This window comes from Aythya fuligula, chromosome 4, assembly GCF_009819795.1.
Source record: "Aythya fuligula isolate bAytFul2 chromosome 4, bAytFul2.pri, whole genome shotgun sequence".
NCBI classification, from domain to species: Eukaryota; Metazoa; Chordata; class Aves; order Anseriformes; family Anatidae; genus Aythya; species Aythya fuligula.
In genome coordinates, this window is record NC_045562.1 from 5165263 (window position 1) to 5216306 (window position 51044).

The 51044-nt window shown below is 40.2% G+C and overlaps 1 protein-coding gene across 3 annotated transcripts; it reads right to left on the reverse strand.

Annotated features, from left to right (window-relative positions):
• Window positions 1-3416: 3416 nt before the first annotated feature.
• SGMS2 (sphingomyelin synthase 2) lies at window positions 3417-32261 on the reverse strand. Of its 3 annotated transcripts, none has more exons than XM_032186671.1 (6): window positions 32085-32261; window positions 9015-9671; window positions 8131-8248; window positions 7100-7253; window positions 4454-4620; window positions 3417-3628 (listed from the first exon to the last, which is right to left on the reverse strand). In XM_032186671.1, exons 2-6 carry the CDS (start codon window positions 9467-9469, stop codon window positions 3425-3427), a joined length of 1098 nt encoding a protein of 365 aa, XP_032042562.1. In that variant the 5' UTR covers window positions 9470-9671; window positions 32085-32261; the 3' UTR covers window positions 3417-3424. The 3 variants fall into 3 exon arrangements, with proteins under 3 accessions (XP_032042562.1, XP_032042564.1, XP_032042563.1); XM_032186673.1 differs by lacking the exon at window positions 32085-32261 and adding an exon at window positions 31873-31890; XM_032186672.1 differs by lacking the exon at window positions 32085-32261 and adding an exon at window positions 15013-15223.
• Between the last annotated feature and the right edge of the window lie 18783 nt (window positions 32262-51044).

The following is a 51044-nucleotide window of genomic DNA, read 5'->3' on the forward strand; positions in this document are numbered from 1 at the left end:
AAAAAAAATAAATAAAAAATCCAGCGCTACAGTTCATAGGAAATGTTTGGCACAGCTTTTTGCTACTACCCCAACTGTAGCTATCTTTCCAAGAACAGCGGAGAATGATTAGCATCTAGTACCGTTCACATCCACAAGGGAGTGCTAAGCACCTAGCAGACATCTCAATTTACAGGGCTTTCAAGCGTTACTCATTTCTGACATCGGAACTCAGCGTCTGCAGCATGACAACGTAGCAGCACACTTGAAATGCTGAGGTTAAGCTGTTAAATGCAGTCTGGCATTTGAATTCCCAATAAACTTTGGTTAACTTTAGTTAGGCAATGCAGAGCACCCAGCAGCATTCAAAGCATGCTGATAAGCAGGTGTTCAAGTGTAGCTTTTTTTTTTTTAAAGTGCCTAGAAAGTTCAACATGTAGATGCTCTTCAGTAGAGAGAAGGAGCGTTTTATTTATAGCCATAGTACAGGTGTAGCTCATGACATCTAAGATTATCATAACCCCAGGAAAAATAAATAACATACTGCTAATCAGCAGGGCATACGTAGCCCAGATCTGCCTAGAATCAAGTGACCAGTAAGTTACATGGATCCCAAGATCCTCCTGTTCTTCTCACCCACTGCAATCCCCTTCCCTCTTAGAAAGGAACTGTTTTCAGCTTTACAGTTCATATGCAATGATCACTATGTTCTTGAAGTTACGTACCAGCTGTGTTTTGGATTGGATAGACTACTACAGCAGTAAGAGCTACCATGTAGCATTACTTACCCCATTTCATCACCATATATATAGGCCCCAAAAGTCTTCAAGCACATCTGTGTTAAGTTTGCAAGAACAATTTAAAGCCATAGAGATAAAGGATTTTTTTTTTTTTTTTTGTAAAGTAAACACACACCCTTGTGAGGTGTTTGATACAGTGGAGAAAAGTTGAGCACTTAAGGTGGGATTGAGCCAGAACAGGAACTATTTTGCGCTATGGCTGCCACTTACTTTCCTTCTGCATTCCCATAGAAGTTTCTATCAGATTGAGCAGCAGAATGAAAGCTCACATTGACCAATAAAAGCAAAACGTTTTCATTGTATTATGTTTTCTCCTTCCATCAATAGGAGTTTCCTGTGCAAAAAAAGAAACCTAATCCTGCATGAAGAAATTCTACCTGGCAGATATTTTACAGAAAACTCAGAGACATAGTAGTGGCTATGCAGATGATTAGTTACCTGTTATCAAAGCATTTTATTATTCAGCCACCAGATGAAAGCCACTGTTTAAGCTCCTTACTGGAACGCTTTGCATCATGTTATTTTCAAGGCATGGTTAACACTAGTGAAATTCATTCACTATTTTCTAGAAGATAGTATTACTAGTAGTGGCTTATCATGAACCTATTTGAGATATCAAAGCCTAGAGTTCATTTTCAGAAAGATATTATGCTCTATGAAGTTATAGTGATCCAACAAGCATCTTGGGAGATTTACAGACTGTCATTGAACTAAGTCAGTGGTACAATAAAAAAGGACTTTTATGCAAGTGTTTTGATTCCAGCCTTTTAGCAGCTCAAGATCTATAAGGAGCAAGCAAATGACTGCGTAGGTATGTCCATACACACATAACTTCCAGGGGCATGTTAGAAAATTATGAGAAGCTTATTTAAAATAAAACCAAAACAGCAGAATTTCTTTCTTAACTAAGTTTTGCCAAGAATATATTGTAAGGAACATTGTTTATTGTATTTTACTTCAATAACGCACAAAAATATTTGAAATGCACATTAATTCTCATATACAACTTAGTTATTGATCCCCTTAACTAAAAAAATCGTATTTAAATACTCTGTATTGCATTTTAATACTTTAACTGGACTCTTTTTAAAGAAGTTGTCATTATTTAAACTATGTTCACACTTGTTACTCAGTTCAAGACATTCTTAAAATAAACACCATTTCCACCTCAACTCTTAACGCAGTTTTTGCTTTGTTATCAGGATTAACTGAAGACTTGGAAATGAAACTGAGTTAACTGCAGAAATGAATACAGACAATGGGTTGTTAAGCATGGCATGCCAATTTCCTACTTTTTTTCCCCCCCCAACAACACAAAACAAAAAGCAACAAGAACCAGGTAGCTGTCAATTTGCATTGTTGTTACATGTTCACGCCATGGTAGTTTCCTACATTCTCAGCCAACAGGCTCATATACCCATTTTAGTTTGACTAAAACCCCAGGGGGAAAACCACGGAATTTGCATCAGTTATACCCCAGTGAAGTTTATTATGAAATGTTTTTAGGTAGTAATTGAAGAAATGCTACTGTTGTTTTTTTATTTACTTTGTGTGTTTTTTTTTTTTTCTCCAATTAAGTCACAGAAATATGTGCCAACAGGTAAAAAAGTAAGTTTGATGCAGAACTATGGCTCCCAAGCAAACTTGCTACATAGTTTCAGCAGAAAATAGCTACTAAAATTAAAAGTTCACTTTAAATATAGCCCCATTTCAAACCCGGTCTCTCAAACAGGTGAGATCAACAGGACTTTGCCTGAATTATCAACAGTACGATCACTCTCCAGATGAGTAGTTTTGGTTAACATGTTTAACTACACAGTGTGTGCTTTTGTGTATATGCATATACATACACCAACAGTCACTGTATAGCTCTATACACAAGGCCGAACTGCAGTTAGAGACTTAGACTTTGAAATCGTGTCCTTTTTAAAAAATAATGTTTTAGGCTCCTTGAGCTCTGATGGTAGCAGCTATTCCTAATTTGCAAAGTTATCCGGTAGCACAACAGTTTAAATATAAAATATTAATAAAAATGTAAAAATTGATATATAGTAGAGTATATGGAAGATAGTAGGGGTAGTAGTATTTTAGGGTCATAAGATATTCATGCCCACAGCATGTAGAAAATTTTCAAGACTTGCCTCCAGCTCTACTAGTCACGTAAAGGTCTTACCTTCATTAGCAAGGATAGTGCAACAAACCACTTCTCACAACTGTGTTATTATTTGTATACTTCAATACACTGATATCGTGCTTTTACAGCTTAGCATGTCTGCCCTTACACTCCAGATCTCTGAAGATGACATTTTTGGGTGCTTCTGTGGATGAGCAATAGTTAGTACCGAAAGTGTTAATGGGGTCTTTGGCACCTCTATCTCATTAGTAAAGCAAAGTCCTGCTCCATTTTCTTTCAGGAAAAGTCCCATCAGTGGTGCATTCTACTAGCACTGAAGAGTAGAATAGGTCTGTACAGTATGATGATAGGAAAACATTACGAAACGGCAATATATTCATCTACAATTGTCCTTCCAATCAATTGCACAGAAGTTTGGTCCACTTCTTCAGTTAGCATAGTCCTCTTAAGAACTTTGGTTACAGCATTAACGTTTTGGTAAAAAAAAAAAAAAAAGAGCAGATGCTTTTCTTCAAGTAGATTTTTCATTGTCTTCTCCCATCTTCTGAACCCGTGAATACTTTTTGCATGAAGATTTGAAGCAGCTAGGAGGCCAAGATATTGGCCAGGAGAAGCTGCAAGGGACAGAGCCTTGCACGTTCTTCTCGAAGAAATAAAATATTGGGTACCACCATGCTCGAGAAAGAAAGTTTGTCTGCGAAGAGACCTTCAGAGTCTGTATTGACAAAAGTAGGTAAGGAGAAAAAGAACACAAAGAGACAATCAGTTTAAAGCACTAATAACCATTTAAGACCAAAAGAGGCAATATTCACATGCATGTCTGCAAAGGCATGTTGTCTTGCAAAAACGCAGGTAAATACATTGCATTTAGCATGGAAAAAAGACTGATGAGTACTCAAGCAGGCTACAAGACAAACATATACTACAAACTGAGCACCCTACAGAAAGGGATACTCTAAGTACTCCAGGGAGATAAAGCACTCAAGTTTTTTTGAAGGAGAGTCTTTTCAGGCATGTTGTGTTTCCATTAATGACTAGTAGTTGAAAACTAGAATAAAATGTCAGTTCTCAAGCCCTTTTATGTTCCTACTTGAAAACACTGAAGTAAATGAAAGTATCTTCTGAATAATATACTTTTAAATGACATTTACAGCAGAACTGCCAATGGAATTTCAAGATGGTGAGAAATACCATTTACCTAGAGCAACCGAAATTATCTACCGTTGATTCATAAACTTACATAATCAAGGGCTATTCTGCACATCCACAACAGCAACAAAACATTGAAGTTCAAAAAAAGTGTTTTTATGCCAAGATATCAGAAATGCTTTTTAGAACTTAAACCCCAGATTAAGAAGAGATTATTAAAGCATTAAACATTTACTTAAACCATAGTAGAGTCAAGCTCCTTGACAAACTCAATTAAAATTTCAATACTGACCTTCTAATTTTTATTTCAAAACTAAGAACTAATTTTGGCTAGTGAGCAGAATCAACAAATGCAGGCAATACATTGATTCTGAACTTATTTGCGACTCACCTTTTCATTAGCCATCGAGTGGTACCACCAGAAGAGCCGTGTGGTGATGTAGTAAGCAATGATGACATCTACAGTGTAGTGTTCATGAGCAACAAGTATACAAATTATGCCAGCAGCACTCATCAGCCAGCAGATTAAGTGGTACCACCAGAAATGACGTGGTGAATCTGTAAGAACAGGGAGGTAAAGGGAATACAAAAGCAAACATATTACTATAGCAACCCACAGTGGGTTAAGTAGGAAATTAAAAAAAAATATATATGATGTAAGACTACTAAATTTTAAAGCATAAAACATTTATGATGAACCCAAGCAAACCAAATATAAGCTGTCACTAGAGGCAGACGGACCATCACCTGTTTTGTAGTCAATTTAAATTTTCCAGTTAACACCAATTCTATTTTCCACGTATCCTATAAAAAAGTTATTTTACTTGGCTGCTCTGAATCTCCCGTTCTTTAGTCTATACTTGAGGTAGCTTTCATTCAAGTCCAGTGTCTAGAACTGATGTAAACTGAGCACAAAATCAGATGAAACAGGAAAAAGACACATGTACGTTAAACTCCTAGGTTTTAGCTACTTCACTGAGATCTCTACTTTGCAAAACACTACACTGTATGGGGAAGAACAGTGCAAATTTACTCATCTTAACAAAAAAGTCTAAGTGGGAGCAAAGCTATTCTTCAAAATGTATTTAAGCCACTTCAGCAGCACAGTTCCCTTCCCTTTCTCTCCCCATTGAAAAATGTCTTGGGTGTCACAAAGACCATTCATAACTTCTGACGGGCTAACAGGCTTCATTTCACTTGCAGTGGGAGGTTTTGGCACCCTTTCCCTTGTGGAACTATGGTCAGCTTTTAATTTTACACACCAGCAGACAAGTTACTGATCTCAAACCTACCCAGCTAGTTTGATATAGGCCTGTGCAAAACAGCGGCTGTAAGACTTCAATTTCGGTGCATATGCCAGAAAAGTAAGCTTTCATGTTCCCCTAAACATTACAAATTCATACTTACTAGTTAAGAAAAGAATCGGAAGCCAAGTCATTCCAATAAGTTGAAACCAACCCCAAGCAATACACACAAGGCTAGAAATGCAAATTACTATTCTAGGCAAAAAAGTTGGAGTATGAGGGAAATAAATGAGGTAACAGCAAAGGATTAAAAATGCAAACAAATCCACTAAACTGGAAATAATAAAAACCTCATAATGCATCTGATACTGAAGTTTGTCATATCAGAAGAATGAGAGAGCATCAGTTATAAAGCACACCACCACAGAAACGTGTGCTTAATAATTAGGCAGCAAAAGACTCATTACAAGAATCTGTATGATACAAGTCTTCCAGCCCTTTGTGATAAAAGGGCAAGTATTACACTATCACTAAATAATGTGTTACCTGCATCTGTCCTTCTACTAAATACACTGAAGAGTATGAGAACAGCATTAAGCTGCAGTTACAGCCACAAACTAAGACATAATTTTGGTTTTAGGCCATTTTCCTAATACTGTACTGGTAATTTTGATGAGTTACATATGCCATTCCCTCAGTACTACTCACTTTACACAGATGACCAAGGCCTAAGAGTCAGGAGACGAATTAGTTATCCTAAACCTCTATTATAAAAGCTTACGAAATCTGCAAGCGCAAGATGGTTTTAGGTTTACAATATTAAAGTGGTATTTTCAGATGTTTTTGAAGGCAGAACGCAGCATTGCGACACACCTCTCCCTCAGCATTTTAACAGAGGGAGGCATTCAACTGATGCTAGCTAGTCCTATTTGTTTCAGTGAAGAGTCATACATTTCCATGAGCTACGCTAGCATTTGCGTAGTTTGGGATGTAACACTAGGAAGATTCCAGTTCCAAACATGCCAACTGAAAAGGAAACTCCTCACTCCTCATTTATAAGCAGAGGAGTTACAAGGACAGAAGCACTGCTTACCATATCAGACTCCAAAGTTGGCACTCAGTTCTGCAGAACTTCAGCTGATGCTGTGTGAGCAGCACAGACAGATTCCTCACCCTCCCCACACCCATTAACACTATAAAGCAGAAGGGGAAGCTGTAACCCCATTATCTCCTGTGTGCTTACCAAACTCTTATTAAATTTGAAGTCCCAAGGAAGAGACTCTAGAAGAAGACATCCGAGGAGTTAAAAAAAAAAAAACAAAACCCACATCACTTTCCACTGGTTGATGTAACTAACACACTACATGCTTAGAAGAACATCGCTTCTGTACGTAGAAGCAGTGTGCAACGACTGTACATTCAAGCCACAAAAAACGCTTCAAACCTAAAGCAGTCAGCCTGCACAGAGCTAGTCTGCAGTGTGTTTTAGCCAAAATTTGAATAACCTATCAATGAATAATTAAATGCTGGCTTGCTTCAACCAATCACTTCATATAAAGCTAGAAGTGAACCGTCTAGTCACATCAAACCCTAAAAATCCACACCACTTTTACTATACCTATGTTCCATTTTCATTCTGCAAAGTCATGACTCATATTTTCAAGCATCTAAGCACACCATCTGTGTGGAGTTGTTCAGTAACTTCTGGAGGGCAGTGTTACATGTACTCCTATCACATGCTTTCCCAGTGCAACAGATACAAACGGGAACGTATTAAATACACCATAACTTACACTCTTTGATGAACAGGTAGATCAATGTTAGCACTACAGTGTGACCACTAAACAGGAAGTCTCCACAGAGGACGTGAGATCCAGTTATGGACAGACCACCACCAGATATCAGTCGCAGGATCCTCTGCAACTTTGCCTGAGAATCTCCGTTCAACTAGACCACCAAAAAAAAGTAAAACAAAAGTTAAGGTAGAGCGTAAATTACCTGAAAACACTTTTTGATAAAATTCTTATGCAAACTTAGTTGAGTTGGGGGAGACAGGAACAAAAAGGACACTTATCTTTATTTTCTTTGTGTTCTACCCCCCCAAAAAAAAATCTCTAAACTTAGTAAATATAAAGTTGTTTGAGTTACAATCTCAGTCACAACTTATTCAGATTTAGAGGCTTTTTTTTTTTTTTAAATGCATTCAGATCAGGTCTTTATTTCAGACAAATGTTAGGCAAATACTTGCTTTTACTCAGTTTCACCTAAAGTGAAGGTTAATTCTAGGGGAAAAAAAAATGATAAAGTGTCTCAGGCTGAAAAATACCTGAAAGATTATCTAGTTCCAACCAATAGTATCATAAAGATAAAGGGATTTTTTCGTTTTTCAGAATCAGAGAAATATTCACATGGACAAAAAGATCCTGAAGAGCCATCAAGTTTCTCAGAGTTTGAGTAAACCCTCTTGTTTCAATGGCAGCAAAGCGTCTCTGCTGAAAGGACGTTTAAGATTCCCTTTGTTTGCCTCTTCCCACCCTTTGATAAAGCCTGCAGGCAAAGTAATCCTGCAAGCTATTTAAGCAAAGTAGTTGAGGGACTCCACAACAGTGATGTAAATGAAGCTTTCTTCCGTAACAGAAGAACGTAGTGGATGAACTATTTAAGTCAAGTTCTTCCAACTGGAAAGCATAAAACTGAATAGACACGTTTAAGGTTGATGAGATCCTACCCAAAAAGGTGACAAATTCATTTTAGTATTTGCTTTAATGAGCCATAATGACTCAGGCAGAGATTAAGACAAGAATTAGGAAGTAAGAGCTCTTACCTTTGGCGCACACTGAAAATGCATTCCAGGCACAGGTAAAGTGGTAACATACATAGTAATACAGCGGTACAGGTACAAAGTTCCTATTATAAAAAAAAACCTGCGTCCCACTATTGATCTGAAAGGAAGGGAAGAGGGGGAAAAAAGGATTAACTACAAAGGTCACATGCAGGATACACGTGTAAGAGTTAGAGCTCCAGCTTCGTTAGATAGCTAAATACACAGAATTAAAGAGCAGCTCCACCCCACTGCTCCTTGCCTCAACACTTCTCTACAGCACTACTTTAAGTCAAATACTAAAAAGTCCTCCTTGATCATAGTAGGATACAGCAACTACCACAAAGGTCCCAGCAAAGCTATCTTAACATGGCCTCAGTCTGATCTAGGCACGAAATTCGGGCATGCTGTCAGGTACAGTTTCCCTTGACTCAGTGACTTTTCTTGTATTTGGAAGTGAAGTACATGTTTATCTTAAATCAAGACAAGAGAACAAGCTTCTAGTCCAGCTGTAGAAGACAGTGTCTTCTTCCTCAAATGCATAAAAGTTTTGTTTTTTTAAAAAGTATTGCTGATTTCCTGTTTAAATGTAGCCATTTCAGTAATCACAACTCTGGAATGCCCAGCCCCGTAGTAAATTTGAGGAGTGAAAGTACATATCAAATTCCAATTCAAAAACACTACATGATAAACAGGAGAAAGCCATCTCTCTGTATCCAGCGTGGACACCGGAGCATTTTCTAATAGCCGTCCCTTCATCATTTTCTGCCAGACCTATTCGACCATAAAGCTACAGATTGTACTGTAAGCTTTCTTCTACTACCCAAGTTAAGTGACAGAAACCAACACTTTGGTTTGAACACAACACAGTTGAAACAGTTACTTACTTATATCTAAGAAATAACCACTGGAATATCCATAATCCAACTAGTATCATTCCATTTATTTCGGATACAGAAAAAGCCCATTTCACACGATCAACATAATCAAAAAATTTATCAGGCAAGGGAGGGCTAAGCTCCTTCGGAGGTACTCTCTCATGGACCACAGTGATCATGACAGTTGTTAGAATCAAGTTGAAGAGAGCATAGACAAAGGCAATGCCTGTTTTCCACCACTCCAGAGGAAATTTGTTCCTTGTCTCAGCAGGCATAGCAATCTGGATGTAATCGGGATATTTCTTTGCTGTTTTTCGCAAGCCATTGGACAAGCCCTTGGGTTTGCTATTGCCATTTTTGTTCTCCTCACTGACTGAGAGAGTAGGTCGTGTGTAGCCATTAGAAGCATCATTGTTTTGACCCTCCATATGTTCTTCAAGCTTCGCTGTCTCAATGGTATTCATTCACCTGGTTTGGGCTGTACAACTTGGGAGTTCGGGTGACTGTTTTCCAGGCTCTCTTTAAAGTCTCTTGCTCCTCAAAGTCCAGTGTTCTCGTTCCTAGATGATTTTTGATTATGGGTAAAATTCTTAAGATGAGTCCATTGTGCTGAAAAATACTGTAAAGCGAGTTGTGGAGACAACGTTTTCTCTAGAGCTGCATCATCTGCAAAAAAAAATAATCAGGACCTTCAGAACTATTAAAGTGACAATGAACAAATCTTAGAAATAATTATATATATGTTTATATCCATTTTACATATACAGTCAAAAAGAAACTAAAGGTGATACTGTAAAATCATTCAAGATTAGACTTATCAAGCTACAGGTTAGGCTTTTTCTTTTTTTAAAAGGAGATGCACAGCCTTTAATCATCACAGCTCTCACTTTAGTTGTCAGAACTAAGACTAATCCACATGTGCAGCAATTCTGAGGCTTATCACTCCAGGGCATTTCGTACAAAATAATCACTCCTGCTTGACAATACAGTTACTGTATATTAACACTGTTTATCCATATAGATCGGTCAGCCAATCTTGTTAGTTGAGGTGATGAGACAAGACAGAAAGCCACTACAGGATTTCATCTTGTAAGGCATAAAATCAGATTATCTAGGGAATTCACTCACGGATAGCTCAATTAAATATCCTTGGAACTAGAAGTATGTCAACTACAGCTGTTGTAGTACCCACTAAACAACGTCTGGATTTTCAGAGAACTGAGAAATACTTCTGGATTAGATTCTTAGTTACGGTAACCTATATGTAGAATAAAAAGTATGAGTGATCTGTATTTTTCCATTGGTTTACATAGAAAGGGGTCTAAATAGATGTTTCAAACAGAAATGAGTAGCAAGACTCATTGTGCAGGATTTATTTCAGGCTGTATTTATCAATTCAGGAAAATCCATCAGTTAAAGGCACCCATTGAAGTTTTCACTAGGTAAGTGAAAGCCATTTTCTATACTACACTTTACAGAGAAAGCACAGTTCACCTCTACAGAGCCAAAGTAGTTCTAGTTGAATCAATAGCCAAGTTTTGTCTTTAAAGTTCTGTGATATTGCTTGTAGTTGTAGCATACAGTTTTTTTCTGTTCAATTCCCATTACAAAAGAAATAATATACAAAGTGTTCGCTGTCTACCTGCTAATTTTTTTTTTTTTATTGCTTCTCTAAGAGGACAGCCCAGCACTACCACCGCCACCTCACACCTGCATGCCAAAACAGGCTGCTGCTGTAATGCTGTGCTGTGATTAGGATGGTAACTGGAGCTGCCCATCTCCCTGTTCCGTCATAGACCTTGTTTAGGAGAAAACAGGCTGTTTAGGAAAAGCTTGTTTAATAATTCATCTCTTTATAGCAAAGAACCTAAACTAAAGACAGTCTGGAAACTTTTGGTTTGATGTTTGTGTCTTTTTTTAAAGAAAGGTATTTAACACGGTCAGCACATAAATCCTACTGATATTCTATCTACACTTCTTACAGCCAAATCACAAAATGGCTAATTAATTGATGCCAAATAAGATTCATACAATTAATCCCAAAATATTCAGAAGAGTATTCAAGAGGTATTTCTAAATTAACTTCTCAGTGGTTGGATTTTTCTAAATCCCTATCAAGTGCACAAGAAGCTACACACAAAGCAAACTCCCCCACCTGCAAAAGTGACAACCTGGAGAAGACAAGTGATGGTTTCTGATACTTTTTTCCTCCCTCTTATTCTGAGAAGTTCCACTTTCCTAAGAGTAGGGGATGCTTAAGCCAACAGCTGGGCAACAACTTCATTGTGGTGCTTGTCAAAACTAAGACTATTCTATCAGAGCAGATGTTAAATCAGTCGTACTAGAGTAGGAGAGCATTTCAACTTCCATGTGTACTCATCTTGACACATTCCTTTCCCTGTCTACTAAAGACAAGCATAAGACCCAAGACTTCAATGATGATACAGAAAAAACACTTCTGCTGTAGTGTCACATCTACACACAGATAAATGGAGATACAGCTAGACTTAAACCTTTGCTACTTCAGTGTTCAGAAGTCTTATGCCATTGGTAATTAAACGATACCTAGAAAGTAGTACCCTTGCATAACTATTTCTATAGACTGGTCAAATCTGCATGCATATGCATGTAACGGTACAGAAACGTGCTGATGTCTTATCGCAGCCACACAAGCACACAAAGAAGCTCTTTCCTCAGTTCAGCTGTTTCCAAGAACAAGGCAAAGAGACATTTCACTGTTAACATTTAATTTCTGTGTAAGGCTTGTACTCTTCTGTATTCAAATCCAAATTCCAAGCAGAAAAAGGTTTTCCAGATTTTTGGAACCATGGGTGAGCATTTGAAAGGAAGGAAGGAACAAAACCTGGTCTTCACACACAGTCCAAATCTCAAATTGTAAGAGCAAGCTCACTAGGGAGGAATCTGTGAGAGCATGCTACAACTTCCCCTGTTTAAGTTCACACTGTATGTGTATTCTGATCAAAACACATATCGCCTGTTATGAATCATTAAGTTTACAGGAACCAGCTACAGTAAAAAAAAAAAAAAAAAATAGAATCAAGCTTGAGAGGACAAAAACCAGCCTACTTGATGCCTGTTTCAAGTTTATCGTCGTTGCTTTCCTGGTTTTAATGAGATCTGATTCCAGGAGCAAAGAAGCCTAGCTCCAATTAGGCTGGTCATCATCCAGCAGGTTCCTCCTACATATCTGCCCTCTAACTAAACAGGTTACAGAGAGCAGTCCATTTCCAATGGCTAACATCAGAAGACCAGCAAGAAAAACAAGCTTTTATATGCTCTGCTCCAAAAGGCATTATCTCATAGAAAAAGCAGTTTGAGTTTCATGAAGTAAAATTACTGGGGGATAGACATGGCGACGTTTTGCTCCTGCGTGATTCTTGATTTAATTGTAAGCATCACAGCCCAAGCACTGATTTCTGTCATGTTCCCAGGAAATGGATGGGGGAAAACGAGAAATCATATGCCAACTGTTGCCCTCCATACCAAGAGCAATAAAAAACATCTTTTTTAATGAGCAGAGATCATAGATCTCCCAGGCTCACACAATTTTTACCAATAGCAGAAGTATAAGGCATGATAGACTTATTATTCTATTGACGGAAGAGTTAGAGCCTAAGCCTCATTTATGAAATCTTACAAGCGGTTCCTTCCTGATTCCCAACAGATGCATGTACATCTCTGAAAAGTACGCACATCCCCAACCTGAAGATACAAAGCACACATCAGTATTCATTTAAGACCATACAACATGCGTAGGAAGACTGCGTTCCCCCCAAAACACCAATTTTAATCCTCAAAATACAAGATTAGATGAAGCTTTTTAAGAAGCGTAGTCAGTCATTCAGCACCAGCTTTTCCCTTCAGAGCTTTAAGGTATCACCAGGCATTAGCGGAGCTTTACACTAATGCAGTATTCATAAGTGAAGTCACCCTTTTGTTTCCTAACATTTAATCTTCATCTCATATACCTGTTTCAAGGATCACTAAATCACTGCACACAACCTACTCTGCAAGCTGCGAGAAGTCACGCTCCTTTTGATCACTGAAGATTAGAAAGAACAGAAAGTCTCAAACTCAACACATTGAAGAGAAAAATGAAGAGTCACAGGTCACAGAACTGAACATTTGACTTTTGACTTGGCAGGTTCACTTCAGAAGCTATCCTACGATGGAAGCAGTCAGTTTAACAGGTAGATCTGTCATACCACAAAATTCTTAGAACTGAAAAAAGCACTCCCTGACTCAACTAAGGAAACACAAGCAACCTATTTCACGGTACCTCTTCAGTGCTTGCAGCAAGAGCGACAAGCAGCACGATGTGGCTGGACTCCTCGTTCCTCCCCGGCACACAGAGGTCAGCCAGCCTTGAAGCCCACCTCCAAACGCTTGCTGTTTCCCCAGAAGGGGTTAGGACAAGCAGGAAGCGCTCAGATGTTCAGACATTCCTGTTAAACCTGTCTTGGGATTTCTCTTAACTAGCACCGTGGCGCAATACGATCGATCCCCCAGTGGGAAGGGTACAGGGATCCTCAAGAAGCTCCTCACTTAAAAGCAGGGGGAAAAAAAGTTCTGCAAAACCTTGGCTTCCTGTAACTACAGCCTGAGCTGCAGCACACTTTCTCAAAGTTCAAAGCAGTGACTGCACGGTTGCTATCCCAAGTCCTCCTTGTTTGTTTACTTTATGGATTAAAAACCTAGTATTGCTGAAATAGTCCCTGAGTCAGGCAAAGTCCAGCTCCAGCCGGACCAACAGACACCTGCAGTTTCACTCCATGACCCCCATTTCCTGCAGAGACCAAATGAAACTGTTGCACAAGTCATTTTCGCCAGTGAATTACACGCATCCGGGGACTCTACAAGGAAGAGAATTCTTTTTAAAGAAGGAACCATCAGTTCCACGTCACTGAAAGCAAAGATAAAGGCAAAATATTCCACTGCCATGCCAGCAAAGGTTCTGATTTGTATCTTCTTTCAAACGTAACTTCTTGAAGCATCTTTCAACATCAGAAGTATCTGTACATAGGCAACATTATGACTCCCAGATTCAAGTCCACACAAACCACCCCATTCTTTGTAGGCCTCCAGGTTTTGAAAATGCTTATCCTTGTTGTCAGCTGACACGATGTAAATATTATGCTAGAACAGAAAACACTGAGAAAAGCGTTCCTATTTCTGTCACGCTTGTGGTTTATTTTCATCTCTTCTGCCAGTTTCAAGCTTGCTTCGCTTTGTGCCTGATGTTGCAGAACAGTTTACAAAGGAGGGTTTGTTTTCCATTTCTCCTCCGACTCAGATTTTAGCTTCACCCCTCCAACCAGGGGTGAAGAGATTTAGAGAGACGCAGTGCTCAAGGGTTTCTTTTAAAAATCGTATGTAAAATACCCAGTCTTGCAGAGTACCTAATTCCATTCTCTTACCACATACCTACCCTCAGCTTTTTCTTTCAATTTTTATACTTCCAAATTATTTTTTCAATTCCTAAAAAAAATGACTTCAGCGAGAATGCATTGAAATGAAAAGATCAATTTTCTCCCAGATAGAGAGATTGATTTCCACTGGATGGACAAGAGCCCCAGCTTAATTTTTGTAGCTATAGACTTTCACAGATCTGGTTCATAATCACTTAAGTTTGTGCAGCCCTTCTCAACATGTCACAGCAGTCACTGATGGGGAGATCAGCAATCAAATCCAGATGCATTTTGTACCCTTAACAGTTGAAACATCTGAAGAACGATGCATTTAATGAAAAATATCAAGTGCTTCACAGTATGCAGTTGACTTATTTGTAGGCAAGAGGAGGAAACTAGTTACTACCACTAGTAATTTAAATAAAGGAAGACTGTTTTCAAACATTTAATGACATCCACATAAGCCTTAAATATCAAACAGCATCTGAACAACAAGAGAATAATAACCTAACAACCTAGCAGCAGAGCAGCCTCCAGGTTTTTGTATTAACTTATCAAGCAAAAGCAATTATACCTACAGCTTGCAGGAAAGAGCGGTGTTCCTTCCTGGTACTCTGACAGGACTGCAAGGCTTATTGATCCACCATTTCTGATGTCTCATCAGGATTATTTCCAGCTGAGTGCATGCTGTGGTCAAAACTTTGCACTGAAAGCTCAGGGTGCTATGTCATCTGGTCTGTAGGATTTCAAAGGCTTTCTTTCTCTCCTAGTGCCTTCTCAAGCTATTTTTCTCATATTCTGAAAGAATACAGAAGCCTTATCGATGAGGGAAACAAGAAACAAAACCAAAACCCACCCTTGCTGGATGCTTTTGCTCCCTTACTGCCAAGCTGACAGCAAGGACTAAGCGTAATCATCCTCTGATACTGTCAGTGAAAGGAACTCCCCAGAGCTACATACTTTTTCCAGCCCAAAAGAAAAAAAAACACCATTAGACCCCTTCCCACAACTCAAATATCCAACTCCCCCAAAAGGGGGTATTCCTTTTGGCTTCTGCATTGTCCTTATACTAATTTAATACCCTATTCCTTCTATTGTGGAACCTGGGACTCTGCCATATCAAGAAATAGGAGGTGCCCATAAACCACCTAGGGGTAGACTTGAGACGACTTCAGTAGCTAAGCAGCAAACACCTGCTTAGCTACAGGGTCATCCTGAAAATATTCAGGGTTTGGAGAAATCAATTTAAAAAAAAAATTAAACAGTTACTCAAAGCTACCGAACATTCACTGGGAGCGGAGGGGACATGACTCAGACTCGAAGACAGCCGAGTAACCCAAACGGATAACTGGAATTCCTGTGAGGCACACACCCAGGTCCTAAGAACAAGGTTTCTTTTTGGAACCAGTTTAATATCTTCTAAAGATAGACATGTACCATCATCAAGAAGCACAGCTTTTCAACCAGCATGTTAGAACAGAAGTAGCAATTGCTAGAGTGAATAAAATATTGAGTGCACCCTCAGTAAGTTTGCAGATGACACCAAGTTAGGTGCGTGTGTCGATCTGCTTGAGGGTAGGAAAGCTCTGCAGGAGGACCTGGACAAACTGGACCAATGGGCTGAGGCCAACTGCATGAAGTTTAACAAGGCCAAGTGCCGGGTCCTGCACCTGGGGCGCAATAACCCCAAGCAGAGCTACAGGCTGGGAGATGAGTGGTTGGAGAGCTGCCAGGCAGAGAAGGACCTGGGAGTGATGGTGGATAGTCGGCTGAATATGAGCCAGCAGTGTGCTCAGGTGGCCAAGAAGGCCAATGGCATCCTGGCTTGTATCAGGAACAGTGTGACCAGCAGGGCTAGGGAGGTGATCGTCCCCCTGTACTCAGCTCTGGTGAGGCCGCACCTCGAGTACTGTGTTCAGTTTTGGGCCCCTCGCTACAAGAAGGACATGGAGGTGCTTGAGCGGGTGCAGAGAAGGGCGACGAAGCTGGTGAGGGGCCTGGAGAACAAGGCCTACGAGGAGCGGCTGAGGGAGCTGGGCTTGTTCAGCCTGGAGAAGAGGAGGCTCGGGGGCGACCTTATTGCTCTTTTTAGGTACCTCAAGGGAGGCTGTAGCGAGGTGGGGGTTGGCCTGTTCTCCCACGTGCCTGGTGACAGGACGAGGGGGAATGGGCTTAAGTTGTGCCAGGGGAGTTTTAGGTTAGATGTTAGGAAGAACTTCTTTATCAAAAGGGTTGTGAGGCATTGGAACAGGCTGCCCAGGGAAGTGGTGGAGTCACCATCCCTGGAAGTCTTCAAAAGACGTTTAGATGTAGAGCTTAGGGATATGGTTTAGTGGGGACTGCTAGCGTTAGGTCAAAGGTTGGACTCTGATCTCAGAGGTCTCTTCCGACCTGGATGATTCTGTAATACGCTGAGGAAAAATGTAAATGGGAAAAACACAGAGCAGGGAATCTTAATGAGTTTTCTTCCTGGGCTTCTAATTGCTCCCATACCAACATCTCCTTTAATTTTCTGCACCACTCCTCCCCCCCCAATGTTCGATTATTATTTAAAGAAATTATTTGACTGAGTGTACAGCTTTAAGACAAGTGTAAGAAGGCTTGTCTACATTTGGCTCTTCCTGGCAGAGCTCTACCAGGTAGTTTTATTTAGATTGTTAGTCACATGGTTTTCACATAAATATCATTTTCACATAAAGTTAGCTCACAATTACTGTCTCTCACCCAATATTTGAAATTTTTATAACATCCATCAAAATATTTTAGCTTCTGGGATTTATCAAGGACTGATTTGTCACAATTTCAGCAGGCTCTCCAAATAAGTAGTTCTTAACATGCTGTTCCAAAACTGAATGCTCATACTGAACAAGAGTGTTCAAAATAATAAGATTGATATACTCTAAAGATACATACACTCACATACAAGATGCCAGTTTCTAGGTAGCAGTAGTTTTAAGCTTCATTCACTTCTTTTAGGTTTGGCTCAAACATTTGATCCAGCTGTAATATGTTCTTGTCTTTGGTAGTCACTATAAGAGGATCGGGAAGTAAATTACTCCGGAAGCAAATTAAGCATCTGGAGATAACACACGGGGAAGTTATTATGTCATATTATTACCTATATCACAGTTTGCAGGAAACAAGTGTCAGCAGTTGATATTGTCTTTGGTCAACTAAAGTTTTAGTATTACCTTTGGGGATCAGAACAAGATGAGAAGCTGGGTATTCTCTGCTACCTTGATAGCAGGAACTTAAGATTTAGTTAGTTTTAAGCATTCCAGGTCTCCAGTTTTACAGTAGCACTTTCTCCATCCTTTATGTATGCCTCAAACTGCACATAGGTCACAGAAAACACTGCTAAAACAGATCTGAGCAAAGTACACTTAGGTATGAAAAATAGGACTGAGCTTAATAGATTAGCTTATTATACCTATTTTGCTACAGTAAAAATATTCCCAGAGCCAAGCTCATCTTTCAGATGTGCAATGTTTATGCTTGCACTACGTAAACACATGCAAGAAGTGGATTGCAGTTTGACTATCTGGAAGTCGGAAGCTTATCTACATTCTCTGATAGGCTGCCAACACACTTGTCACTCGTGATTCTGAAGAAGCAGGAGATAAAGCTGTACTACAGAAGTACTGCTCATTCAAACACTCTCAGAACAGATTATCATATTGTCACTTGCAAGTCTATATCGGTTTTTCCTTAGAAGCACTTACCAGGACCCCAGTGGCAACGCAAACAAAGGAAAAACATCTGAGCTCTATTGTTCTGAACATCACTGAGTAAGTTTGCCTTAATCATTTGAAGGCATCTTCAAGATCTTCAGCTGTTTGGTCCCCAGACTCCAAAGGATCCTATTTGCTGACCAAGAGCTTGTTGCCCTTTAATGGAGGCTTCTGGACAGAACAGCATGCTAAGCTGAGTTGATATTTAAGATCCTAATCAGCTGCTTTTGAATAAATACAAAAAGGTACTGAATGACTGCCTATTTTGTAACATTGCAAAGCAGCACTGGGCTTGCATCTTTTTTTCCACTCGTTAAAGGAAAAATTATAAACACTCCATAAAGAATAGAAGTCACTGTACTACCTCTGTCTTACCAGGCAAAAGATAACATAGGAAAAAATAACAAAATAAGGCTCAGGATCATCATGCTGTTATGTGCATGTAGTTCACTGTCTGAGTGTTTCAGCCTTCTCTGCGCTGATCACTTTTATTTTGCTCTAGCCTCCTGATGCTGTCAAGGAACCACTACCCAAAGAAAGATCCTTCCCCAAAGGACACAATAAAGACTTGTTGGCAGCCTAGCAGAGCATCTGCCATCCCACATCTTCTCTAGATCACAGGAAATTTGCAGTTACCAGCCACCGGGAGTGGCACAGGAGGCAGCAATGTTTCATAATGTTTTATAAAATCCTCCACCCAGTTACCGAGGGTAAAGGTTATGCTTCACCATGGAAAGTCAGAGAGAGAGGTTAGTCACCACTTTCATCACAGGGTGGTGAGCAATCGCACTGACTAATGTGTGCTTTAAAGAGGCTCTGCTACGGCTTATCAGGCGAGAGGCAGTTAGAAAGCCACACACTTAGGGGAAACTTATCAGTGATACATCCTAAAAATATTTCGGCAACTACTAAAGAGATAACGCCTGGCAAGTTTTTTCCCTTGTGCTACTCCCAAATAGAAGCATAGCACCAGCTGCAAAGTAAGAGGTCACATTTATGAGAACATTCCCAAATATTCCCTGAGGCAATAACAAACCCTCTTCCTAAGAGTTTAAAGAAGATAGCAGTTGCTTAAATCCATGGAGCACTTTACAATGTTAGCAGGTAATAAGCCAGAAGTACATGCACAACTTGTACAGCCCAGACAAAAGCTATTTTAGCACCTCTGTATACGCAGAGCCTCATCCCTCACAGGTCACGTTTAACAAAGATGCAGTACAGACATTAGTCCCTGCAAGGCATATGACTTAAAAGATATCCAGTAACTACAGTCCTCATCCAGAGACAGCAGAAAGATTCCACATCTGAGGACAGGACACATTTAAAAGTGGTTAGCTTCAGACCTTAAGTTAGTTTCACATATTCCTCAGTTCTCGTCACACCCCACATTACAAATTAGAGACGCCTCCATAGGAACAACACTTGTAAAGTCCCAAGCAATGAAAACATCCTTTTTCAGAAACAGTAACATCCCACCTCTTTTTCCTTCCCTATTTGAGGGTATCCCACACATGCATCCTGACACATTGTACCCTATGTGATATATCACACCAGTGTGAAACAAATCTGGAAGGGTGTGTGTGTGTGTGTCATGGAATACCCTGAACACCTTCTCTTTCCCCTCTCCCACACCCATATCCTAAATAGCTTTCAATGTGATCAGCTCTGGTCCAGCTGCCTAGAAAGCCTCATGAGTAGTATCTGGGAGGGATGACACCCGCAGCACATCCTCTGTCACTAACAGTAAACATGGAGATCAGATGGCACAGATGATGAGACACGACCTGCTCCCTGCTGCAGTCCCCCTGTCTCCTCACCTTGCCCTTACCACCAGGGGCTCCCAACCCCACCTGCCATCAGCAGCTTGAGGCTCGGCAGCACAACCAAAGCTCCAGTGAGAGCCGGGAATTCTCAGCCCTCTTTGTCAAGCCGGGTCACAAACACCAGAGAGAATCAGACCCATTAAGATCAGAGACCTTCAAGATCATCTGGTCCAACCATCGCCCTACCACCAACGTCACCCAATTAACTTTGGACAAGAGGGCTTTGCCCTCACAGCAGCCCTCGCCTCCCTTGCACACAGGTCTTGCTTCCCAGCCCGCCTCAGGGGCGCAGCCGCCATTACACGACGCCTCCTCCCTCACGCGGCCGCCATTACACGACATGGCCGTGCTTCTCTTGGCTTCCCCACCACCATTTTCTCCTCATGTTCGCAGCTTCCCTTGCCCTGGTATTTCAGCAGTTATCTGGTTTTATTTCTAACACAGACATTAAGACTACTGAACAACAAATACCATGATTAATATACACAAATGGTTATGTGGGAAATTCACAGGAATCTGTGCTGTTGTGCTGATTTGTTTTTCTAGCTGCCAGCTTGTCATAACTGAAGCTGTAACTGCCATAATTTTTTTTCCCCCTACCAAAATGCTACCCATCATGTTTAAGTACTATAGAGTTAAAGCTTAAAGTCATCATGATTTAAATTTTTAACCCAATCCCATGGTCTTCCTTAAACTTGTTCAACTGTTCCACTAGCTCAAGGTTTTCTATTAATAGAAGAACATACTTTCCACATTATGCTGACAAGAAAAAAATAATTCCTTTTAATATTTAGTCATGGAAAATGACACTGTTTAGCTTTATACACTTAGAAGCGCTATGTACTTCAACACTTCCTTCTTCATTTTTGTTTCCTCTACAGATTGATGAGCACAACATGCTTCCTTTGGGCTATCTGTTCTTCTGGCTGTCACACATCTCCCCACAGCACAGGGTAGCAGCGAGAAATAAGGTTTCTAATGGATGGTAGGAGTGGGGCAGCAATCACAAGTACCACTGAAATCTTTCTGCAATACCTTTCCCAGACATTTCACCATCTCCTTTTGAGGCACCACCCTAGAGGTGGGCAGGTGTTGAGTGAGAAGGCTGAGAGTACTATTAATGTGTTTTTACTGCTTCTCGGAGCTGTTTGCCTAAGGAATTAAACATCTCCAAAATAATACAAACCTCTCTCCATTATTCCTCGCTATACTGCAGCCTTTGATAAGAAGTATTTTCTGTCTTCTAGCATTTAACAACCCCACATTGAACATCACTGCAGTAATGAAATCTTTCTATGTCAAGCCCCTCGTGAGACTTTCATTTCATCCTTTCATTTATTTTCCTTCCCCTTCTCACCTAATAGTTTGAGAAGTTTACTGCCTAAAGCTCTTAGAAAGGATTGAAAGAACCACATTCGTGATGCTCACTCTGAATCCCTATTTACTAAACATGTATATTGTTCATTTTCTGTTTCTTTGTTTAAAGACCTGGCCAGTAACATGACTGTCACTAACTTGAATCAAGATAGTATTTCCACAGTAGGAAACAAAACCAAGCTGGAACCCAAATCTAGTTCTGACATTCATCTTACTAACTATGAAGAATACTCCCAGTTCTGGCCAAAGAAAAATAGCAAGGTCAAGATAAAGAAGTCTGTGACTGAGCAAACAAAAATTTGAGAAAACAGACTTGGAGAAGTATATTTACGACTACATCTCACAGTTCAGCCACATTCTCATGTGTGGTCCTGGAGCTCTCAAACTTCATTCTGAACAGAAAGCATTTTATGAAAGTGATTCAAAAAGCATCCTATCCCATGACCCACCAGCCATCTAAATGTGCATTGAGTTGGGAAGAAGAGAAGACTTGAAGGATTTATGTAGACTAGCTGAAACATGGAAATACAGTAACTATAAACAAGGTGACAAACATGGTTCTGGAAAAAGTTATCCCTCAGAAGAGGCACTGCAGCAGCCAGAGCTCCAGCTGACAAAAACTGTATGTCATCTCCAGACTCACCAAGACAAGTGATGTTGTGCATGTGAGCCAAGTAACCACAGCGGATAGTAAATAAGTGGTGGATCTCAGCTGTGTAACAAGAGAAAGAACTCAGTGTTCAACTGGAAATTATTGAATCACTTCTTCTAAAAGAAGAGAAAGTACTTCAGCAAGATTAGGACACAGTAAAAAAAAAAAAAAAAACAAACAATTATTCTGGTCTCCCAGCTGGTGTCTTCTCATGAGGAAGGACATCTGACCACATACTAGCATTTCTGTTGTGCTCCTGCACATCTTCCTCAAAAATCTCAATTATGGCAAAATATTTCCATGCATCAGCAAGGGCAGTCCACATGCTGCCTTGCAACTGGCCTTATTATTTTGACTTGCTCTAAAGTTATGTTACTGTCTGGAGAAGAACCTGAAAGCTAGACCTTGTAATGGTTTCCATTTCAGGATCTGTTGTCAACATAGCACTACAGCAACCCAGCCCACTTGCTAAGGTACCTACCTACACCTAACATGGAGGCTTGATGCTACACACCCTTGTGCTGGCCTAAAAAAGATCAGCTGTTCCACAGCCGTTTTGTAGCTACATACAGCCACTGCACATATCTCTGCTCTTACTTAATCTCCTCAGGCAGGATATCTTGCTACAGGTAGGCCAGTGCATCCAAATAGCAGTGAAGCCAAAGCTACGTCAGGCACACACACCTGTTCTGGAGAGGTAGCAAACGGTATGAAGGAAGTCTCACACAGACTTGATCTAAAAGGTGAATTGGGATGACTTCACCTGACAGTCACCATTTCAAGAAGTTGATAGCTTGTCAAATTTGGCTTTTGTGTTCCAGTTGTGTAGCTATAACACAACCTGGCAAGGACAACAACAAATGCGTTAACACCAACTGCCTTTCCAGGACAGGCATTAAAAATAAGAAGCACCTCCACAGTAGCAGTTACAGTACCACAATGTCTAGAGGCAGAAGCTCTCTAGACTAGCAGAAACAAATCGGGAAGAAAACAAGACCCATGCACATTGGACTGCAATGCTAGCATTTCAGAGTTGTACCAAGATGTTAACAACTGCTGGGCAGCCTAAAATGACAGCCTAAAGCATTCTGCACTAATCCCTGCTCATGCTCTCTTAAAACTGTTTCATCAAGACAAGATACAAACATGGACTGGTTCAGGACTTGTCATACAAGCTGCCACCCACAAGACCATCTTTTATTTAGCTGGAAGCAGAAGTCAGGCTGGGATAATAGCAAGTTCCACCCTGCGTTATGCTGCTCCACTCCTTCCAAAGCAGTAGTAATAGAGTTAGTTCCTGCAAGAAGTCTAGGTTATGTAAATTGAACTCACTGCAGGTCAGTGTTAATTTCATTCAACTGCATGAAGTGCAGTTATCTCTGTCCTAAGCCTGTACAAAGATAGTTGAACACAAACTACTCATGTGTAGGGTGATTGGGTGATTTTTTTTTTTTTAAATAGAATTAGATCATCTGAAAGGCACAGACCCAATCTATTTTTCCCCTTCCTAATACTTTGACTTTTAATAAGTCAAAGAATCTGTTTTTATATACATAAAAATAACCAGAAGATCTTTTAATAGCATGCACATATGAAAAAAAGTTTAAAGAAGTCATCTAAAAAAAAAGTCTTCATACCACAAGGAGTGCAAAAATGCTGCACAGGCACAAGATACAAATTGAGTTAGAGTTCAGTAGCTTAGGTCCTCTAGAAAGCAGGCTCTATGCTCTACAGCAGCTAGATAATCCATTCTTAAAGCTTCCCAGGTGACCTCCCATCTTTCAGTGTCCCATTCAAGAGGGAAAAATACACAAGAAACAGCAATGTCAGTATTCCAGCAAATACTGGCAAGCAAGTCAGGCCTGAAAATCATCTCCATCCCCTGAGCGAGACTGATTTCCTTTTATTTGGAATAATGCACATTGTGAGCTGCCTTAATTATTAGAGTAGACTCAGCTGTGCTGGTCATACACAGAAAAGAAGCATCCCATTTTTTGATGAAAGACATCTTCCAAAGCCAGGAGTCCTTCCTACATTCCTAGTACAGTTATGCTAAAACATAACTCAAAAGAGTAGTAGCATCTTCAACACTGAAACAGTCCCATTCCAGCAGAGTAATTAGCTGTCTAAAAAGGGACTGTTCAGAGAAAGCTTTAGGAAGCTGAAAGCTCTCATGTCTGTCAGTAAGACTTGTGAAACGGAGCTGGGCAGAACATAGGCCTGTTCCCCTTTGCTTCTATAGGGTAAAAGCATAAACACCAAGATCACACAGGCTGCTCTCTTACTCTGCAAGAAGTCGAGGCAGTCATCCCAAGGGCCTGGGTCACAACTCACAGTAAGGTTTCTTGAGCACATTCAGACACCAGAGCATTGAATGCCCTACACACACACACACAGATATTCCCCAGCAAGAACTCCAGTTCCTACTAAGACTAAACATTTGAGCTGAAACGTGGACTTCTGTGACAACTTGGTCTAGGAACCAGGTTACTAGTCTGTTTAACTACAGGGCATCAGCACACGTTCAGGAGGCAGCACAGCACAAGACAAGGCATTCACACACTTACATACTTTCCCTAAGGCATGAATCCATCCTGAACTGCTTGGTAAGAGGCTAGTTGTTTCACATACACTAATGTGAAAACAGTGCGTGTTAAAGCCCTAGTCATAACAGCAACAGGACAAACACAAGCCATTTAACAACACATTTTTTTACGCACTACGACTGGCTTTCATCTGCTGCATCACACTACTGCAAATATCCAATAAAAATGCTGTCCTCTAGTTTACAGGCCTTTTGATGAAAGGAGAAATGATTATAATGTGATTTTAACTGAAAACACTGTAGATTATCACTATAAATGCACATGTAAACAGATTTTTTTCATGTTTCACTTTTAGCAACAAGTAACGAAAGCATAAGCTACATAATATCAGCACAACTCCTGCTGAGTAATGCAACCTATTAAAACTGGATTAGGTATTTTTTATAAGTGTTATGGAAGATTAATTGAGGTAGCACTTACTTCAGCCCCAATTACAACATTCCTCCTGCATCTGCCCTAGTAGTTGCAATAGTTATCTACGACTCAATGTACAATTACTTCCATAATTAACAGCTCTTTCCTGTGCATTACACACATCAATCACGTTTTGAACAAACTGTGTTGCCTTAAACACATGTTCTAAAAAGGCTTGCAGTGCTAAAGGATTTGTGCTTGATTTCACTGGTGTAGGGGGAGAACAGGAATAAATACACGTACTTCAAGTCATAAATAAGGAAAAAACGCAAGGCTCAGGAGTTTGTCCTTAATGCACCAAGATGGAACAGGGCGCTCATGCTTTCCTACAGCACCTCTCCCCACTACATTCCTCCACTCCCCCTCCAGAATCTCCTGCTGATGTCTCAGTTTAACTAACGCCACTCAGATGGAAGAGAGTTAAAGTGGTCAGTCTGAAACCAAAGATGTCAAAGACTTTACTTTAAGCTTTCTCTAAGTCCAAGTTAAAGAAATAAAAATCAGAAACCACTTGTGGAAGCATTCATACTGCAGAGTAAAACTAAGCCAGACAGCTACTTATCTTGTTGAGACTGTCCAATGACTAGTGTGATGTACACTGGAAAGCATAAGCTGCCTGTAGTCAGTAGAATAATTACTCTTTTTAAAAAAGAAGCCCTATATATAAGTGAAAAATATTTTTAGAGCAAGAACTGTAATTATTTATCTTTATCAATAGAGCTTCTTTAGTCTAGCTACTTTAGCTTTGGCATTTGACAAGCATCATGCCTTGCCCTGTGACTATCAGCTGAGGTGTAATTTTATTCATCTTCAACTTTCAGAAGTCACTATAAGTTACTTTAACTTTTACCATACATGAATACATTACTCCATCTTACTTTACACTGACCAGTACTACATTGAGGAAGCAGCTTGGTCATAGTTATGTCTTCTCGTGCATATAAGAACAGCTTATTCGATTTTTAGGAACTGCATAGGTGAAACTAACCAGCATGGTTACCACAAAAAAGCTACCCTCAGTTAGAAGGGCTTTCTGTGCAGCTATGCAGGTTGTGTAGTATTCAGTTTCAGTTGTTTGGTAAACACCACTGAAAACAATGAATTTTAGAAGGGTCTGCAAATTCAGGATCCGGTCACTGCAGGGTACAGCAGCATACATCTATAACACTCAGCTCTTCAGCAAACTGTCTTCATACTGACATCTAAGTCTGCTATGGCACCTTAGGAGGAGCAGCATCTTTAATACCCCTTGCTTCATACCCAAAGGGGACGGCACGGCCCTTCCTCTCAAGGAAGAAGTTCTTCATGGATGTTCACATATTTCTGGGAAAAACAAGACACTGAGAAGTTCCCCCTCCATTTTAGTACCTGATTGCTTTTACTAGTAAATATAGGATTCTGACTGCTTCAGTCACTGTTCTTTCTCACAGGACGGGAAGACACACAGCTCTACTTTGGAGGACCAGCTTTAGCATGCTGGCATGTTTCCTACATCACGCAGAGTTGTTTTTTCAAACACTTTCCAAATCACTTATAGTTGTGTGCACAGTACACATCAGGACTGTAACACCACCATTCTGTGAAGACAGAGCAGACCGAGCATCTGCACTTCTGCAGTAACTGCCACTGAAGAAGCATCTTAAGCCAGCCTTGTTACTTATCAAGTAAGGCCAAATTTTGTGCTCATAATGAGCCTCTACAAGGCCAAGGTGGTACTCCAGAAGACATAAATTAATTCTTGTCAAGTGATGCACTCAAAACAATGTACAGAATCAGACTGAAATCAAATGAAGACAAGGTTGTGTCCAAGAAAGGCACTGCAAAAGAAGGGTAAGTTACAACACTCTTACACAGTATCCTCACAGATTAGTGCAGTATTATGAAAACAGGAAATAAACTTGGATAGGGATTTTGTCAGGCTCCTAATACACAGCAACTAAAAGAACACATTAACTTTTTAAGCTAAGTGCAAGTACCAGCGTAAGATACTGAGAGCTTCTATATACACCTGAAGCAGATAAGTTACCAAAAATACTAAGTACAAACTAATCCAGAATAGATCTATGGCAGTGAATTTCTCTCAACGTTGAGCAACAAAAGCTGTCTTCAAATTTTCAGTTTAAGGGCTTATTTTTGTGCATTATAATTTCAATATAAATTCAAACCAGAATAACTGGCAGAGGATCAGATGACAGAATCCTACAATACTACATCAAGTATGTTTTCAACACTGCTAAGACAGTAACACAGCATTCCAGCTTTTAAAGCGTCCTTTAGAGGCAGCAGCAGTGATGGGAACAGTTTGCCTCAATACAGTCTGTGTTCAGTCTCAAACTGAAACATGGGCAGTGGTATTTGGCACTTTTATAAAGCATCTACAAACAGCAAGTGCTGTTTCCCATTTACAAGGTTGATGTGGGGGAAGGACGAGAATCAGATGAGCTGTAATTGCTGTAGAAATGTATTAGAACTATCGACCAGATATACAATGTATCATGCCCTCTGTAATTAAACAATTAACAGCTATGAGGTATGACCTTCACTACTGCTGTTTCTCTTCACCAAAGTTTGTTACCTTAAACAAGGAGAATCAGTACAACTGCTGCACTAGGCAACTGCTCAGCACTCGAGTAAGCATAAGCAGGAACTGGGGTGTGTGCATAAGCAAACATTTTGTCACCGTTAGGTACGGTTCAAGTCGCGTTCTGTGAGAAGTGAGTCACTCACCACACAGCAGCTTAAGGTCTTAAGAGACTTAGTGTAGTCACACTGTGCTGCAGGTAGTTGTAAAAGTAACTCAAACTAATGTTTGAACTCAGAAACAGTAAAAAGCAGATGACTTCTACAGACAGGTGTTTTACCAAAGATATATTGGGGAGGTAATGTGGCAAGAGACTTCTAACAGCACTTCAATAAGAAGATATTACCTTTTGCTGTGGCTTTAAGGTAGAGCTTACAGGATCTGTGTTGCAGGCAATCTCTGCCAGAGGCTTGTTCTTGGAGGCTGGAGGGAATCCCATACTGATAGTCACAAAAGCCATTTAATTTCATAGGTAGCCAAGACTTGAAAAAAAAGCAACCAACCAAATTTAAATTCTACTTAGAGGTAAGAGTGCCACAGATCTGTGACTGAACTCAGAAGAGTTTGAGTCACAAATGCAAACCACACCAAGTTTTGCAAGGTTTGCAAGTCCTGATGGCAGTGTTGCAGAGAGAAGACCGAGTAAGTGCGCCCAAAGCACACCTAATGCATTCTAGTATTTAAAGCTTCAATTTTGGAACATTTGTTCGTGACTGTAGCAAGACTGACCTGGGCCTAAGGTATCAGCAGAGACACTAAGCAAAAAGATCTCCTCTCCCAAAACACTGAAAGTTGCATTGCTTTATCTGGGAAAAAATGCTTTACACAGAAGGAACAGGTAAGCCAGCCTCTGCAATTTCATTTTCACCAAGAACATTACTAATCGCCAGGGGAGTTTCTGGAAAGTAGTGATTACAAACTGCTGTAGGCAGCTTGTAAATTCTCAGATGGCGGATTAGAATGAATGATTTAAGAGATTTGTTAGTTTCCTGCTTTTGTTTTGCTCACTTTTCTTTGATTTCTTTCACGATCTCCGCCTCTTTTGCCATTAACGTTACTGTAACTGAAGGCGTACACTTGTACTCCCAACTCTCCATTCAGCCATAACATGCTTGGGTTGTATCTAGGAAACTGAATTCAACCCTACACATTTTATTTCAGTATTGCAGATTTACTATTGCTAAATTAAAAATAATTCTGAATGAATTTATTTTAAGTTGACCCATTCTTAAGCAAGCATCCATAAATGCTCTGCGCCAGTTCAGTTTAAATCATTTAAGCTGATGCAACTTTCCAAAACATTCAGTGCTGTACCCAAGAGGCTTGGCACCTTTTCTCAAGGCCACACCAGGCCACTTTGTATCAGTAACCATAGACACAAAAACACTGCAAAGCCTTGCTTGAAGCTTACTGCATCGCCCAGAATTACGGTAAGATTGAGCCTAGGAAAGTCTCAATATAGAAAGAAAACAATACTACAGGAGAGAGCAGCCAGAAATCAGAAGTCAGCAATATTAAGGCATTGTTTTGTGTGCCAATGAAACTCAGCCTCTGGAAGTTTCACAGTTCCACTGATAGCAGCAAGTGAGTTTCTGTTTACAAAGTCTATAAAGAATTAGTGGGATGTCCTTGAAGCAGACACTGCTGTGGCAAGTTAACCTACATAAACTGAGGGAAAGCAAGAGATCTGCAGTTTTGTTCGGATGCCTTCAAATGAACAGGATGTTCTTGGGAGTTACACATCTGGGGAACGGACAATTACGCTGCTCAATATTACTTTTTTTTTTTTTAAACTATAATGCTGTCTTGCCTAAGCTTCATTATTGCAAGCAGGTTCTCCTCCAAGTAGTCATCCTGAAGAATTTCCTCCTTGGAGGATTTACATCCAAACAGTGTTTTATTAAGAACCTTTCTATTTGCAACGATTAACTCAACAGCTTCAAAACCTCCAACGAACTACTTAACTCCCTCATCCATAGAGCAGACTAAACTTCAATTTTTTCACACCATCAGGCTGCAAACAAGAGGACCCACAACTGACACCGCATATTTTGAAAGGGACTTAGCACAAGGTAAGGCAGGAAGATTAACCCAGCTACAAGCACAGCCTCAAGGCACAGCAATCTCCTTGTTTCAGGCATGTCAATACATTTCCTAGAGGGCAGCAGGTTTTCCTGAGGCTGATTTGGTTTTATAAAGAGGTTTAGTCCTGCTGGAATTCAATAAATATATGACAGACTTCCAAGCTCAACTATATCAGCTGGAAGTACTTGTCTCCTTGTATTACGCATCCCCACACAGCAGCTATCTCGGGGAAGTAGTGATAACATCAGCAAGTGTCCTGGTACAGGAGAGGCTTGCAGAGCCTTACTAAAACAGCAGGGTCCAGCCTGCAGTTCGGAGATGGCATTGGAACAGGTGCAGCTGAGATGGACAGAGGGATCTGTGTTACACAAACCCTTCCCTTCAGCAGCTCATAAGGTCCTCAGCATCTGCTGGGACCGCGGTGCCTGCGTGCCCAACACACGGAGTGTCCCGCAGCATCCTCTGGGACAGTGGTGCCCATGGTACAAACAATTCTCCCAGCAGACAGAGAGCTCTGAGGACAGTGGACCTAGTGTTGCACTGGTCTTCCCAGCATCTGCCCAGACCACTGCAGTACCATACCCATACTAAATAAAACTGTCACAGCATCCGTATTGTCCACTCCCTGCAAACAGTATCAAATAATACTGTAGGCTGACAGCCTATCAAAATTAGAAAGCAAATCCAAATTAAAGAAGTATGCAACATTATTACAAATATCTGCATCTTCAAACTGAGTTTCTATAGTAGGAAAGAAAGTCACGAAGAAAGAGTCATGAAGAGCTATTTCTTTAAAAGCCTTCTTGCATTCCCTGGTCCTTAGCAAGGGAGGAACTACTCCTTTTTTAAAGCCCATTACTTGTTTTAATAACTTTTTTCTTTACTAATCCTTAAAAACAAAAATCAATACAATATTTTTCAGTCTTTGTACTTCAATTAGGTATACAAGCACACAGGATTCAAAGAATTAGCTGCTTTTTAGAATTTAAAATACTTTACAGGAAATCTTATTCTGCTCTTCTAGAGACATGGAGGTGAATTTGTTTTTTTTAATTATTATTATTTATACGGAAATATGAAGTCTTTCATAATACTGCATACATGACATAGTATTTCTGGTGTCTACCTAGAACAGACAGTTTTAATTCAGAGGGAAACTAGTTAGTTCATGAAAACAGGATTGTTAGACCCTGACAATGACTTTTGTATTTCACAGTTCTACAGTCACAAAATGCTTTCACGATCCAGAAAACAGATGCTCAAAGTGCAAGCCATGGCTCATGATTTAAAATATAGGGGTACATAAAGTTACTCTGGATTCAGATTGCCAGCCTCAGAGTTGAGGAAACTCTTTTCCCACTTCAAGTTCTCATTTCTCCATTGTGGGTATGTTCACCACAAGGACAGTACAGAAATCAATCTCATTAGGGACCACTGTCCACATCCCATTGTCATCACCTTACAATTTTACTCAAAGCTCCCCCCCCTTTGATTTTTGCACACATTATACATTGTACCCTTGAACAATGCTTTCCAGAAGGACAGAGACAGTTGTGTTTCTCTCTGTGATCACATTTTGATAACATCTTTTTAATTGAAAAATCAAAGTAAATCCTATCTTGAAGGAAAAAAAAAGGAAGCGATTGCACTGACCTCTAGTAAATCGAATCCCGGATCATTTAAGTCAAAATAAAAAAAGTTACTGGCTTCATTCAAGAGTAACTAAGGCTATATGGCATCAAAAAACACGCACCAACAAATAATAAACAAAAGCAACTTCATTAAAAACAAACACCAAACAACTTGGGTTTTAGACAAACCGATGAATAAATGCAGCAGAGTAAAGCTTGCCAGAACTGCTGGGAGCCCCTGGACTCAGGAAAGAGTGTAACCCAAACAGGTGTACGTGTGACAGTGCCACCCTGGAGCCATTCTCCTGGGTAACGAGCAGCTACCTGCTTCTAAGTGGTTAGGTAGCTTCAGGACAGATATTTATTTAACTTGCTGAGGTCTTGTAAATACAAATAAATAAAAGGATTGGAAAGATTAAGCAGAACAACTGCTCACCTATATTGCATTTTAGGATTTAAGTCTTGCCTGAAGACCCATTTTCACACGGATCTTGAGCTAGGTTGAAGGCAGAAGATGTGCGGGGTAGTGGAAAACTACCTGGTCCCTCAGCAAGAAGTTGAGCTGCACTTCAGAGTTGAAGGCTGGCTTCGAGGAGCGGACCCACGGCAGCACACCTTCACCCCACGACGACCCTCAGCACATCTCCTAACCCCCGGGAGCCTCAGGAGCGCTCTGGCAGCCTCCTGCCCCATCCGGGGAGCAGCATTTAGGCAGGTGCCCCCCGCCCACACCCCCACACACCCCCCTACCTGCCAGCCAGCCCCAGGCAGCCGCTGCTCTCCTTCACGACGCGGCCTCCTCAGCAGGAAAACGTCGCGGGCTGCCCGCCCACAGCCCCCCAGCGGGCGGGCGGCGTCGCCACCTGCACCCTCCCCGCTCCCTTCCTCCTCCTCCTCCTCCTTCTCCTCCGGAGCTTTCCCCGCAGCCTCCCGGAGCGGCCCCGCACTCGGCAGCGGCGCCGCCTCAGCGCCGGCCCTCCCCGGCCGCAGGGCGGCTCCGCGGCGGGGGCGGCGCTGGCTGCGGGCCGCCGCCGGCCTCACGCTCCCCGGCCGCCCCCGCCATCGCCGCGCCGTGACTCACTCACCCCTGTGGCGAGCCGAGGCGAGGCGGGGCCGGGCCGGGCCGGGAGAACCGGCGGGGCCGCCCGCAGCCGCTTAACGGCCGCCCGCAGCCGTTTAACGGCCGCCCCCGGCCGGTAACGGCAGCCCCCCGGGGCCGCCTCTGCGCGCGCGCGCGGCGGCAACGGCCAGCGGGGTCCGTCCCCGTCACCCCCCCCCGCCATGGTGTCCTCAGCTCCCCTCAGCGCCGTGAGGCGGCTGGCGGTGCCCGCTCGGTTCCCCCCCCCCACACACGCGCAGGAACGCGTCTTTTCTCCAAAATAAATATTAAAAGTTACTAACATAAAGATTTATTTCCGTCAAGAAATAAATAGAGAGCCCGTAACCGGTCACGGGGATGCGCGCACACACGCTTCACGCCACACAGAGGGCTCTGTGGAAGCGGGTTTGGGTTGCAGGTGTTATGCAAAGGGTAATAATGAGGGGCGGATGGAGGAAGGGTTGATGAGGAGGAGATGCAGCCGTGAGGGAAAGTCGCTTCTACAGGCACACGGCAAGCTGTAGGCAGAGTGCCCCCCAAACCCCTTTAAGTTCAAAAAAAAAAAAAAAAAAAAAAAGGTAAAAACGGAATTATGGCCATTCTGCTAATTACTCCAGACACAACAGCCACATGAAACACCCTCCTTCCTCTCTTATTTCTCTAAACACTATGGCATCACATCTGAGGGCCCACCTGCTCCACATCCATGGCTCAGGCACAGGGCGCCCGGTGGCCTCCAGAGGCTCGCTCACGCGGAGCGGCTTGCAGGAGAGGGTCTGCCCAATATCACTCATGTGTGCAGGAGTCTTGCTCCCAAAAAGGTTGTCACAACGTGAGTGGCACGTTCAGGAAGTCACAAAACTCAGCGAGGAGTCAGCAGCACACCTCTCAGCTACATTGCTTGGCCATAACAGAGTAACCTTCACAGAGCTCTCTTTGGACAGGAATAAGGAGGAAGAGAACTTCATATGGAACAGTTTCATGAGGGAAAAGAAACCTCTTTCACGCTAGAAGTCCACGAGGAGAACAGTGTTCAGATCACGTCCCTCCTGTCCCCCAGCAGGGTGACGGGAGGGAGGGAAGAGAGGAGTTTTGAGGAAAAAGTTACTGTTTGCCTCAGCTGGAACAAACCCAGCATCTTTTTCATTACTGTTTATTTTTTTTCCCTCCTCTTTCATGAGATCAGCAGGGATATTATTGGAAGCAGTAATTCTATAAACGAACACAGCCAGCCCGTGCATTAAAATTCACTTTCTAAAGAGACACCCAGGCAGTTCTCAAAGGCAGCTGCCACCAGAACCCTGCTCAGAGCCATGGTGCAGAGCTAAATCTGCAGAAGGGAGTTCACGGAGCCAGGCAGGAGTAAGAACCACTTTGGAATTTCTAGTTCAAGCTAACTTTATGGAGTTTATAGAAAGAGTAAGCACCAGCACAAGAAGATAAAGCCTACTTGTGCACCCAAGCCATGGCAGACATCTACACAGGAGTTAGATATACCAAGCAGACACCCAGCTCTTCCCTATCGAAGGAGTTTTGGAACTAGTGAAATGCATGAACACATACGTACTCTATGTCAGGGTAACCCCGTGCTGCTTCTGCTGTTGTCCTGTATGCCCTGGTTCTCACAGCAACCTCATGCCTCAGAGAGTACAAGCTGAGACTCCTACCTTGAAATGGGTGAAGCAATTCCTGAATGATTTGTTGCTCCTAACCAGTTAGGAATAAATACACAAAAGCCAAGAACATGTAAAATATCAGCGCTCAAAGAGATTCTTCAATAGCACACACTCACAAAGTACTTAATAGTGCTAAGTAAGTTGCATGGCTCTGGAACTGAACACCTTTCAGGGATGACACAAATCCCATCTCCACCACTTCTAAAAAATCAGTTCACTAGTTCCCATTTATCATCAAGGGGTTTAGAACAAGCAAAAACAAACAACAACAACAAAAAACTTTTGCTTCTAGATTCACCATTAATAGTATCACTATTTCTGTCAACCAAGCAAGTAGACCAAGAGATAACCCACCAGCAAGATCGTAAGAAGAGTTTTTTCCATTGCTACTCACACCAGAGCTCAGAAGCACACCATACTGCCCTACAAGCAGTAGTTATTTATCCACTACCGTAGTGATTTACCCATTACCATAGCTGATACAACCAGAAGCTCAGACAACAAGCCCACCCCAACAACCCAGAAGAGGCTGACCCCAAGCCCCACAAGGAGCAGGTTACGAGGACAACCAACTATGCCTCACTAACCACACAAGCTCCAAGGACTCCCAACAGGGAGCAGAGAAACCCCAAAACTTACAGACAAGCCCCAGCTCCCTCCTGGCACTGCCGTCCTGGCCGTCCCCGGCTTTCAAAGGAGGCGGCCGGTGTCCGCCGGGGGCGGGACAGCGGCCAGCACCGGGACCGCCCCGCCCGCAGGTGTGGGACGGCCCCGGGGCGAATCCGGGGCGAATCCGGAGCGAATCCGGTTCGAGGCCGGTGGGGTCCGCCCGCTGCCCTCAGACGGCGGGGAGAGGCCCCTAGGCAACCCCCCTGGGAAAGCTCAAGTGCTGCAGCTTTGCTGCCCTGCCGAAACTCATGGGATAGTGAGGAATGCACTGGTTTAGAGGGCAGGGATCTTGTGAGAAAATAAAGCGATTGTCTCACTTTCTATAAACAAGTTTCCCCTATGGCTGAAGCCAAAAATTGATTGTCTATCTAAAAATACGCGCATCCAAAATCACCGGCTCCGGCTTCAGAGCACTTTCTGTACAAAATACCACTTGAAGACATGCTTTTCGTGCATGAAAGAGGACCTTGGAAGAAATAGTACGAGTGCAGGTACTGACTTGATAAAGGGTGTAGAGGAGAAAAGGGAGACTGAGGAAAAATAATTCTAGTTTATCTTCTGTATTTGCTAGTCAGAAGATCAAGATGTTTCTAGGAAACTGTGTCAAGCAGAAGCGTAGGAAATATTCTCAGCCTCTTTAGGAAAGGAGATAACATTTTTGGAAACAAACAGTAGATCAGAGGAATAATGCCAGGCAGCTGAAAAGGCTTATTAATGCTCTTCTCTAGCATCATAAGAATTTCTGGATATGACAGTAAATGCATGAAAACTAGAAGAAGACTGTGTGGCTGTAACAACTACCGCTTAGTCAACAGGCAGCTCCATCAGCCCATTTTCTTTGGTACTCAGTCCTATCTACTTTATCTTCTCATCATGCTCCAGAGTGGTTCTCCTCTCTAACTTCTCTGATCTCATCTTTTCCATATAAGTTTCTTTTCATTTCTCAGCCTTAAGGTTTTACTTTTTTTCAGCAGGCCCATCTGAAGCAGAACAGTGTTGCTAAAGCTTTCACTGCTAGCAACCATCCTCTTTGACAAAAAATACAAAATACTGGGTTTGTTTGTTTGTTTTTTCCCCACAGTAATGCAAAACAAAAAACCCTCTACATTTTAATACAAAAATCCTCTACATTTTAATACAAACTAGCGGTAGCTGAACACAGAAGTTGCTGTATGGTCTCTTTTTGTCTGCGTGTGTGTGGTTTTTCTATGAAGGACAAATTGATCTTATTCAACCAGTAAAGGAGAAAAAGAAGAGGGAAATGGAAATAAGACCGAAAGGTGAATGAGCAATCCAAATGTGCTAAGCTTTACCACACCCCATTGAAGTATATAAGCTGTGTAATTTTTATCTCATTATCTTACGTCTAAGGATTCTATTAGTATGAAGATTATTTTTTTTTTTAGTCAAAATTATTTTTAAACCCCAGCAGCTGACACAATTGCATGAGGGACAATTGGCCTACTTAAAAAGACGTGACTGCTCTTATCACCTGAATGTAAATCCAGTATGAAACACACAGTGAGAACTATCATACTAGGGCACCCTATCTAATGTGCTGCCCTGGCTCTGATAGCAGGCAATGCAAGAAGCTTCAAAAGCTGTACAGTAATATTCTAGCTGCTTATCTATTCCAGCAGCTTATCTGCTTACTTTGTCAGGTACTCAAGTTTTGTTTTCTTTCTGGTTGCAAACCCGATTTTTTTTCCTTTTAAATAAAAGGACCAACAACCACCTTAATGAAGTTATGCACTGAACAGCAGAAGATTGCTGCTCTTTATTATTGTTGTGTGTGTGTGTGTAGAGTGTGATGCTCCTCAAAATGTAAGACGTTAACCCAGTCCTATGCCCATTTCTCCAATAATTTAAAATGATGTGGGGGGAAATACTGGAAGATATACAAACACTCTGCAATGAAATCTTACTATTAGTTTGGGCAGACCTGTAGAATCAAATCTGAAAGTGAAGTAATGGCTAAAGACATTGTGACAGATATCCTTCAAGTGAGTGAGTCAAGAACCACAGAAATACGAAGAAGCAAAAGACAGAGCTGACTCATTTATCAGTTCTGAATTTCAAATATGACATGCTTCTTTTGATGTTATTCTATGGATTAGCAGGCCTTTAGCATGTCTTCTTCTGCTGAGGATTCAAAAGATATGTGAGGTTAGTGAAAAGATGCACGAAAGCCTTTGTTCCACCATATCTGAAACATACCAGAAGTAATTTTGAGCTTATTCTTACGTAGGAGCAAAATGCCCTCATTCTACTTACAAAAAGTCATGGCCAAGAGATTTGGCGTAAAGGCCCCAGCCAAGAAAAAGTTGATTGATAGATGGGCTGCTAGACTGAAAAAAACACTTGTTGAAGAGTCTCTATGCCAATTGGTATGTATCATCACACAGATGGGATGTAACTAGATGGCTTATGATGGGCATGAAGCCAAAGTGAAGGGATCTGGGTAGTGTTATGTCCTGACAAATGTACTTTACTGTCATAAAAATGTGTTCTAAAGTGTCTTTTCCTTTGATTCATATTTTTAAATCATTTTGAAGGAGGATGCAGAGAGGGTGGGTCATAATACAAGGAGAAGGGTTCTTCCTATAATCTGATGAGAAAAAAGACCGAGAGAAAATCAGCTTGAGAAGAGAAACAGATCTTAGAAGAGATGAGGGGGCTGAGAGTGCTCCATGAAGACTCTCAATGGAAAACACCACAGCAAAATCTTGACTTCAGGAACTGTGAGTCGATATGTAGGCAGACTTTTGGGATGTCTTCATTGTGAAGAGGGGAGATTCTTGTTCTTCTCCTATAAATAAATCACAAGGAGGCATAAATGGAGATGTCTCCAGGGCCGCACACACCAGGAAAGATAGTAGAAAGTACAATGGCAGTGGAAGACCGTTGTGCAAGCTGATGCTGATGGGCCTGTTGCATCTAGTATTAATATAATCAATACTGATAAATTATGCGCGGAGCTGAATTCGCATTGTGCCAGTTCAGAGATTGGCATAAAAAGTAGGAAAGTATGAAAGATCTACAGGGTGATAGGCTTTGCAGAAGGGACCTCACTGGAACCAGGAATATGAGGATTCTCAGCTGCCTTTCATAGCGTGAAGAAAGTTAAAGCACATTATGCTTTGATTGGAGATACTGCTTCTTTCTGACTCAGCAATAATTTATGGCAACACTGCTGATAGGTAACCACCGTGAGAAAGTGCTGGCATCCACGGGCCTGACAACAATATGCCCAGTGAGTTATTGATCAACTGTAATCAATGAAAAGAAGCTTTTTAACATATTTCCTTGAACCAAAATAAGCCTCTTTTCAGTAAGAATAAAAGAAATACTTATGTTTCGCATATCATAAGTTTTTTTTTTTTTTTTTTAAGTGTTAATGACAATTTTATATATTTTTAGTGTTTTCAATCCAACTTGAAAGATTAATGTGTAATGGATGTTCAGTTGATTGTTCTAAGCATTCGGTTATTAATAATATAATGTTCAGTATTTTTTATCCGTATACATCCAGGCTTGTTTTTAGAAAGGAAGGTATGTACAATCAGCTGAGTTATAAGATTAAAACAAGAATGTGGAGTTGGTGACTTCTCCAAGATTTGGCTGCACGTCAGTAACGGGATGAGGATTCCTGACTTCAGATCACTGATCTGTATACCGCAAGCCAAGGTCACACCACTGGCTATCAGTGGGAAGTCTGGAGTGTTTAGAATAAATAAATCTTGAAAATTCAAAATAAGCCCTGAATGCAAACATAGTAGTAGAACAGGGAGTGACTGTGTGAGCACTTGCAAAGATGCAAGATCAGACCTCTGGTACACAAAACAAGAGAAGGAACCTCAGAATCAGAAAGTGCTGGAAAAATCCTTTTAACATGACCATACTATAACAATGTTCCAAGAATGCTACAAAAGGAAAGAAGATGACAGAAACCCACAGTGTTATGCTAAATTTCATTAGCCTGCCAAAAACACGCAAACCAAACAACAAAAACCAGCCAACCAAACAAGAGTATAGACCATTAGGAATGCTGTATGTTTAGTGTTTATCTTGGGATTTTTAAATAGAAGATGAACTCTATTTCTAGGTCTTCATTGTGACATTGGGCAAGTTGCTTCTAACTGTATTTTATGGGTTTTCACTGTTTTTTGACAATGCAGTTACAAGGGACCTGAGATCAGCCTCCTCTGTCAAATATTTGGGGGATTTGGGATCGTATTTTGAAACCCTCGAAAAAGGTCAAACAAATTAAAAAAAATGCTCTCTTTTATCTGTTATAAATATTTTTCTTAATCTACAGAAATTAACTGTGTATGAAAAACCGCAGAGACCTCTTCACATTTCAACAATAGATCCCCTACAGTTTCTAAAAAAATAAATAATCTTGACATCCCTCATACTAAGTAACAATAGCAGTAATAAGAGGAAAAATGTGGACTAACCCATAGTTTCTTTAGCTATTTAAATATTTCATAGGTTTCCATTTGAAAACTCATGTTGTACAGGTGTTGCACGTGTTTCCTAAAATTATATTGACAGAAGCACTGAAAAAGCGGAGATTCACCTTGCTAATGACCTCTGGTTTTGGCAAGATAGTAAGTATGAGGAAAAGAGAAGATCTGTTCTCACTGTAAACAGGAAAAGAGGCTTTATAACAGCAGCATTTGCTAGCACCTCTAAAATTAACTCTGGGTCAAGCTTTCCATGATAAATGCTTATTTTAGAGTTAATACAGAGCAGCTGAGCCCATAAACACACGAAAAAAGATATTTCAAACTAGTCAGTTTAGGAACTAAGTTTTAAAATAGTACATGTGGAAAAAAAAACATAGATTTATACTGAGCATTCATTTCCTATTATAAATTGTCTGGCCTGCAGTATTTCCACCTCTTCCTGTGATTGAAATGTAAGGTAATTTAGGGCACAGGCAGGTAATTGAAGATCATAGCAGAGCTTAGGTTAGGAGGCACCCCTGGAGATCATGCAGGGCAACCCTTTATCAAAGCAGGGCTAAATTCAAGCCCCCATCAGGTTGCTTAGGGCTGGCCAGTCAAGTTTTGAACATCTCCAATGATGTAGAATCCATAACTTCTTTGGTCAAGGAGTACCAGCGTTGAATCACTTCAGTGGGACATTTTTCTCCTTTTATCTATTTGACATTTCCCTCTCCAAATTCTAACTGCCCCTGTGAAAATGTTTATCACTTTTGATCATAAACTTGTGTTAGACAATATAAAGAATATTGTCAGGTAGTCAAAGCTGAGAAAACACCTCTGATAGACATTTCTGACATTGTATAACTTTGTCTTATAACGTTGTCTTACTGAAGTTGAAAATACTTGTTTGGATCCCATGGTTTCCTAAAGTGGTCACACATCAAACAGAAGAAGAAAATCTTAATAATGGGGAAAAAAAAAAAGACACTGAAAGCAAGTATACACAAAGCTCTGTGCATTTAGTTTTTAGTTTGCATACAGGTAGTACAGGCAGAGAAAGGCAATTTACCTTCCAAAATTGTTCAGTTTTAGCAGTTATTAGATGCATTATCAATGTGATCAGTAAGGAGGTCTGCTGGGCTTTGGCAAGTTTCTCAAGTTTTGTCAGTTGCTGAAAATGTTCTCATCTCTATGAAGGAGATGCAACGTAAAGGTAAAAATAAAAATAGGGGGCTCCTGAGGTGCAAATCTTCTTGTGGTGATACAGAAACAGCACAGAAAATAGAAAGTTCGAAAATGTAGGAAATTATTTCTCCCTAATATTCAAGAAATGACATTCAACACTCTTCTATGCATTGCACGTAATTATCTTAGTTGAAGGTGGTTTAGCACACTGTGGTACTAGAGATAGCACATTTTGTAATAGCTCCAGTGAGATATAAGGAACTTCTTGAAGGTCTATCAGACTATGGCAGTGTAAACTGAAGACTTCTCTAGTCTCTTGATATCACACATTTTAAAATATTTAGTTAAAAAAAAAAAAAAGTGGGATTCTTTATTTTGGCACATTGAAAGATGCACTTTCTGCTTTGCCCTTAGAACAGGAGTTTCCAATGGCAATTTCTGTGGTATGTGCAGTGCTCTTGGTCAGTGAGCCATTCCCAAATCGTGCACAGTGCAGCACAGGGACGAGAGCCGGCACTGCCAGAAGGAGCCTGCCATCGCTGCTGCTGGTTCCACAGCCTCTGGTACCCCTGAACCCCAAGCACTGAAGAGGAAGATAAAAAATACCTCCCAAAGTCATACGCTTCTCTGATGACTTTGCAAATGAAACTATTCAGCGTGAGGAGAAGTGGGGTTGGCCTTTTTTTTTATTTTTCCCTTTGCTGCAGATAATGGGAAGAGCTGAAATTGAAAAATGATTCTAAAGGACATTTTTAAGTTTTAAAGGAAAAAGAACAAGTTAGACACATCACTAAATCCCACCAGTAGCTGTCTAGGTTTTACAGCCCTGCACAGGAGGGTGCTGAGTCATGCCAATATTATACACAGAGTAGTCCCCCGTAAGGGTAGCTGGAGAACATTGGTTTTAATCCAGAGTATAAAATGCACTGGAGAATCTCTCCGGAGCAGAGGGAGTGGAGGAATGCAGTTTAAAACACCGAGAGCAGACAGGGTCAAACGAAAGTGTAGGTGCATATTATTTTGTTATTTAAATTTTAACAATAATGGCCAGACCGAGGAAGGGTAAGTTTGTATTATGCTCCACATATTGGACATTACACAAAGTGTTTACCCCGAGGGTAAATCCTGTGTTAATTCATCACCGAAAACAAGTTTGCAAACAAAGACCTAGCAGAACCTGTCAGGCTCGGGGAGCCTGGCAAAATTTATGTTTTGATTATAAACTAGGTGTAACTTCTAAATATTTATTTTCTCCAAAATTAAAGAAGGAAAAGAAGATACATTTTATGTTATTTTTAGAACCAGGCAAATCTTGGCTGCTCTGTTGTCTTGTACTGGTGGGTGGCAAACTCTGCGTATACATATTCTGGAAAGCAATTTTGAGGTTCCACAGTAAAAACCACAAATGCTGGGTGTATGGAAGATGTTGCTGTTTACAGCAAGTAACCACTTTCACTGGTTTCTGTCCACTTTTTGAGGTTAAGCATCTAGATTGCAGTTAGATATTAATGCCAATTCAATTTTCAGGTTAAACACCGGGACACTGATGTACTGTAGATTCCCCTCAGTTCTGTTCATGTAAATTGCCTCAGGTACATAACTTAATTCTGAAATGCACTTTCAGAAAACTTTCAAATCTGACCCAAATCCTTATAGATGGAGCCGACTATCATAATTACATCAATATTAGCTTCTGAAGCTTACCTATAACAGCATGAAGACTGATTTGTATTTTGCAGAACTTAGATGTTCACAGACAAATGCATTTCTATTAGAAACCGTAGAGCCGAAAGAGCATAAGCCAACTAAATAACAGCACTTCCTGATGTCTGATTTTTATTTGTGCATAATAAGTTCCTAAAAGCAGAAATATGCTAAAATGTGATAAAATATCAAACACCCTGCTGCCCCCATCTTGGATACACAGGTTCTAACTATCAACGTTGCTCCTAATTTTAGCTTATCCTATTTTTTCCCAGCAGAAACTTTCAGCAGTTAGAGATTTTGTACGCATTTAAAGTAGAAATGAATCCTGAGAAAAGAATACCTATTATTGTTACCTATGCTGAGCACTGAAAAGCAACACTTGTGGGGTTTTTTTCAGCTGTTTTTGGTTTTGTTTTCTTTTTGGGGGTATCTGACTTTGTAATTAGAAGAAATGTAAAAGAACTAAGAATCTCTCTTACCTACCAAATTAATGGATAGCTTGTATGATTTAAAGAAAATAATCTGTATTGAATCAGTGTTTATGTTTGCAATTTGTTCTGTGAAAAGAACAGCATGGCATTTTGCAGTAGCTGGCATATACAGTAGTGGGTATGTTTTATATCTGTATCGATCCTTTATAGTGTCTCATAAAAGAAGTCTGTAAATTATTCATATCTAAAACAAATTAGATGCTGGAAAAAAAGCTCTACTGAAATCCATTTTAAGGGCAGCAGAACTCTAAAGTCAGCTGGCTTAGCTGCAGCGATTTCTAACAATCATTCGATTGCTAATAATACCTTAATCACCATGTAAAAACTACCCTCAGACACTGCATATAAAAGCACAGGTGAAGAGTAAGTTTAGGTAACAGGCCTCAGAAGGCACTTCAGTGGGATATCTGCTTGCCCCAGAAATGCTGGCCTGTTCCTATTGCTCCAGGGCAGGAAACAAAGCCATGTGAGTATTAAATGACCAATCCTAGATGTTTGATACTAGCACGCTTCAGCACATGGTATAGCATCTTACCACATAGATATTCCCCTGAACTGGGTCTATGCTATAAAGCAACTTCCTGACATGCTCCAGGTTTGCAGTTTTCAAGAGGAATGGAGTCAGGCCTTCGATGAACACCCTGAAACAATCCTGCCAAAGCCACAATTCTTCTTGGACTCCTTAGTGTATCAGTGCAGAAACTAAAATGAGCTTGTAAAGTGATCATCTGACTAATTGGATGAATATGTAAACATCTTGTTTATGGAAAACATATACCTACAAGAAGCAGTAATATTCCCTGGATACACTGCTTATGACTAGAGTAGTGGGGAGGAATAGTAACTGAGAGCTCGAGGACGGGCGTAAGCAACTGGTACAGTCTCACACTTTTGACTAAGATTACCACACACATGCTTATAAATAACTGGTATAGTTTTTCATTTCTTTTTCTTTATTTTTTTTTGTTTCATGAGTGCTTCTCAGCCTGTCATGCAAGGCACCAAGCAGCCAACAGGCACAGCGCTGCTGTCTTAGGCTGAGGCCTTCCTGAGTGGCACATGAGCTAGCTAACTAGTAGAACTGCTGTAGCACAAGAATGCTGCCAGCAAGTTGTCCAAATATTTACTTACCTTAACAGGCAGATTTTACAGCTGACGCTGAACTGCATGCTGCCATGGCTACGCTGCTTCCAGTAGCTGAGCTAGTTCATTTGAATGTAGCTCTTGTTTCTCTTCAAAACACCACAGACAGCCCATGGCTTGAGCTACCAATATACACACACATACAGATATTTCTGGTTACCTTCCATAGCGTAAAAAATATTGGAGGATTTGGCTATGCATATCAAACTTTGCATATAAAACACAATTACTCCATGACAACTGTGGGGGGATCACATGCTGAAGCATATAAAGCCAGCTGGATTTAAAGGTGCTTCTCAAGATGCCTCAACCCCATTAACTTCTCAGGAAACACTCCAGGCATTCCAAGGTTTTCAGCTGTGGGAGTCTTTCAGAGGTTAGAGTCTGCACGTAAAACCTGCGGGTTTTGTTTTGCTTTGTTTTTAATGCACATTCTTGTCATGAAATTCTCCAGGTCTAGCATAACCTTTCCTACATTTAACACATTACAAATCAGGCTGCTACAAGTAAAGGTGTGCTGTTGAATCAGTAAGTACATTGATTAGATACTGGAAAATGGAGTTCAGTTTAGACTGTTTGACTTCAGATTGCTACTCTGTACCAAATCCAGATATATTTGCTCACCCTCCATTTCAGTGAAGCATGTCTGAAAAGACCTGTAAAGCGAAGGAGACTAACAAAACCTATCTCCATGAATACAATAGAAACCCAACTGTTTTCTGCTGTCCCATAAACTCTAAAGGACTAAGTTATTTTTAAAGCTGTGTTCCAAAATTATTAATCTTTGTATGACAGAGGTGCAAACAAGTTTCAGATGATGAAATTCGTTTTGATTGGTTTAGCTTTTATAAAACCTTGGTTGGTAATTTATATACATCATGTAGACTTTCTTTAGCTGATCTAAAGACAGAAATTAACATACGCACCAAAAACAAAACAAAACAAAACAAAAAAACAGTTTTGATAAATCACTTCTCTTCTCTTCCTTATAGTTGTAGAAGACTAGACCACTTAGTTCTCATGTATAAACAACTAAAATTAAATGAGATGAATCTGACCCTATTAGACCGTATGGAGTTCTCTGAAGAACATGTTAAAGGTAGTTCATTTTCTGTGTCCTGAAAGAGGCAATGAGGTACAGCTTGAAGTTAAAATAGTCTGACCCTGAAATTAGTGAACAGTAACAAACAAATTTTCACTTCATATTTAGTGAGATTTTTCCTTCCTAATCTGTAGCACTCACTCAATTTTTGGTACGTTTTGGGAGGAGACCTATGATCTGGATTGCTGTCAATGGTGTTTTTTGAAGAACCAATGCAAAGCCTTTCTCTTGAGTGTTATTCAAGTGGTGAAGCCCGCATGTATACACCACTTACTGTTTTGGTTGCTCTGATGACCAAGTCAAGAAGCTTTTAGACAGTAGTTTTTGGAGGAGTATTAAGTGAAATTCCAAAAAAGCCACCTTATTTGGGCATCTAACAAGGAACATTCATAGACATAAGGATTTTTTTTTCCTGAAGCCTTTCTTTCTACTTTATAGAGCATCTTATTTCTTCCAGCTTCATTGCTACCATTATAAAAGTTCAAATGTTCTTCAACAATTTTGGTCAGTGAACTGATATGCTGCATTAGTAACATGCCATCATTCCGTTAAGCCAGTTTTGAGTCTAATATGTGGTGTAGGGAAAGCAATGCTATTGGAAAATTATTACATGCTCTTCTTTTGAACCTTGGAGGTGAGAACACTGAGGGGTATGATGAATCCTATAGCACGTATAAGGCACAAATACCCACACTTATGCCCTTGGGTAGTCTCAGTAAATTGCTCAAGTAACTGTAGTTGGCTTTGTGGTTTTAACTGGTTTAGCATTTCTCCCTTCTTGTCTAAAATTACAGAAGGGACAAATGGTGTATTCTTTGCTAACTGCAACTTTCCATTGCAGAAGCCTTGGAATTCAGGTTGGCTTGCCTATAAATACTGACTTTCAAAAAATGTTTGTGGCGTGTTCACACAAAGGACACTTTACAGCTTCAGTTATCCCACTTCATACAGCATGCCTGGAGCACACACCTAGCAACACTGCTGCACACCTATCCATAATGCATTAGGATTAAGACTAATACTTAGGTGCATAATACTTTAATGAACAACTGCCAGAACTGTTTAAAATGAAATGACTTAGCTTCTATTAATATTAGGGAGAAATTATTACATAGCACTGTAGAATTATATGCACTAAGAATCCCATCCACCACATAGCATCCACCTGATAGATACACTTGAAATGCACTGTTAGCACATTTCTGTATTACAAGGGTTCAAGAAGGCATTGCCAACCCAGTTGGGTTCCTACCATAATTAAAATATTATCATTTAATGGCAAAATATTTTTGTTCTTGTTCCAAGAACACACCACTGCAATCCAGTTGTTAAACCAAATGTTTTCTTTTAGCTTTCCTCAAAACCGTAGCAGCCAAACTACACACGACTTCAGTGGATTCTGTTCAAGCTTCCTTGTATAAGCTGTATGGCTTTCTTGTAAGTGTAGCAAAGAAGAGAAGCTGCACTACATAGTAAAAATCAGTGTAGTATGTCTATCTGCAACTTTGATTTGGGTGGGAATATCACAGAAAAGTGCAGAAGAGATATACTTTGGAAAAACAGATTAAAACACATGGCAAGCGATAGAAACAGACAGATTCCTAACTCAAAATAAAATAAAATAAAATAAAATAAAATAAAATAAAATAAAATAAAATAAAATAAAATAAAATAAAATAAAATTAGGTCTTCAGAAATAATTCCATCAGCTGCAGTTACAGAATCTGGTTTTGGAAGGCATGAGATGTTTAGATGATGGAAAACTTAAATAAGGAAATCATCCTAATCCTAAGTATTGCTTTGTTATATCATTTGGCTAAATTAGATCATCTGTACCAACAGCTGCTTTCTGTGCACTCCCAAATGAGCACAAATAACAATATTAATCTGTCTTCTTTTGTTTTGTTTTGTTTATTTAATGGGATCCAATGTCAAAATCATTATTTTTTTAAATCTTGCTAGAATCATAGGAAAAACATTCAGTGGGAGGAAAATAATTAAGGAGAAAATAGGTATATGAGATCAAAGATTTCCTTCCCCCCCACCCCCTCCTCCCCCCAAAAATAATAATAATAATAAAAAAAAAAAAGATTAAAAGCAGGTCTTGATTTCATCATGTAAGTCTAAGATACATTGTTAACAAGAATTTGCTTTCATTTAATGTCTTTATAGTACAAATATCTTGAAAATACAACTCCCCTTAACCTTATGTACTTCTATGTAGCAAACAAACACATTTAAAAACTTGGTGAGGGAGTGGTAGCTGGCTAAATAAATACATAGAAACTCCAGTGTTTTGTCATGTAACAAACTATAATAACACTTCAAAGTTTTGGACAGATTTCCTTATATTATTGGTTTAGGGTGTAACTGTGTGGAAAATTGTAAATGTTGTCTTTTGGAATTTACTTTACAACCCTTTGTAATCTTCAGCTATATTTATAGCTTTAAGTGGGAAGAAATCAAAATTAAAGAGGCCTGCTTGCGCATCCTTTGTAATCAAATGCTTTTCCCATTTCTCCTTAAAATAAAAGCACAGCCTGCATGTTTGGCTGCCTTAGGAGACCACCCGAAGAGTTTACAAGTCATGACCTAGGGCAAACTATCACTGTGGAAGAGCGTTAGCTTCAGGAACCTACAGAAAGGAGTCATGGATAAACTGGGCCATTTTTGTGGGGAGAGTGGGGCTACTTTGTTTCGAATAGGAAGATTTAACCAGAAAGAAGAGGGAAATGGGGAGTTTTTCTGGCCTAGGGATAAAACATGAGCAATCAGTTGATCCTAAGGCGCTGGGATTGACACTTTCATGGTTCACCAGTGTACCAGAGCAAGCCACCCTCACAGCCCGCTCCCAGCCAGAGCTTGCAGGCCTCCTTGCAAGGCCATGGTGGCCCCATGCCTGACTGTCCCCTGCTCCTGGTCCCCCCGCTGACTCTGCCGTGACCCCTGGGGCTCAAAGCAAAGAAACAAGATGCTCAAAGCAAAGTTTTATAAAGAGAAGGGGTTTTTATTAGACCAACTGCTCCCATTGGCAAAAGTAGCTAGGCTTCAGGGCACACAAAACCTTCAGGTTTGTGCAGCTGTAGAAAGGTGTCACAGGTACATCAATGACAAGAACTCCGTTCTGCTGAAAACTCTTGGGCTAAGACTTGAAAGCTGTTGCTACTGAGGGAATATCCCTGGGGAGCAAAATGTTTTTTGGGGTAGTATAGAGGAGCCTTACCAAAAGAGGTTCCATCTTTTGGTATATTGAAAACCATCATCACCTCATTTGCTGTAATAGAAACAAAAGTAGAAGTGCACAGACAGGACACAGATCTACCTCCCACAGCAGCTTTGGAAATGTCCCAGAAGTGCTTGTAAGAGCAGCTGGGTATGCTGCAAAAGAAACAGAATAGGAAAGTTTTCCAGAATTTCAAGTTTATTGCTGGCTAACCTAGGCTCTATTGATCAGATCACAGCTGCATTTCGTTTAAATTTTATTCCTTTATATTTTGACTGAACTCTCGTTGTTGTCTGCTCATTTGTTTTTTCCTAAACAGCACACAGCATCATGGAGTATGGAGTCCAGCTCCTGCCTGAAAGACTTAAGCAGGTCATATAATCCCATTTATAAATTTTTCAAGCTTTCATCTTAAAAGAGTTTTTTTTTTTGTTTTGTTTTGTTTTGTTTTGTTTTGTTTTCCTTCCATCCATACTCTTCTAGTGAAGCTATTACAGTACTTAATGTCCCTAACAATTTGAAACTTTTCTAATTTCCACAATAAATTTTCATGGCAATATACTCAGGTGACTGTACCCTGATTTTGAGTTCTTCTTTAAGTAGCTTTCCTTTTGATGTTTTTTGTGTCTTCCTTTATCCGCAGTGTGTTTGGAGAGCAATGATACACCTTTTCTCAGATTTTCCTTAAATAAAAAAAACAAGGTAATAAGCTAAATAAGTTATATCTTTTTAATCTATTCTATCAAGATTGTCATTTATTTTATATAATTTCAGAAAAGGTCATAACAAATTCTTACATAATATCTTGCACACTTGTCTGTCTGTAGGAAAAGCTAATTTTATTCATAGTTTAATCTCCATGGTAGTACATAATTCAGCTTCAACAGAGGAATTTTTTTTTCCACCTAAGTTTCTTTTCTAAACCGTGAATTATTAGCGGCTAGTAAAAATTCCTGTTAGTAATTCCAAAGTGTACAACCTTGCACTTTGTACATTTTAACCTCATCCTCTTGCTGTAACTGAAGTTCAATGACCTTTATGATATTCCAAGCCTTTTCTAGTTTGACATTGCCTCCAAACTTTGTCATCAGAAAATGTCATAAGCACACACTTATGCTGTGCCAAAATTAGCTATGACACTATCCACTATTTTTAGTCCCCATATTAATCCTAGAGAACTCTGCTGGTAACTTGCCTCCAAACATACACTTCCCTTTTTAATGCAACAGGTTGAATCTTTGCATTTTTGCCCTAGTAACGAAGATAGTACAAACTATCCAAAACAATGGAATTTGTGTTTTTCTTTGCAGTTTTGATCTGATTCCATTTAATTTCCCACCTCTAAATTCTTATTTTCTCTTACAGAGTAGGCTTTTTCCCATTCTAGGCTAATTTTTCATAGCCTAATATATCAAATGGTTTAATAAGGTCCATCAAAGTTAGGCCTACTTTTTTTTTTTTTTTTTTTTTTAATTTTAACTAGAAAAATAAAGAGCTGTTTTGTATTTGTTTGAAAGAAGGCAGATAGTTAGTTCTCATACAGTCTGCTTCCCATAACAGGATTTTTCTTAGTCTTCGCTTTTTTTTTTTTGTTTTGTTTTTTTAATATACATTTTCCTTGGTGTCTTAATTATTCCTTGCTATGCTGTGTTTTAAAGCCCTGTATACTATTAAAGTCTGTTTAATAGTCTTGTAGTTTACTGGGTTACTTCCTCTTCTCTTCCCATACTATATTTGCTCATCTTTAGTAATATTATACAATACTTGCCTTGTTTGCTGTATTAACCAGCCTTCTGCTTTTCAGTTCACTATTTAAGACACTGCAACACTAGTAGACACTGTAACTGATTTTTTTTTTTAATTGTTATTCCAAAAATAAGCTGTGAAATTGGTACTATGCTATTAAGAGAAGAACTGAGCTGCCTAAAGAAACAACTATACAAGCAAATTATGCCAGCTAATATATGAGGAAAGATTACCTCACTCATAGGTGTACGTGGCAGGAGAGAGGGAGGAGCAGAGCGATGAGTGATGGGTCTCAGTAAATGTCACTTTTTTGTTGTTTTCATTACCTTATCTTTCTCAGACATGTTTTCTAATTAACACATGCTGGTTTGTCTTGTTTCTACATGAAAACACAGAAGATGATTAAACTGCACAGAAAACAGGAATGGTAATGGCTTAGCTGGTTCAGCTTCAACTAAACCCAAGTACTGAATTGCTCTAACATCTTGCTATCTACAAACAGGGGAGGTCTTGCTTTGTCTTCCACCTTTTTCCTTCTTCCCACTGATGCTGTCTTCTCTCCTTCCACCCAGCTGCTCACAGCCAAGCTCTATTAGTCCCTTTCTTGTCCTTGTCCTAGTGCTCATTGGACTCTTTGTGAGCAGGTACTGATCACTAACATGGCACAAATCCATCAAGAACACTTTCTTCTCTGCCATACTTCTCAAAGTAGCATGTATGCAGTCTGAGATCCAAGAGATTCACCTTCTTTTTATTAAACTAGTTCCTTTTTTTTTTTTTTTTTAAAGGTGAATTAATTTCAAAATTAAATTAGAAAAGCTGGAGAAGACATGTACCTTAAGTTATAAAAACAGTCATTTACATTTTGGTTAAAGGCAGGCTCTCTACCTTTAATGGTAATGACATAAATGGTTTAAAAATGACTGAAACTCCTCTACCTTATTTAAAGCACACTGTTTCTTTCCAAAAGGAACTTAGGAAAGAAGTGTTCTTTTAAAATTAGTTATGGTAGAAAGTTTACTCTCTGTGAGTGGTAATAAGGACATAAATAGGACTCATTTGGCTGCTTGCCTAATGGTCAGCAAACCCACTGGGGCTGTATCTAAACTAGGGAATAAAAAGAGGAGGCTTGCTGTAACTGTATCTCAATTAAGTTAATCGCTGAATGCCCTGAATGCTTGTTTTCTTTGCTGTTGGAGGTCACCGTGATTTACC

Excerpts from the sequence above, each read along its gene's own strand:
- SGMS2 (XM_032186671.1), bottom strand. The coding sequence starts at position 9,469 with ATGAATACCATTGAGACAGCGAAGCTTGAAGAACATATGGAGGGTCAA. Across the intron at positions 4,621-7,099 it reads CTACCTGTTCATCAAAGAGT|ATTCACCACGTCATTTCTGG; the intron begins GTAAGTTATGGT and ends CTGTTCTTACAG. Across the intron at positions 3,629-4,453 it reads ACTCGATGGCTAATGAAAAG|ACTCTGAAGGTCTCTTCGCA; the intron begins GTGAGTCGCAAA and ends TTGTCAATACAG.